Source organism: Melospiza melodia, unplaced genomic scaffold, assembly GCF_035770615.1.
Source record: "Melospiza melodia melodia isolate bMelMel2 unplaced genomic scaffold, bMelMel2.pri scaffold_270, whole genome shotgun sequence".
Classification (NCBI taxonomy): domain Eukaryota; kingdom Metazoa; phylum Chordata; class Aves; order Passeriformes; family Passerellidae; genus Melospiza; species Melospiza melodia.
Genome location: NW_026948592.1, coordinates 41,623 through 103,812, shown reverse-complemented (window position 1 = coordinate 103,812; position 62,190 = coordinate 41,623). Strand labels below are relative to the sequence as shown.

Sequence of the window (62,190 nt, the reverse complement as noted above, 5' to 3'; positions counted from 1 at the left end):
TAAGCGCGACTGTCGTAAATACGGCCGTAAAGCGCGACTGCCGTAAATACGGCCGTAAAGCGCGACTGCCGTAAATACCGCCGTAAAGCGCGACTGCCGTAAATACGGCCGTAAAGCGCGACTGTCGTAAATACGGCCGTAAAGCGCGACTGCCGTAAATACGGCCGTAAAGCGCGACTGTCGTAAATACGGCCGTAAAGCGCGACTGCCGTAAATACGGCCGTAAATCGCGACTGCCGTAAATACGGCCGTAAAGCGCGACTGCCGTAAATACGGCCGTAAATCGCGACTGTCGTAAATACGGCCGTAAAAGCGCGACTGCCGTAAATACGGCCGTAAAGCGCGACTGCCGTAAATACGGCCGTAAAGCGCGACTGCCGTAAATACGGCCGTAAATCGCGACTGTCGTAAATACGGCCGTAAATAGCGACTGTCGTAAATACGGCCGTAAAGCGCGACTGCCGTAAATACGGCCGTAAAGCGCGACTGCCGTAAATACGGCCGTAAAGCGCGACTGTCGTAAATACGGCCGTAAAGCGCGACTGCCGTAAATACGGCCGTAAAGCGCGACTGTCGTAAATACGGCCGTAAATCGCGACTGTTCGTAAATACGGCCGTAAATAGCGACTGTCGTAAATACGGCCGTAAAGCGCGACTGCCGTAAATACGGCCGTAAAGCGCGACTGCCGTAAATACGGCCGTAAAGCGCGACTGCCGTAAATACGGCCGTAAAGCGCGACTGTCGTAAATACGGCCGTAAAGCGCGACTGTCGTAAATACGGCCGTAAAGCGCGACTGCCGTAAATACGCCGTAAAGCGCGACTGCCGTAAATACGGCCGTAAAGCGCGACTGCCGTAAATACGGCCGTAAAGCGCGACTGTCGTAAATACGGCCGTAAAGCGCGACTGCCGTAAATACGGCCGTAAAGCGCGACTGTCGTAAATACGGCCGTAAAGCGCGACTGCCGTAAATACGGCCGTAAATCGCGACTGCCGTAAATACGGCCGTAAAGCGCGACTGCCGTAAATACGGCCGTAAATCGCGACTGTCGTAAATACGGCCGTAAAGCGCGACTGCCGTAAATACGGCCGTAAAGCGCGACTGCCGTAAATACGGCCGTAAAGCGCGACTGCCGTAAATACGGCCGTAAATCGCGACTGTCGTAAATACGGCCGTTAAAGCGCGACTGCCGTAAATACGGCCGTAAAGCGCGACTGCCGTAAATACGGCCGTAAAGCGCGACTGCCGTAAATACGGCCGTAAAGCGCGACTGCCGTAAATACGGCCGTAAAGCGCGACTGCCGTAAATACGGCCGTAAAGCGCGACTGTCGTAAATACGGCCGTAAATAGCGACTGCCGTAAATACGGCCGTAAAGCGCGACTGTCGTAAATACGGCCGTAAAGCGCGACTGTCGTAAATACGGCCGTAAAGCGCGACTGCCGTAAATACGGCCGTAAATCGCGACTGTCGTAAATACGGCCGTAAAGCGCGACTGCCGTAAATACGGCCGTAAAGCGCGACTGTCGTAAATACGGCCGTAATCGCGACTGCCGTATTTACGGCCGTAAAGCGCGACTGTCGTAAATACGGCCGTAAAGCGCGACTGTCGTAAATACGGCCGTAAAGCGCGACTGTCGTAATTACGGCCGTAAATCGCGACTGTCGTAAATACGGCCGTTTAAAGCGCGACTGCCGTAAATACGGCCGTAAAGCGCGACTGTCGTAAATACGGCCGTAAAGCGCGACTGCCGTAAATACGGCCGTAAAGCGCGACTGCCGTAAATACGGCCGTAAAGCGCGACTGTCGTAAATACGGCCGTAAATAGCGACTGCCGTAAATACGGCCGTAAAGCGCGACTGCCGTAAATACGGCCGTAAATCGCGACTGCCGTAAATACGGCCGTAAAGCGCGACTGCCGTAAATACGGCCGTAAAGCGCGACTGTCGTAAATACGGCCGTAAAGCGCGACTGCCGTAAATACGGCCGTAAAGCGCGACTGTCGTAAATACGGCCGTAAAGCGCGACTGTCGTAAATACGGCCGTAAAGCGCGACTGCCGTAAATACGGCCGTAAATCGCGACTGTCGTAATACGGCCGTAAAGCGCGACTGCCGTAAATACGGCCGTAAAGCGCGACTGCCGTAAATACGGCCGTAAAGCGCGACTGTCGTAAATACGGCCGTAAAGCGCGACTGCCGTAAATACGGCCGTAAAGCGCGACTGCCGTAAATACGGCCGTAAAGCGCGACTGCCGTAAATACGGCCGTAAAGCGCGACTGCCGTATTTACGGCCGTAAAGCGCGACTGTCGTAAATACGGCCGTAAAGCGCGACTGTCGTAAATACGGCCGTAAAGCGCGACTGTCGTAAATACGGCCGTAAATCGCGACTGTCGTAAATACGGCCGTAAAGCGCGACTGTCGTAAATGCGGCCGTAAAGCGCGACTGCCGTAAATACGGCCGTAAAGCGCGACTGTCGTAAATACGGCCGTAAAGCGCGACTGTCGTAAATACGGCCGTAAAGCGCGACTGCCGTAAATACGGCCGTAAATCGCGACTGTCGTAAATACGGCCGTAAAGCGCGACTGCCGTAAATACGGCCGTAAAGCGCGACTGTCGTAAATACGGCCGTAAAGCGCGACTGCCGTAAATACGGCCGTAAAGCGCGACTGTCGTAAATACGGCCGTAAATCGCGACTGCCGTATTTACGGCCGTAAAGCGCGACTGTCGTAAATACGGCCGTAAAGCGCGACTGTCGTAAATACGGCCGTAAAGCGCGACTGTCGTAAATACGGCCGTAAAGCGCGACTGCCGTAAATGCGGCCGTAAAGCGCGACTGCCGTAAATACGGCCGTAAAGCGCGACTGTCGTAAATACGGCCGTAAAGCGCGACTGCCGTAAATACGGCCGTAAATCGCGACTGTCGTAAATACGGCCGTAAAGCGCGACTGCCGTAAATACGGCCGTAAAGCGCGACTGCCGTAAATACGGCCGTAAAGCGCGACTGTCGTAAATACGGCCGTAAAGCGCGACTGCCGTAAATACGGCCGTAAAGCGCGACTGTCGTAAATACGGCCGTAAAGCGCGACTGTCGTAAATACGGCCGTAAAGCGCGACTGCCGTAAATACGGCCGTAAATCGCGACTGTCGTAAATACGGCCGTAAAGCGCGACTGCCGTAAATACGGCCGTAAAGCGCGACTGCCGTAAATACGGCCGTAAAGCGCGACTGTCGTAAATACGGCCGTAAAGCGCGACTGCCGTAAATACGGCCGTAAAGCGCGACTGTCGTAAATACGGCCGTAAAGCGCGACTGCCGTAAATACGGCCGTAAAGCGCGACTGTCGTAAATACGGCCGTAAAGCGCGACTGCCGTAAATACGGCCGTAAAGCGCGACTGTCGTAAATACGGCCGTAAAGCGCGACTGTCGTAAATACGGCCGTAAAGCGCGACTGCCGTAAATACGGCCGTAAAGCGCGACTGTCGTAAATACGGCCGTAAAGCGCGACTGTCGTAAATACGGCCGTAAAGCGCGACTGCCGTAAATACGGCCGTAAAGCGCGACTGTCGTAAATACGGCCGTAAATAGCGACTGTCGTAAATACGGCCGTAAAGCGCGACTGTCGTAAATACGGCCGTAAAGCGCGACTGCCGTAAATACGGCCGTAAAGCGCGACTGCCGTAAATACGGCCGTAAAGCGCGACTGCCGTAAATACGGCCGTAAAGCGCGACTGCCGTAAATACGGCCGTAAAGCGCGACTGTCGTAAATACGGCCGTAAAGCGCGACTGCCGTAAATACGGCCGTAAAGCGCGACTGTCGTAAATACGGCCGTAAAGCGCGACTGCCGTAAATACGGCCGTAAAGCGCGACTGCCGTAAATACGGCCGTAAAGCGCGACTGACGTAAATACGGCCGTAAAGCGCGACTGCCGTAAATACGGCCGTAAAGCGCGACTGCCGTAAATACGGCCGTAAATCGCGACTGCCGTAAATACGGCCGTAAAGCGCGACTGCCGTAAATACGGCCGTAAAGCGCGACTGTCGTAAATACGGCCGTAAAGCGCGACTGCCGTAAATACGGCCGTAAAGCGCGACTGCCGTAAATACGGCCGTAAAGCGCGACTGCCGTAAATACGGCCGTAAAGCGCGACTGCCGTAAATACGGCCGTAAAGCGCGACTGCCGTAAATACAGCCGTAAATAGCGACTGCCGTAAATACGGCCGTAAAGCGCGACTGCCGTAAATACGGCCGTAAATCGCGACTGCCGTAAATACGGCCGTAAAGCGCGACTGTCGTAAATACGGCCGTAAAGCGCGACTGCCGTAAATACGGCCGTAAATCGCGACTGTCGTAAATACGGCCGTAAAGCGCGACTGTCGTAAATACGGCCGTAAAGCGCGACTGCCGTAAATACGGCCGTAAAGCGCGACTGTCGTAAATACGGCCGTAAAGCGCGACTGCCGTAAATACGGCCGTTAAAGCGCGACTGTCGTAAATACGGCCGTAAAGCGCGACTGTCGTAAATACGGCCGTAAAGCGCGACTGTCGTAAATACGGCCGTAAATCGCGACTGTCGTAAATACGGCCGTAAAGCGCGACTGTCGTAAATACGGCCGTAAAGCGCGACTGCCGTAAATACGGCCGTAAAGCGCGACTGTCGTAAATACGGCCGTAAATCGCGACTGCCGTAAATACGGCCGTAAAGCGCGACTGTCGTAAATACGGCCGTAAATAGCGACTGTCGTAAATACGGCCGTAAAGCGCGACTGTCGTAAATACGGCCGTAAAGCGCGACTGCCGTAAATACGGCCGTAAAGCGCGACTGCCGTATTTACGGCCGTAAAGCGCGACTGTCGTAAATACGGCCGTTAAAGCGCGACTGTCGTAAATACGGCCGTAAATCGCGACTGTCGTAAATACGGCCGTAAAGCGCGACTGCCGTAAATACGGCCGTAAATCGCGACTGTCGTAAATACGGCCGTAAAGCGCGACTGTCGTAAATACGGCCGTAAAGCGCGACTGCCGTAAATACGGCCGTAAAGCGCGACTGCCGTAAATACGGCCGTAAAGCGCGACTGTCGTAAATACGGCCGTAAAGCGCGACTGTCGTAAATACGGCCGTAAAGCGCGACTGTCGTAAATACGGCCGTAAAGCGCGACTGCCGTAAATACGGCCGTAAAGCGCGACTGTCGTAAATACGGCCGTAAATAGCGACTGTCGTAAATACGGCCGTAAAGCGCGACTGTCGTAAATACGGCCGTAAAGCGCGACTGCCGTAAATACGGCCGTAAAGCGCGACTGCCGTAAATACGGTCGTAAAGCGCGACTGTCGTAAATACGGCCGTAAAGCGCGACTGCCGTAAATACGGCCGTAAAGCGCGACTGTCGTAAATACGGCCGTAAATCGCGACTGTCGTAAATACGGCCGTAAAGCGCGACTGTCGTAAATACGGCCGTAAAGCGCGACTGCCGTAAATACGGCCGTAAAGCGCGACTGCCGTAAATACGGCCGTAAAGCGCGACTGCCGTAAATACGGCCGTAAAGCGCGACTGCCGTAAATACGGCCGTAAAGCGCGACTGCCGTAAATACGGCCGTAAAGCGCGACTGCCGTAAATACCGCCGTAAAGCGCGACTGCCGTAAATACGGCCGTAAAGCGCGACTGCCGTAAATACGGCCCGTAAAGCGCGACTGTCGTAAATACGGCCGTAAAGCGCGACTGCCGTAAATACGGCCGTAAAGCGCGACTGTCGTAAATACGGCCGTAAAGCGCGACTGCCGTAAATACGGCCGTAAATCGCGACTGCCGTAAATACGGCCGTAAAGCGCGACTGTCGTAAATACGGCCGTAAATCGCGACTGTCGTTAATACGGCCGTAAAGCGCGACTGCCGTAAATACGGCCGTAAAGCGCGACTGTCGTAAATACGGCCGTAAAGCGCGACTGTCGTAAATACGGCCGTAAATCGCGACTGTCGTAAATACGGCCGTAAAGCGCGACTGCCGTAAATACGGCCGTAAAGCGCGACTGCCGTAAATACGGCCGTAAAGCGCGACTGCCGTAAATACGGCCGTAAAGCGCGACTGCCGTAAATACGGCCGTAAAGCGCGACTGCCGTAAATACGGCCGTAAAGCGCGACTGTCGTAAATACGGCCGTAAATAGCGACTGCCGTAAATACGGCCGTAAAGCGCGACTGTCGTAAATACGGCCGTAAATAGCGACTGCCGTAAATACGGCCGTAAAGCGCGACTGCCGTAAACACGGCCGTAAAGCGCGACTGCCGTAAATACGGCCGTAAAAGCGCGACTGTCGTAAATACGGCCGTAAAGCGCGACTGCCGTAAATACGGCCGTAAAGCGCGACTGCCGTAAATACGGCCGTAAATAGCGACTGTCGTAAATACGGCCGTAAAGCGCGACTGTCGTAAATACGGCCGTAAAGCGCGACTGTCGTAAATACGGCCGTAAATCGCGACTGCCGTAAATACGGCTGTAAAGCGCGACTGTCGTAAATACGGCCGTAAAGCGCGACTGTCGTAAATTACGGCCGTTAAAGCGCGACTGCCGTAAATACGGCCGTAAAGCGCGACTGCCGTAAATACGGCCGTAAAGCGCGACTGTCGTAAATACGGCCGTAAAGCGCGACTGTCGTAAATACGGCCGTAAATCGCGACTGTCGTAAATACGGCCGTAAAGCGCGACTGTCGTAAATACGGCCGTTAAAGCGCGACTGCCGTAAATACGGCCGTAAAGCGCGACTGCCGTAAATACGGCCGTAAAGCGCGACTGTCGTAAATACGGCCGTAAAGCGCGACTGCCGTAAATACGGCCGTAAAGCGCGACTGTCGTAAATACGGCCGTAAAGCGCGACTGCCGTAAATACGGCCGTAAAGCGCGACTGTCGTAAATACGGCCGTAAAGCGCGACTGCCGTAAATACGGCCGTAAATCGCGACTGCCGTAAATACGGCCGTAAAGCGCGACTGTCGTAAATACGGCCGTAAATCGCGACTGTCGTAAATACGGCCGTAAAGCGCGACTGCCGTAAATACGGCCGTAAAGCGCGACTGTCGTAAATACGGCCGTAAAGCGCGACTGTCGTAAATACGGCCGTAAAGCGCGACTGCCGTAAATACGGCCGTAAAGCGCGACTGTCGTAAATACGGCCGTAAAGCGCGACTGCCGTAAATACGGCCGTAAAGCGCGACTGCCGTAAATACGGCCGTAAAGCGCGACTGCCGTAAATACGGCCGTAAAGCGCGACTGCCGTAAATACGGCCGTAAAGCGCGACTGTCGTAAATACGGCCGTAAATAGCGACTGCCGTAAATACGGCCGTAAAGCGCGACTGTCGTAAATACGGCCGTAAAGCGCGACTGCCGTAAATACGGCCGTAAAGCGCGACTGCCGTAAACACGGCCGTAAAGCGCGACTGCCGTAAATACGGCCGTAAAGCGCGACTGTCGTAAATACGGCCGTAAAGCGCGACTGCCGTAAATACGGCCGTAAAGCGCGACTGTCGTAAATACGGCCGTAAATAGCGACTGTCGTAAATACGGCCGTAAAGCGCGACTGTCGTAAATACGGCCGTAAATCGCGACTGCCGTAAATACGGCCGTAAAGCGCGACTGCCGTAAATACGGCCGTAAAGCGCGACTGTCGTAAATACGGCCGTAAAGCGCGACTGCCGTAAATACGGCCGTAAAGCGCGACTGTCGTAAATACGGCCGTAAAGCGCGACTGCCGTAAATACGGCCGTAAAGCGCGACTGTCGTAAATACGGCCGTAAATAGCGACTGCCGTAAATACGGCCGTAAAGCGCGACTGCCGTAAATACGGCCGTAAAGCGCGACTGCCGTAAATACGGCCGTAAAGCGCGACTGCCGTAAATACGGCCGTAAAGCGCGACTGTCGTAAATACGGCCGTAAAGCGCGACTGCCGTAAATACGGCCGTAAATCGCGACTGCCGTAAATACGGCCGTAAAGCGCGACTGCCGTAAATACGGCCGTAAAGCGCGACTGCCGTAAATACGGCTGTAAATAGCGACTGTCGTAAATACGGCCGTAAAGCGCGACTGTCGTAAATACGGCCGTAAAGCGCGACTGCCGTAAAAACGGCCGTAAAGCGCGACTGTCGTAAATACGGCCGTAAAGCGCGACTGCCGTAAATACGGCCGTAAAGCGCGACTGCCGTAAATACGGCCGTAAAGCGCGACTGTCGTAAATACGGCCGTAAAGCGCGACTGCCGTAAATACGGCCGTAAAGCGCGACTGCCGTAAATACGGCCGTAAAGCGCGACTGTCGTAAATACGGCCGTAAAGCGCGACTGCCGTAAATACGGCCGTAAAGCGCGACTGCCGTAAATACGGCCGTAAAGCGCGACTGTCGTAAATACGGCCGTAAAGCGCGACTGTCGTAAATACGGCCGTAAAGCGCGACTGTCGTAAATACGGCCGTTAAAGCGCGACTGCCGTAAATACGGCCGTAAAGCGCGACTGCCGTAAATACGGCCGTAAAGCGCGACTGCCGTAAATACGGCCGTAAAGCGCGACTGCCGTAAATACGGCCGTAAAGCGCGACTGTCGTAAATACGGCCGTAAAGCGCGACTGCCGTAAATACGGCCGTAATGCGCGACTGTCGTAAATACGGCCGTAAAGCGCGACTGCCGTAAATACGGCCGTAAAGCGCGACTGTCGTAAATACGGCCGTAAATAGCGACTGTCGTAAATACGGCCGTAAAGCGCGACTGCCGTAAATACGGCCGTAAAGCGCGACTGCCGTAAATACGGCCGTAAAGCGCGACTGCCGTAAATACGGCCGTAAAGCGCGACTGCCGTAAATACGGCCGTAAAGCGCGACTGTCGTAAATACGGCCGTAAAGCGCGACTGCCGTAAATACGGCCGTAAAGCGCGACTGCCGTTAATACGGCCGTAAAGCCCGACTGCCGTAAATACGGCCGTAAAGCGCGACTGCCGTAAATACGGCCGTAAAGCGCGACTGCCGTAAATACGGCCGTAAAGCGCGACTGCCGTAAATACGGCCGTAAAGCGCGACTGTCGTAAATACGGCCGTAAAGCGCGACTGTCGTAAATACGGCCGTAAAGCGCGACTGCCGTAAATACGGCCGTAAAGCGCGACTGCCGTAAATACGGCCGTAAAGCGCGACTGTCGTAAATACGGCCGTAAAGCGCGACTGCCGTAAATACGGCCGTAAATCGCGACTGTCGTAAATACGGCCGTAAAGCGCGACTGTCGTAAATACGGCCGTAAAGCGCGACTGCCGTAAATACGGCCGTAAAGCGCGACTGCCGTAAATACGGCCGTAAAGCGCGACTGCCGTAAATACGGCCGTAAAGCGCGACTGTCGTAAATACGGCCGTAAATAGCGACTGTCGTAAATACGGCCGTAAAGCGCGACTGTCGTAAATACGGCCGTAAATAGCGACTGTCGTAAATACGGCCGTAAAGCGCGACTGCCGTAAATACGGCCGTAAAGCGCGACTGCCGTAAATACGGCCGTAAAGCGCGACTGTCGTAAATACGGCCGTAAAGCGCGACTGCCGTACATACGGCCGTAAAGCGCGACTGCCGTAAATACCGCCGTAAAGCGCGACTGTCGTAAATACGGCCGTAAAGCGCGACTGCCGTAAATACGGCCGTAAAGCGCGACTGCCGTAAATACGGCCGTAAAGCGCGACTGCCGTAAATACGGCCGTAAAGCGCGACTGTCGTAAATACGGCCGTAAAGCGCGACTGCCGTAAATACGGCCGTAAATCGCGACTGCCGTAAATACGGCCGTAAAGCGCGACTGTCGTAAATACGGCCGTAAATCGCGACTGTCGTAAATACGGCCGTTAAAGCGCGACTGCCGTAAATACGGCCGTAAAGCGCGACTGTCGTAAATACGGCCGTAAAGCGCGACTGTCGTAAATACGGCCGTAAATCGCGACTGTCGTAAATACGGCCGTAAAGCGCGACTGTCGTAAATACGGCCGTAAAGCGCGACTGCCGTAAATACGGCCGTAAAGCGCGACTGCCGTAAATACGGCCGTAAAGCGCGACTGCCGTAAATACGGCCGTAAAGCGCGACTGCCGTAAATACGGCCGTAAAGCGCGACTGTCGTAAATACGGCCGTAAATAGCGACTGCCGTAAATACGGCCGTAAAGCGCGACTGTCGTAAATACGGCCGAAAATAGCGACTGCCGTAAATACGGCCGTAAAGCGCGACTGCCGTAAACACGGCCGTAAAGCGCGACTGCCGTAAATACGGCCGTAAAGCGCGACTGTCGTAAATACGGCCGTAAAGCGCGACTGCCGTAAATACGGCCGTAAAGCGCGACTGCCGTAAATACGGCCGTAAAGCGCGACTGTCGTAAATACGGCCGTAAATAGCGACTGTCGTAAATACGGCCGTAAAAGCGCGACTGTCGTAAATACGGCCGTAAATCGCGACTGCCGTAAATACGGCCGTAAAGCGCGACTGCCGTAAATACGGCCGTAAAGCGCGACTGTCGTAAATACGGCCGTAAAGCGCGACTGCCGTAAATACGGCCGTAAATCGCGACTGCCGTAAATACGGCCGTAAAGCGCGACTGTCGTAAATACGGCCGTAAATAGCGACTGTCGTAAATACGGCCGTAAAGCGCGACTGTCGTAAATACGGCCGTAAATCGCGACTGTCGTAAATACGGCCGTAAAGCGCGACTGCCGTAAATACGGCCGTAAAGCGCGACTGCCGTAAATACGGCCGTAAATCGCGACTGTCGTAAATACGGACGTAAAGCGCGACTGCCGTAAATACGGCCGTAAATCGCGACTGCCGTATTTACGGCCGTAAATCGCGACTGTCGTAAATACGGCCGTAAAGCGCGACTGCCGTAAATACGGCCGTAAAGCGCGACTGCCGTAAATACGGCCGTAAAGCGCGACTGTCGTAAATAGGGCCGTAAATAGCGACTGTCGTAAATACGGCCGTAAAGCGCGACTGTCGTAAATACGGCCGTAAAGCGCGACTGCCGTAAATACGGCCGTAAAGCGCGACTGCCGTAAATACGGCCGTAAAGCGCGACTGCCGTAAATACGGCCGTAAAGCGCGACTGTCGTAAATACGGCCGAAAATAGCGACTGTCGTAAATACGGCCGTAAAGCGCGACTGTCGTAAATACGGCCGTAAAGCGCGACTGTCGTAAATACGGCCGTAAAGCGCGACTGCCGTAAATACGGCCGTAAAGCGCGACTGCCGTAAATACGGCCGTAAAGCGCGACTGTCGTAAATACGGCCGTAAATCGCGACTGCCGTAAATACGGCCGTAAAGCGCGACTGCCGTAAATACGGCCGTAAAGCGCGACTGTCGTAAATACGGCCGTAAAGCGCGACTGCCGTAAATACGGCCGTAAAGCGCGACTGCCGTAAATACGGCCGTAAAGCGCGACTGTCGTAAATACGGCCGTAAATAGCGACTGTCGTAAATACGGCCGTAAAGCGCGACTGTCGTAAATACGGCCGTAAATCGCGACTGTCGTAAATACGGCCGTAAAGCGCGACTGCCGTAAATACGGACGTAAAGCGCGACTGCCGTAAATACGGCCGTAAATCGCGACTGCCGTAAATACGGCCGTAAATCGCGACTGTCGTAAATACGGCCGTAAAGCGCGACTGCCGTAAATACGGCCGTAAAGCGCGACTGCCGTAAATACGGCCGTAAAGCGCGACTGCCGTAAATACGGCCGTAAAGCGCGACTGTCGTAAATACGGCCGTAAAGCGCGACTGTCGTAAATACGGCCGTAAAGTGCGACTGTCGTAAATACGGCCGTAAAGCGCGACTGCCGTAAATACGGCCGTAAAGCGCGACTGCCGTAAATACGGCCGTAAAGCGCGACTGCCGTAAATACGGCCGTAAAGCGCGACTGTCGTAAATACGGCCGAAAATAGCGACTGTCGTAAATACGGCCGTAAAGCGCGACTGTCGTAAATACGGCCGTAAAGCGCGACTGTCGTAAATACGGCCGTAAAGCGCGACTGCCGTAAATACGGCCGTAAAGCGCGACTGCCGTAAATACGGCCGTAAAGCGCGACTGTCGTAAATACGGCCGTAAAGCGCGACTGCCGTAAATACGGCCGTAAAGCGCGACTGCCGTAAATACGGCCGTAAAGCGCGACTGCCGTAAATACGGCCGTAAAGCGCGACTGCCGTAAATACGGCCGTAAATCGCGACTGCCGTAAATACGGCCGTAAAGCGCGACTGTCGTAAATACGGCCGTAAAGCGCGACTGTCGTAAATACGGCCGTAAAGCGCGACTGCCGTAAATACGGCCGTAAAGCGCGACTGCCGTAAATACGGCCGTAAAGCGCGACTGCCGTAAATACGGCCGTAAAGCGCGACTGTCGTAAATACGGCCGTAAAGCGCGACTGTCGTAAATACGGCCGTAAAGCGCGACTGCCGTAAATACGGCCGTAAAGCGCGACTGCCGTAAATACGGCCGTAAAGCGCGACTGCCGTAAATACGGCCGTAAAGCGCGACTGTCGTAAATACGGCCGTAAAGCGCGACTGTCGTAAATACGGCCGTAAAGCGCGACTGTCGTAAATACGGCCGTAAATAGCGACTGTCGTAAATACGGCCGTAAAGCGCGACTGTCGTAAATACGGCCGTAAAGCGCGACTGTCGTAAATACGGCCGTAAATCGCGACTGTCGTAAATACGGCCGTAAAGCGCGACTGTCGTAAATACGGCCGTAAATCGCGACTGTCGTAAATACGGCCGTAAAGCGCGACTGTCGTAACTACGGCCGTAAAGCGCGACTGTCGTAAATACGGCCGTAAAGCGCGACTGTCGTAAATACGGCCGTAAAGCGCGACTGTCGTAAATACGGCCGTAAATCGCGACTGTCGTAAATACGGCCGTAAAGCGCGACTGTCGTAAATACGGCCGTAAAGCGCGACTGTCGTAAATACGGCCGTAAAGCGCGACTGTCGTAAATACGGCCGTAAAGCGCGACTGCCGTAAATACGGCCGTAAATCGCGACTGTCGTAAATACGGCCGTAAAGCGCGACTGCCGTAAATACGGCCGTAAAGCGCGACTGCCGTAAATACGGCCGTAAAGCGCGACTGCCTTAAATACGGCCGTAAAGCGCGACTGTCGTAAATACGGCCGTAAAGCGCGACTGTCGTAAATACGGCCGTAAAGCGCGACTGTCGTAACTACGGCCGTAAAGCGCGACTGTCGTAAATACGGCCGTAAAGCGCGACTGTCGTAAATACGGCCGTAAAGCGCGACTGTCGTAAATACGGCCGTAAATCGCGACTGTCGTAAATACGGCCGTAAAGCGCGACTGTCGTAAATACGGCCGTAAAGCGCGACTGCCGTAAATCCGGCCGTAAAGCGCGACTGCCGTAAATACGGCCGTAAAGCGCGACTGTCGTAAATACGGCCGTAAAGCGCGACTGTCGTAAATACGGCCGTAAAGCGCGACTGCCGTAAATACGGCCGTAAAGCGCGACTGTCGTAAATACGGCCGTAAAGCGCGACTGTCGTAAATACGGCCGTAAAGCGCGACTGCCGTAAATACGGCCGTAAAGCGCGACTGCCGTAAATACGGCCGTAAAGCGCGACTGCCGTAAATACGGCCGTAAAGCGCGACTGTCGTAAATACGGCCGTAAAGCGCGACTGTCGTAAATACGGCCGTAAAGCGCGACTGCCGTAAATACGGCCGTAAAGCGCGACTGTCGTAAATACGGCCGTAAAGCGCGACTGTCGTAAATACGGCCGTAAAGCGCGACTGTCGTAAATACGGCCGTAAATCGCGACTGTCGTAAATACGGCCGTAAAGCGCGACTGCCGTAAATACGGCCGTAAATCGCGACTGCCGTAAATACGGCCGTAAAGCGCGACTGTCGTAAATACGGCCGTAAGGCGCGACTGCCGTAAATACGGCCGTAAAGCGCGACTGTCGTAAATACGGCCGTAAAGCGCGACTGCCGTAAATACGGCCGTAAAGCGCGACTGCCGTAAATACGGCCGTAAAGCGCGACTGCCGTAAATACGGCCGTAAAGCGCGACTGCCGTAAATACGGCCGTAAAGCGCGACTGCCGTAAATACGGCCGTAAAGCGCGACTGCCGTAACTACGGCCGTAAAGCGCGACTGCCGTAAATACGGCCGTAAAGCGCGACAGCCGTAAATACGGCCGTAAAGCGCGACTGCCGTAAATACGGCCGTAAATCGCGACTGTCCTAAATACGGCCGTAAAGCGCGACTGTCGTAAATACGGCCGTAAAGCGCGACTGCCGTAAATACGGCCGTAAAGCGCGACTGCCGTAAATACGGCCGTAAAGCGCGACTGCCGTAAATACGGCCGTAAAGCGCGACTGTCGTAAATACGGCCGTAAAGCGCGACTGTCGTAAATACGGCCGTAAAGCGCGACTGCCGTAAATACGGCCGTAAACCGCGACTGCCGTAAATACGGCCGTAAAGCGCGACTGCCGTAAATACGGCCGTAAAGCGCGACTGCCGTAAATACGGCCGTAAAGCGCGACTGCCGTAAATACGGCCGTAAAGCGCGACTGCCGTAAATACGGCCGTAAAGCGCGACTGTCGTAAATACGGCCGTAAAGCGCGACTGCCGTAAATACGGCCGTAAATCGCGACTGTCCTAAATACGGCCGTAAAGCGCGACTGTCGTAAATACGGCCGTAAAGCGCGACTGCCGTAAATACGGCCGTAAAGCGCGACTGTCGTAAATACGGCCGTAAAGCGCGACTGCCGTAAATACGGCCGTAAATAGCGACTGTCGTAAATACGGCCGTAAAGCGCGACTGCCGTAAATACGGCCGTAAAGCGCGACTGCCGTAAATACGGCCGTAAAGCGCGACTGCCGTAAATACGGCCGTAAATAGCGACTGTCGTAAATACGGCCGTAAAGCGCGACTGTCGTAAATACGGCCGTAAAGCGCGACTGCTGTAAATACGGCCGTAAAGCGCGACTGCCGTAAATACGGCCGTAAAGCGCGACTGTCGTAAATACGGCCGTAAAGCGCGACTGTCGTAAATACGGCCGTAAATAGCGACTGTCGTAAATACGGCCGTAAAGCGCGACTGCCGTAAATACGGCCGTAAAGCGCGACTGCCGTAAATACGGCCGTAAAGCGCGACTGCCGTAAATACGGCCGTAAAGCGCGACTGCCGTAAATACGGCCGTAAAGCGCGACTGCCGTAAATACGGCCGTAAAGCGCGACTGCCGTAAATACGGCCGTAAAGCGCGACTGCCGTAAATACGGCCGTAAAGCGCGACTGCCGTAAATACGGCCGTAAAGCGCGACTGCCGTAAATACGGCCGTAAAGCGCGACTGCCGTAAATACGGCCGTAAAGCGCGACTGCCGTAAATACGGCCGTAAAGCGCGACTGTCGTAAATACGGCCGTAAAGCGCGACTGTCGTAAATACGGCCGTAAATAGCGACTGTCGTAAATACGGCCGTAAAGCGCGACTGCCGTAAATACGGACGTAAAGCGCGACTGTCGTAAATACGGCCGTAAATCGCGACTGTCGTAAATGCGGCCGTAAAGCGCGACTGTCGTAAATACGGCCGTAAAGCGCGACTGCCGTAAATAAGGCCGTAAAGCGCGACTGCCGTAAATACGGCCGTAAAGCGCGACTGTCGTAAATACGGCCGTAAAGCGCGACTGCCGTAAATACGGCCGTAAAGCGCGACTGCCGTAAATACGGCCGTAAAGCGCGACTGCCGTAAATACGGACGTAAAGCGCGACTGTCGTAAATACGGCCGTAAATCGCGACTGTCGTAAATACGGCCGTAAAGCGCGACTGTCGTAAATACGGCCGTAAAGCGCGACTGCCGTAAATACGGCCGTAAAGCGCGACTGCCGTAAATACGGCCGTAAAGCGCGACTGTCGTAAATACGGCCGTAAAGCGCGACTGCCGTAAATACGGCCGTAAAGCGCGACTGCCGTAAATACGGCCGTAAAGCGCGACTGCCGTAAATACGGCCGTAAAGCGCGACTGTCGTAAATACGGCCGTAAAGCGCGACTGCCGTAAATACGGCCGTAAAGCGCGACTGCCGTAAATACGGCCGTAAAGCGCGACTGCCGTAAATACGGCCGTAAAGCGCGACTGCGGTAAATACGGCCGTAAAGCGCGACTGCCGTAAATACGGCCGTAAAGCGCGACTGCCGTAAATACGGCCGTAAAGCGCGACTGCCGTAAATACGGCCGTAAAGCGCGACTGTCGTAAATACGGCCGTAAAGCGCGACTGTCGTAAATACGGCCGTAAAGCGCGACTGCCGTAAATACGGACGTAAAGCGCGACTGTCGTAAATACGGCCGTAAATCGCGACTGTCGTAAATACGGCCGTAAAGCGCGACTGTCGTAAATACGGCCGTAAAGCGCGACTGCCGTAAATACGGCCGTAAAGCGCGACTGCCGTAAATACGGCCGTAAAGCGCGACTGCCGTAAATACGGCCGTAAAGCGCGACTGTCGTAAATACGGCCGTAAAGCGCGACTGTCGTAAATACGGCCGTAAATCGCGACTGTCGTAAATACGGCCGTAAAGCGCGACTGTCGTAAATACGGCCGTAAAGCGCGACTGTCGTAAATACGGCCGTAAAGCGCGACTGCCGTAAATACGGCCGTAAATCGCGACTGCCGTAAATACGGCCGTAAAGCGCGACTGCCGTAAATACGGCCGTAAAGCGCGACTGCCGTAAATACGGCCGTAAAGCGCGACTGCCGTAAATACGGCCGTAAAGCGCGACTGTCGTAAATACGGCCGTAAAGCGCGACTGCCGTAAATATTGGACGGATATTAGCCAATTGTCCGTTTGGTCCCTCAAATTGAATAATGCTTTTGGATTGTCTTGCCAATTGCAGATCTCCTACTCCTTGAAGGTGACCGGCAACATTTTGCAAAGGCCAATGTGCTGGCCAGTCTTGTACCGGAATTACTGTGCAGTCTGCACCTGTGTCTACAAGCATCTCAATGCGTTTAGACTCCCCACCCCCACTGACATTACACCATAATTTGGGTTTGTCTTTTCCAATAACTTGGACCCGGGCGACTGTGGGCCCTTGTTTTTTGATATTTTCAGGTAAAGATGGCACAGGGATAGCTTGTGCAACAATTTGTCCCTTGGGAAGAAACAGGGGTGGGTGGAAACAATGCAGGCCGAGAACGAATTGCTCAGGATCTGATGTTGTCATTCCCGGAGCAATTTCGATCTCTTGTGGTGTGTGTTTGGTGTCCCCAATGACGATGTACTTACAACGAATCCGGCTCCAAGTACCTTTCTGTTCAGGATTTACAGACACAAAATGCCAATCAGTGTCCTCCAGATGGAGTGACTCAGTCAGCTGCAACCTGTAAGGCTCATTGACAGAAGATGTGGTTAACACAGGATCACTTAAATCATACACAGTCTTTGAAGCACCTGCTTCACTTACACAATCATTAATATTATCGCGCGCTTGATTTGTTTTGCTACCCTTATTCCCTTGGCCTGCTCTTTTTGTGTCTATGCGCCTGGCAGGCCGGCGCTGGCTCTTCAGTTTTTTTGTTGTTGTTGACCCCCAGGGAGGGCTTGTAGTTCTCCTCCCCTGCCATTTCTAAATTCATCAAATTCCCTTTTCAGGGGGCACTGGTTACTCCAGTGCCCTAGGTTGTTACAAAGCAGGCATGGTTTTGTGGGCTCAACCATTGCTGGTCTCCGCTGCTGCCCAGGGTACTGATGTGCTGAGGGAAAAGGCGCAGGGCTGGCAACGGCGACACGCTGAGGTGGTCTTGGCAGCAGCCTTGGTCTGGTGTCTTCAGCCACAGTCATCAGAGGCACTTTCCTGTTACACACTAGAAGCATGTCCTTTAACGTAGGGGTAGGTTCGAGAGGAAGGCTCAGGATTGCCGCTTGACACTGTTCATTTGCATTTGTAAACGCCAATTCCTCTAAAATTGCTTCCCTAGCATTCTCTTTTTTAACTTGTATTTCAATAGCTCTAGTTAATCTTTCTACAAATTTCAAAAAAGGCTCTGATGGTAGCTGTTTAATTTTACTATAGGGCTCAAAAGGCCCCTCAGGTTGTAGGGAAAAGAATGCTTTTTCAGCTGCTTCCTTTACTTTTTCGAGTGTTTCTGCAGGAATTGCAGTAGCTTGGATCGAGGGACAAGACCATTGGCCCTCACCACAGAGGAGCTCAATGGTGATAGGGTTACCACTGTTGTCTTTGGCTGTGTTTGGATCAGCATGCAAGCCTGGGAGAGCATCTTTTAGCATTTGTTTCCATGCTATTTCCCATAATTTAAATTCCGTGGAGGTCATTAGACAGGAAAAAAGCTGTTTTAAATCATGTGGAATCACTACAGTCCTACTCAATTCAGAATTTAAAAGGCCACGGAAATATGGACTGTGTGGACCATATTCTTTATGAGACTTACAGATCTCTTTAATCAATTGCCGTCCAAAAGAACTCCAATTAGCAGTTGGAACTGCTCCCCCCTGAGCAGCAGTCTGAAAGGTAACAGGAGCCAGTGACAACATGGGACTATGCATTGGGTCTGCTGTTCCCTGCTCTGTATCCCTTGAAACAGAAGCATTGGGATCACAGACACAGGTTTGGGGGATGGCAGTGGGTGTGTCCCCACCGTGGGAACCCGGGGAGGGGGCGGAGACGCAACGGGGACAGGGGGCGGGGACAGGGGGCCGGCAAGGGGCGGGGAAACCGTGGGAACAAGGGGCGGGGTCAAGGGGCAGGCAGGGGGCGGGGACACCTGGTGACATCACGTCAGCAGACGCCCCCTGGGAGGAGTAGAGGGGCGGAGCTGAGGGTATTGCAGGAAAGGGAGGGGGAGGGGGAAAGGTGTCACGAGGAACAGGAGGAGAGGGGGATGGGGCTGGAGTTTTGGGATGCTTAAGGGGATTTTGGGAAGAAGAAGACCAGGTTTGGGAAGATGCCACGTGGCATCCACCATCTTGTGGACCCCCTAGGGACTGGGGGCCATTTTGGGTAACACTACTCTCTGCAAAGCTACCACGTGCTGTGGGTTTCAGAGGAGGGGACACAAGGGATTGGGAAAGATTCCACGCAGGCTGGCCAGGGCCTTGTGGAGAGGGCAACTCAGGCATTTCAACAGAATTTGGGCGTCGACTTCCCAATGAGTTTGATCTGTTTAAAATACTAAGTTTTGGGGAAAGAGGTTTAGGGGTTTTAGAACTAGGAGAGGGAGAAACAGGGAGAGTAGAGGTACATGGCTTTACATTTGGCTTTTTCTCCATTTCCTTTTGTTTGAGCAATGCTGTACGAATTTGTAAACTCCAAAACACAAATTTAGCCGAGGGGGCATTGCCAGATTGTCCTAAGGTTATCAATTCATTTGCAACTTTATCCCAGAATTGAATGTTGTGGATTTCTTCAGGGGAGATTTGTGGGAAGTGGAGGAAAAGCCATCTTATAAACTGTTTCAATTTTCCCTTTGAGAACTTCACATTACTACTATTTAAAATGCTAACAATATTATAATACACTCCTTTTTGTACAATGCTGAGTTTCAAACCCATGTTAGATGTAAAAAGCAAAGTACTAAATCCCGCCTGACCAAAAACAAAGCCAAAATCAGCTACCGATTTCAAAAAAAAAAAAACCACAGATGGAAAGGGATAACGAGCCGACAAAAGCTTCACAATGCAGCTGTATATACTGCTTTTCAAATTCCCGGGCAGCAGCAGCAGGGCACGCCCTGCCGAGCAGAGGCAGAAACAAAGCCTCCCCCGCCGTGGAATGCACCCCCCCGCGGAGCAGAGAGAGCAGCCACGCCACGCGGCAAGCCGAAACCGGGGCCCCCCGCGCCGCGTGTGCAGAGAACACCCCCCTCCCCGCACAGAGAGAGAGAGAAAGATCTCCCGACCACGTGGAGAGAGCCGAGCTTGCAGAGCCAAAAGGAAGAGAGAGAGAGCTCCCGCGCGAATTCGAAAAGACAGCAAAACACGCGGCAGAAAGCTAATAGCTAGAAATCAATGAATTCCCGTCTGTGGGGCTGCGCAGCCAAAAATGCAAATGCAAAAAGGAACAGAACTCACGGCAGAGTCTGTTTTTGAGATCCTGCCCTACCGAGAGCAGAGATACTCACCCAAAATGGAAGCTGTAGCTGGCTGGGTACAGGCAGGTCTCTTCACCGGAACAGGACCTCTCTTGGGCGAGAGAGGCTACCCTGTCCTCCCTCTGGAAAATCTGCTCACCAGAAAGGAGCTGGGCTTTCCAGAGGCGCCGAACAGTCCACGAAACTTCTTCTGGGAATATTCCCTAAGTCTCTAGCCGAGGGCGAATAAACCAAAGCCCCTTTCAGCTGGATGCACGGCTGCCAGAAGCTTCTCCAAGGCACTGCAGGTCTGTCTTCGGCTGCAGAGTCGCTTTGCCCGCCTCAGGGACGCCAAATATTGGAGAAAAAGTGGCTCCCAATATTACCAGTTAGATTGTGCCTGGGCCAGTCTGACCCTCGCTGCTGGGCCAAAGGCAGCAACTGCGGTGTGTCACTGCAGAGATACCTTAGCTTGCTGGTGGTTGCAGCTGGGCACCGAACAAGTCCAGGCTTGTAAGGGACCCCGTTACCTCAGGAGGATAGCTTCAGGCGATGGTGAAGAGAAAAAGGAGAGGATTCTGCTGGAGGGTTTCATGTCCAGAGGTTTATTCCATGGTTACAGAGGTCTGAACGTGAGGACCTGCTCCAACAGAACCAAGACCACATGGTCTGATCACCTTTTTAAGCTCAGGGACAGGGGGAGGGGAGGTACAGGTGAGCCACCAACCAGGTGAGAGGGGCAGGGTCTCAGGGGAAGATGACACCCAGACAGGCCAATGACCTCTGGGCATAGGGGCATCCTTTAAACTTGACCAACCACACGACGCCTTGCTGGAACGTTAGGTCTGAGTGACAGGACTCACTCAGCATGGGGGTAAGGGGGAAGGGAGAGAGACATAGGCACACCTGGGAAAGTGACCTGGAAGGCCAAAATGGGACATTACAGCACACCACAACAGAGGGGTTTATGGGGCGCTCCCGGCGCTGTCTCATGGAAGGACTGCGGGAGCTTCCCACAGGGTCGGGGGCACCACCTGGATCCGCGCTTGGGTACGTGGAGCATCGCTTAAAGGAGGCGCCGAGGGACGAATCTTTGTGCCGGGGAGCAGCAGCCGAACAGGTGAGCCCGTGTGGGTTCGGTGTGGGGAATTTTCTCCTTCCCCTTTGCAATTTCATCTTGCCAGTCCCTCCCCGGTTCCCCAGGAACACAAATGGAGCTTATGAAGACAAAAGGGATTAAGGAGAAGGAAGCAGCTCCTCTTCTTTTATTGTCTGCGTTTGACCTGAGGGGATCCCTCTTGACTTGTGGTTTTAAGGGTGTTGATTGCAGGAAAAGCTGCCTTTTCCAGGCTGTTAGGGGTATCCAGGGGGTTCTATTCTAAGGGGAATGGGAAAAGTATTCTTGTGGTATTATGGGTTTGATTTGAAGGCAGCCACCCCATTTGCACCACCCTCGGGTTTAAATGGCGGGGGCAGCCCTGGTGTCCCTCCTTTTCAAGGGTTTGAATGGAGGTCGAAATCGCCCTTTCCCATCAGTCGAAGGCTTTCATTTGGGGAGCGCCCCTACTTTTCTGCTCTCCTAGGAGGTGAAATTGGAGGGGAGAACACATTTCTTTGCCCTTGTTGAAGTGAGGTGCGCCCCGTCTGCGGTTTCGGGGTTGGCTTGCGGGAAGCCGCAGCTCCGGCAGCGTTTGCAGGGCTGCAATGGGGCTGTACCGCTGCATTGGAGGGCGCTGCCCGTGCCCGCGGCCCGGCCCGGAACGTTCCCGCTCGGGAGCGCTGCTGGCACGGCCCGGACAGCTGCCGGGGCGCACGGGGGATTCGGCGCGGCCGGGCCGGCCGAGGGCGGCAGTGGCGGAGCCGCGCCGGTGCGAGCCGTGCGGAGCCGAGTGGAGCCGGGCCGGGCCGGCCAAGGGCGGCAGAGGCGGCGCGGGCGCTGCCGCGCGGGCCCGGGCGGTGCCGGCCGCTCCGTCCACTCCGGGCGCGGGGCTCGGGCGCCGCCGGTAGCCCCGGGCCCGGTGCCGGCCCCGCCGGGCAGGGGCAGCGGGCGGGGCTCCCCGGGGCGGCGCCGGCCCCGCGTGCCAGAGCAGCCGCCACAGGAGCCGCTTTCCTGCCGGGAGCCGCGCTCCGTCCGGGGCCGGCAGCGAGCGCGGGGTTCGGCCGCTCCAAGTTCGGCAGTGCCGTGGCTCGGAGGCGCTTTGGAGGCGTTGATGGCATCGCTGGGTTCGGTTTGCAGCGGGTGTCCGCTAAGGGATACGGTGTTCTTCCTGAGCGGGCACGGTTCTCGGTGCCGGTAGGGATGATAATGGTTTGTTTCGGATTGAGTTTTGTAGTCGGATATATATTTTTTTGCCGGGGTATTATGTTTAGAAGGGCGCGCAATGTTTTTTACGGGTCGTAGCGCGAAGCAGCGGTTCGCATTTTAATTCTGTTGCGCTGGCTTTTATTAGCGTGAGTGTATAGTGTTTGTTTTGGGCGGCTTGGGGTAGCGTCGTGTCGTTCATAGCAGCGGGTTTTTAATCTCGATAATTGCATGTGTGTTTATCGTCTTCCAGGGCTTTTATTTGTTTGGTTTGTTTGATTGTAGTGTATGTTTTATGGTTACGGGTAATTTGGGGGACATTGTTTATGGTTACGTTTGTCTTTAGTCTTTGTGTTTGTTTCTAGGTGGTATTTTTATTTTGATAGCTTGAGGCACTATGGGTTTATTCAGTTGGGAATAAGTTTTTTGTTGCAGATTTCAGTTTATCTGTGTTTTTTGGTATTATTCTTGTTGTTGCTTTCTTTATTTTCTTTTTTTGTTGTTGTTGTTGTTGTCTTTTAATGTATTTGCGTATTGTTTATCATGGTTTATTTTGGGAACGTGGGTTTTTATATGGTGGGTTTTTAAAGTATTTATTTATTTGAGTAGTCAATTTCTTAGTTTTTAGTGGTTGAGATGTTTTTCCATTTTGTTAATTAGTTCAGGTTTTAAAGTTATTTTTACAGAGGATTGTTTATTCTTTGAGTTAGTGTAGAGGTAGAATTTTGTTGTTTTTTATTTTTTTTAGTAACGTCGTTCAGGGTGAGTGGCACTGTCTTGAGTTTAGTAGATGGGATTGACTTTTTTTTAGTACTTTTTGTAATTTGCTGTGTGTGTTTCTATAGGATTTTCTTTTATTTTGGTTCCATTTTTCTGTCGTGATGAGAATTCTTATTGAAAAGAGTGTTCTTTGTTTTTTTGCTGACACTTGTTTGGCTGTTGGAGGTATCTTGATGTTTTTGGAAGATATTGGTGGGAATTTGATGCTGTTTGTTCTGTCATTTCATTTAGGAATTGGATTTTAAATATGCAATTATGACTCTAACTATATTGAAACAAAAGAAATAGATGTGTAGCAATGGGAATGGGCCAATTTTATTTTTATATATTCGGTCAATTTTTAAAATTTAACATGTAACATGAGTCATTATATGTTACAATAAGTTATTCTAATTTTAATAGAGTATTGTGTATGTTTATAGATATATGAATAGAGAATATAAATGTAAATACAACCCAAACAAAAATACAAATATATAAATGTATTGCAACTATATGCAGATATATAAAAAATTAATAATAAATTGTAAATGTAAAATAACATAAATTGATACAATATATAGTACAAGTAATACTGTGTATATTTTTTTAAAATAATATAGGAAATGGATATAAAATAGATATAAATATGGATGTGATCTATCTATCTATATATATCTATCATTTGTTGTATATTATGATAAATATAAATATAAAAAAAAAAATAGGTAGTTTAAAATAATGGATGGTTTTGTTTTTTCTTTGCCCAAGCAGGGGTTTTAGTGTAAAAATTACAAATACAAATAATATAAAGGTAGAAATATAAGTATAGAAATATATCATAAACACATTAAAGATTTATATAAAAATTAGAAATATAAGGAAAAATAAGTTGTAGCAGTAGATATGGTAAATAATAAAAAAAAAATTCCCGTATATTTTTGAATAAGGTGCATATTAAATATAGTTATTAATATAATGCATCAATATAAACTATAAATATATGTAAAATATAACTATCTATAAGAAGGAATAAAAGCTCTGTGTCACGTGCAGCAGTAGAAAATTTCAGGCTCCCAGGGAATAAATAGTTTTCTTTAAATCATTTTCGTTTTGCAGATTTTTTTTTTTTACTCTCGGGTAGCCTGAAAGTTTCTACTGCTGCTTTTTTATTCTAAAGGTGGAAAGGTAAACCAAGATTAGAAATACAAGAAAGGGGAAAGGAAAGGGAAGGGAAAGGGAAAAGGAAAAGGAAAAGGGAAGGGAAGTGGTGAAAAACAGAGTGAAAAAAGTAAAAAGAGTTGGAGGGAAAAAGAGAGGGCATTGGGGAGGAGCGGTGCTGCCTCAGGTCCTTCCCCGCCGTGGGGCGAAGGAGCCGTTTGATGCCCGGGAGGGAGTGCAGGTCCCGGTGGCTCCCGGGGGACGGAGCGGTGGCTGTCAGCCCGAGACTCCAACTCCCGGCAGGCCGTGCTGCCGGCGCGGCGTGTGACGCAACGGCTATCGCGGCACATGAGTGGCTGTCAGCCCGAGACTCCAACTCCCGGCAGGCCCTGCTGCTGGCGCGGCGTGTGACGCAACGGGCGACGCGGCCCGGCATTTTTCTCTAAATCGGCAGTAAATACAGCTGAGTAAAATTAGCTTGGTTTTCTTCCTTCTTTTGTAACGGAACTGTTTTTATTAAAAATACTATTTGAATATGTGGAAAAAGTGGGGATGTCCTGTAATATATCGTCGCTTTTCTTGTTTACAGGGTGCTCAGAAAACATGCGTCCCTTAGAGTCCCACGGAAAGGTTCTCAGTGCGATCTCTATCAAGGTATGTATTTACAAATAAGTGATCCCTTTAGATATTTGCCTGTGTACCTTTTCCTGTAATTCAGAGCTTGCGTTCTGTGGGTTTTATGATAAACCTGTAAAACATGTAAAAATGGTTTTGCAAGTCTTAAACCTTGAAGGTAGCAATAAGTGGATTTAGAGCCTGTTCTTGACCAGACAAAGGGAAAAAGTGTGACTTTGATGCTGAACTTGTCATTTTTCATTTGACTTGTCTTGAATGATTTAGGAATAGAGAGAACTAGAAAAAGAGAGAAATAGAATTGATTATTGAGCACTCCTCAACTGCTCACCATGGTTCAGTGTAGAGCCAAAGGGAAGGGTGATGGAACAGAGCTCTGTGCTTTGCAAGGAAATAAATTTAAACCTGACCTCCTCACAGAGTCTCACTAACTTCTTTTGTTTTAAAATACAAAATACGATTAGGAAGTGTTGGAAGTTAGTGTTTTCGGAAAGAAACGGCAGTTCCACAGAACATTCCATTTCACAGAGGCTCTGGGAACGATTCATGTTGTAAGTGCTGTCACTGCAATCAGTTGGTGGTTCAGCCTTGAAACGTGCACTTGGCCTTCTATAAAGCACTGTTTTGTTTGCCTTTCAGTGCTATGAGTCTTGATAAATTGGAGAAGAGCCCAAGAGAAATTTTTCATCCCTTGATATAAAAGGTAGGAAGTGACTTTTTTTGGTTTGGTTCTTTTTCTTTATTATTTTCTGGAAATAAAAGTAATTAAGTATAGGTACTACTGGTTTGTTTCTTCCAGTAGCAGGTGATAACAATAGCAGTAGTACTAGTAAAAATAACAATAGAAATAATAATAACAGTAATGTAATACTACGTAAACTGTCTTTATCCATTGAACTGGCCATTTCAAATCAAAACTTCTAAACACAAATCAAACCATCATCCTTGTAGAATCTTTCACAGCAGCGGGCTAAAGATCCTGGTTTTGTTGACAGGATTTATTGGTTCTGGAAGAACAAGAGGGAAGTACAAGCCTAACTACTTCTAGCTCACAGACCCGTCCAGTGAACCCAGGTTTGTGTTTTGGTGGGCTTGTGATGACTTTGAAATCAATTGCTCATTCCAGTAAAAAAAATTCATGTTTTTTTGAACGTGACAGCAGAAATAACTTTAGGCACCAACTGAATAATAATAGATCACCAGTTTAAGTTAAAAATTCATGCTATACTATCAAAATTTAAAGGTAAATTATTATGTATTAGGTGATGGTATAAAGTGTATGTTCTAATGTGTAATGCAAAGATACATACGTACCTGAAAGTGCTTAGAGGAAACAAATTTTTATGTCTGCTGTTTGATTTTTTACCATACGATATTTGGCTTTATTTCCCAGGGATCGGTGAATTTTAACTTTGGAGTCCACTATGCTAAGGATGCTCAGCTTACAGGTGATGAAATGTTCAGTAATGGTGAGTTTTTCACCTTCTCTTTAATTGCTATGCTGATCTGAATAAGAAAAAAAAACAAAAGCAAGAGAAAAAAAAGGATGGTTTATTATTTTTTACGCTGTTATGTTTGTTTCCTCAGTATTTGCTGCAGCTCTGCTTACCCAAGCTTTGGGTTCCTTCTGTCCCACTGGGAGTTGCCCAGTTTGGTTGCATCTGGTGAAATTCACCCTGAGACCTTACAGAACTAGCTCCAACTACGTGAGAGCCATTTGCAGTTCTCTCCAGACACCTGGAGAATGGGTGACGTTTCTGAGGATCCGGCGAGCGTGCTTCTATCAAAACTCAGTCTGTGAAATTCCTGGGGAAAACCCTTCTGTGTCCTGAAGGGTTCAAACTCTGGCGAGGATCCCGTTATCAGGTGCTCACCTGGATGGTTCCAGCTGCCAAAGGTAACACTTGTACTCTTGCCCTGTAGTTTACATCTATTGTATTTTTGTTATTTTGCAAGATTTTTTGTCTTTGCAAAATACTGTGCATTTCACTCTTTGGAACCTCTCAGATGGTTCTTTGGTGCAGCACCACCCCATGGGACACTTGGCTGCTGTCCTGAAGGGGTTGGTGGCTGGAATTGTGAATCCTGGAGAGTTTATGAGTCTTCTGTCCCCAGGGAGGTATCATGCTTTGTTTACTCTTGTTCTGTTGGTTAGGCGCTGCTTCTCGTTGCAAGTACGAATTTCAAACTGCCCTGTTCTTTTTTTAACTGTTTTCCTGGTTCTCTCCGCCCGGCAGGGAAAGACTCTCGTATCCTTGTCGTCGGGCTCGGTGCTGTCCAAGAAGATACGGGGACTAAAAAAATCATAAGAAGCAAAATATGACTGCAGGGAAAAGAAGCTGGAGAGAACAGAAGGTGATGTTGTTATCCTTACCCTGTATTAGAAACATCCGCTGTGCTTTGATGCTGGCAGCTGCCAGGGGCTTGTTAGCTCTTTGTAGGCAGGTGTAGGTGTTCACTTGTAGGTTTTATCTCTGGACAAGTCAATTCAAACTTTGCTAAGCTGATATTTGCAGATTACTCTCTAGCACAGTCCAGCATGACATTTTTGAATGTTGTAAAAATACCATGTTACTTGGAAATTGCTAATGAAGAGAAGCTTTAGGGGAAAATAAGATTTCAGGGTTGGAAGATGTGAGAAGAATTTTGTGGGGACGTTAGACTGAAGTAAAGCACACTTGAAGCTGGACTGGCACGCTGGCAGGTCCCCTATTAAACAGTAGTGCTGAGATTAGCCTGGGGGTTGCCCATTGTTTCTGTAGAAATCAATGTTTCCTGGTCTTCAGAGGTAAGCTGCTTTGAAAAGCTGGAAGGTGCAGCACGCTGACAATCCCCGTGCTTTGGAATAAAAGTAGATTTCAGAAGGGTCCTAAGCTTTTGTCTTTTCCTAGAAGTCGATGTAATCCTGTCGAGGAGTTTTTAATTCTCTGTTGCCATGTCATCCATCAGAGCCCTGTTGTACTAATCTTATACAAGTACAAAACAAAAAATCAGACCCTGTCCCAAGCACTTAGAGGCCAGAACACGATTTCCTCAGGCTGCCATTTGTGTGCCATCGGTACTCACCACGAATTGAGCCCTCTGGCTCTGACAGAGCCCCTGGATGCTGACGGAAGGGGGCTGGTCACAGACCCTGGAGGTGCCTGTCCCCCAGGGTGGGAGAGGACGAGGCAGTGTGGCCTGCAGGGAGGGTGTCGTCCCCAGAGAGCAGCCGGCGACTCCATGCCTGCCCGGGGCTGCGGGTGCACCCTCGGGGTGGACGCCTGCCCTCAGGTTTCCCTCTGGGCACCCGGGGAGGGAACCAGGTCCATCCGTGTGGCAGCTGCAGGGCCTGCAGGCTCTGGGCCCTGGAGCCGAGTGAGCCTGAGCTGCTGCATGCTTGCTGTGAGCTTTGGGGTGAGCATGCATCACTGCAGGCCTGGGATGGATTGAAATGCGCTGAGGAAAGCGGAGGGAGGGAGGGAGGGAGAGAGGGAGGGAGGGAGGGAAATGCTCTGTTAACATGTGCCAATTCTTCTGTCAGACTCATCACGGCGGGACAGCGTGAGGACTGAAAGTGTAAGAAGATGTGGAGGGAAAGAGAGAATCTGACAGGAGCAGCGAACGCACGAGTGCACGAATTTTGCTTTTTGCTTGGATGTAAACTCAGGAGTTGAGAGGAATTTGGGAGTGAGAAGGGACATTTCAGAAGGAGAAGAAGAAAAAGAAGTTGTTGCTACAGTCCTGGCAAAAGCTTTTGTTCTAGCTAATAAAAGAAGTTAGTTTAAAAAACAAAAAGGAAAAAATGTAGTGTTTTTTTTTTCCTTCACTATGATATTCATTGGTGGTATATGGTGTGTTGTTTTATTTCTTGGTATTATTAACTCTGTGTAAATTGTTTTTTGAGTGAAGCTGACTTTCTGGATGGGTTGGTTTGTATTTGAGGCAGGATTAATTTCAGTAGGGTTCTTTCATAGATTTCTGATGGGTATTACTGGGATTTTGGTTTTGTTTACTGTATGTATGAACCTAGAGCTTTGGTAGGGCCAGCTGGGCTGCTGGAGTTTTGGGTGTGAATTTATTAGATGGCTTTTGTTAGATGCAGTTTTTAATTTTTGAAATGTTTTTCAATGTAGTGGTTTTAAGGTGGTTTTTAAGAATTCATTGTATTGCTTTATCTTGTTTGTAGTTGGTGTATGATAAGGGATGTGGTGTGAGTTCTTGAACATTATGGTTTTGGTGTTCCTAAGTTCTGATTTCTTTGTGGTTCAATATTTTTTTTTATTTTTATTTTTTGGGACAGGGGCATTTATATGGTGGGTTTTTATAGGCAATATGTTTTTTAATTTAGGTAGTGATATTTTTTAATATTTTAATAGTTTAGGTTTTTTATTTTCATGGTTTTAATTATTTTTTTTAATTTTTTGAAATAACTTTTATAGATTACATGTTATTATTTGTGCATTAACATAAAGGTAGAGCTTTGGGGACTTTTTTTAGTAATGTTTAGGGTCAGTTGTGCAGTTTTGAGTCTAGTGCGTTGGTTTGATTTAATTTTTAATGGGTGTTTGTTTTTATTAGCAGTTGTGTCATTTTCAAGGTGTGTTTGAGTTTTTTGGGGTTTTTGAGATACTGGTTTAGGAGGAAGTTTATGATGAGAATGTGCGGAGGTTTTGGGCTACTTTATAGTGAGATTTAAAATTTATTTACAGTTAGGTTTATTTGAGTTTTTATTAGGGTTCAGTGACGTTGTGGGATGTTTGTTCTGTTAGTAATAGAAATAGGTTTTGTTTTGCTGTGCTGCGATGGGATGGGCGTGTGCTGCGTGCCGGTGCTGACAAAGGTACAGTATTGTTGTGGCTCTGGTGCGTCGGGTTAATGAACTGACATGGTTTAATATAGAGATGAAAATAGAAATAAATATACATTTAAAAATAAATATAACATTAGAGTGGTAAACATAAATATAGATAACAGATACATACATAAAACTATAATATATGGTATATAATTGTAACATGTTATCATATAGATAAATGATAGTCTATTTTATATATATATACACAAAGATATATAAATATAGATTGTAAATATAAAAATATTTAAATAGAGTTAAAGTAAATTGGGGGGTTTTATTAGGGTATAGGCTGGGGTTTTTAAATGATAGCAATAAAATATAAATTCAGATATACAAATATATATAGAAATACAAATATCTATACATATTTAATTTAAACAAATATAAGTAAGAAAATATGTATAATACAGAAAATATATTTCTATGATTATATTAGAAGGTATTCCCTCTAATATAGATAAAATCTATGCATAAAATAAATAAAAATATCCATATAAATATCATTATAATTTTGAAAAATAAATTTACTTCGTAAATTTTAAATCTGGTTCAAATAAAGGGGTGTCCTTGGTTTTTATTTGGTTAGAGGCAGGAGTTTTATTTTAAATAATATAAGCAATATAGAAATGTGGATCTTAAGATAGAAATATATAATAAATATATAAAGAGAAATTGCTAAACTATGAATATAAATTTAAATATAAATATATGTAAGTAATATGAGGAGTTGTGGCATGGAATATAAATAACATTAAATGGCAATATAAATTATAAATGGGAATATAAATATAAAAATATGTAAATATCGTTTAAAAGAAATGGAATGTTTTGGCTTTTATTTAAGTAGAGGCAGGGTTTTTATTTTGAATATTATAAGTGTTCCAGAAGTAAAAATCTTGACGCAGAAATATTTAATCCATATAAAAATATGAATAAAAAAATATAAAAAATATAAATACCTACTCGCATCGGATGTAATATAGAATATAAATTTATTTATAAATTGACATTGGTAAAGATAAATATATAAGTAAGCAATATACATTAATATACATTATAAATACAAATATGAATATAACAATTGAACATTAGGATAAAATCTATTTAAATATTTTTTAAAAGAAAGGGTTCGGTTTTTTTTTATTGTTGTGTTAGAGGCAGGGTTTTTATTTTAAATAGTATGAATGTAGATATTGTTATATATTTCTAAATATTGAGATATACAATCAAGATATAAATATATATATAAACACAAAATATAAATAAATACAAATAATAGGAAGTGATGTAATGAAGAATACAAATAACAGTATACATAAGTATACATTTTAAATGTAAATGTGAATATGAACCTGAAAAATAGAATTTAAAAGATATTTAAGTACAGTTTGGAAGAAAGGGGTTCTTTTTGGCTTTAATGTGGATGGAGGCAAAGGTTTTATTTTAAATAATCCAAGTGTTACCGAAGTAAAAATCGTAACAGAAATGTATACTTACTATGTGAAAATATTTATAAAAATATACAAATAAATTTAAGTTTTAGGGATATATGCAATATGGAATAGAAATGTATTTATAAAAAGAAATGTATAAATGGACAGTGTACATCAATATACGTTGTAAATAGAAATGTGAATATTAATATGAAAAAATATTTTAAAAAATATTTAAATATTTTTTTTAATAATTTTTTTTGTGTTGTGTTTTGTTTTGTTTTGTCTTTTATCCTATTAGATTAGAGGCAGACGGTTTTTTTTCCCTCTTCCCGCTTGTTTTGGGGCATGTATTTCAGAGCAGTTTTCGGCGGGGGTCGCCCCTGTTCTTTTTTGCCGCCTTCGCTGCCGCAGCCCCGAGGCGCGCTGCGCCCCCGGCTGGGGCGGGCGGCAGTGCTGCCGCCTTGTGGGCAGAGCGCGGTACTGCAGCCGTGCAGCGAGAGGCGGCCAGCTTGGGAGTGGCGCGTGGGCGATGTCGCGGAGTTTTGTTTGACCTTCTCAGCATGGCGGCGAAAAGGGCGGGGAAGTGGAGGACCGTGTGGGTGTTTAACTGCACTGCCTGCGCGGAATACCGATGTCATGGCGGCCCCGACGGATTTTTCTGTGGCGTTTCATGTGTACCCGAGACATGCTGTGGGCTCAGGGGCTCCGCGGGCGGGCGTATTTTGGCGGGTTTGTGAGAGGCATCTGGGTAAACGCCTCGCTGTGCCGGGGTCCTCTCACGTCCGCTTTCCCGCCCTGAGGGAGCCGAGCCGGGCCGAATAGTTCCGAAGAGCCGAAGAGTCGAGTGTGGCCGGAAAGAGCCGAGTTTCCCCGAAGAGCCGAGTGTGGCCGGAAAGAGCCGAGTTTCCCCGAAGAGCCGAGTGTGGCCGGAAAGAGCCGAGTTTCCCCGAAGAGCCGAGTGTGGCCGGAAAAAGCCGAGTTTCCCCGAAGAGCCGAGTGTGGCCGAAAACAGCCGTGTTTCACCGAAGAGCCGAGTGTGGCCGGAAATAGCCGAGTTGAGCCGAAGAGCCCAGTGCGGCCGAAAACAGCCGAGTTTACACCAAGAGCCGATGATAGCCGACTGGAACCGATAGCCGAGTGTAGCCGACTTGAGCCGCATTTAGACAATGTGCCGAATACGACCGAGTTTAGCCGAAGAGCCGAACTGAAACGAGTTTAGACCGAGAGCCGAACCACGCCGAATTCAGCCGAGTTTCATTAAACAGAACCGAACGACGCCGCAGCGCTCTGCATGCAGTGCGCCTGTGCAGACGGCAGGGATCGCTGTGCCTGCAGAGCGCCGGTGCACAAGGCAGGGGGCGCTGTATAAAGTATAAAATATCAACTATCTATAAAAAGGAATAAAAGCTCTATGTCATGTGCAGCAGTAGAAAATTTCAGGCTCCCAGGGAATAAATCGTTTTCTTTAAATCATTTTCGTTTTGGAGGTTTTTTTACTCCCAGGTAGCCTGAAAGTTACTACTGCTGCTTTTTTATTCTAAAGCTAGAAAGGAAAACCAAGATTAGAAATGCAGGGAAAGAAAGAAAGAAAAAGAAAAAAAGAAAATAAGGAAAGGAAATGAAAGGAAGAAGGAAGGAAGGAAGGAAGGAAGGAAGGAAGGAAGGAAGGAAGGAAGGAAGGAAGGAAGGAAGGAAGGAAGGAAGGAAGGAAGGAAGGAAGGAAGGAAGGAAGGAAGGAAGGAAGGAAGGAAGGAAGGAAGGAAGGAAGGAAGGAAGGAAGGAAGGAAGGAAGGAAGGAAGGAAGGAAGGAAGGAAGGAAGGAAGGAAGATAAAAAAACCCAAAAACCAGGAGGGCAAGGAGAAACCTAGGGGGAAAAAAAATAGAAGAAGAAAAGAAAAGAAAAACCAACAAAAAAAAAAAAAAAAACGAAGATGGGCAAGAAAAATCCCTGAAAACAGACCAGAGGAAAACCCCAAGATGGGCAAGAAAAAAAATCGCAACAAAAAACTAAGATGGCGAAGAAAAAATCCAGAAAAGGAAAACCCAGGAAAAAAAAAAAAAAAACCTGAAAAAAACCCCCAAGGGGGGCAAGGAAAAACCAGAAAAAACACCTAGATGGGCAAGAAGAAACGAAGAAAAAACCCCAAGAAGTGCCAGAAAAAAAGAGAGGCAGTAAAGGCCACAAAAACTCAAGACAAAAGAAAAAAAAAACCAAGACATGCCAGAAAAAGGTACGAAAATGGTTCTGCCAGGTGCGATCAAGGTGAGCGGGTTCAGTTTCAGGTCCAGGAGATGAACAAGTGTCAGATTAGCTTGGGGCACTGCTGTGCAATGCAGCCGTGACAGGATTTATGTTTAAATATAGTTTAAATAAATTGGGGATTGTTTGGCTTTTATTGGGGTATGGGCTGGAGATTTCATAAAAAATATAAAACTAGAAATGCAAATATATCATATATATGTCGATATCAATAAATATTTAATACATATAAATATAAGTAAAAGAAATATATTGTGTCAAAAGAATCTATATGTTATTATATAAAAAGGTATTCTCTCCAATATATATAATATCTATAAATATAACAAACGAAAATTACAAATATAGATGTGAATAGAATTATGACAAACAAAATTATTTTTAAACTTTTAAATGTGTTTTAAAGAAAGGGGTGTCTTTGCTTTTTATTTCGTTAGAGGCAGGGGTTTTATTTTAAATAATATAAGTACTATAGAAATGTAAATCGACATACAGAAATATATAATAAATATATAGAGATATAAAGATATAATACCAAACTATGAATAGAAATAGAAATCTATGCAAGTAACATGAAGAGATGCAATATATAATATAATTTTTATTATAGAGTAATATAAATTCTAAATATAAATGCGAATATAAATATGAAAAATATATGATGGGGGCTCGGAGCAGCCCAGGTGTGAGTGTGAGGATGATGGGGTCTCGGAGCAGCCCAGGTATGAGCTGTGAGGATGATGGGGGCTCGGAGCAGCCCAGGTGTGAGTGTGAGGATGATGAGGGGCCGGCTCCTGCCGGGGCGAGGCTGTTTTAGGGGGAGGCTTTGCCTCAGCTCCCTTTTGCATGGAGCTGCTGAGTGGAGGGGTTTATGGGGCGCTCCCGGCGCTGTCTCATGGAAGGACTGCGGGAGCTTCCCACAGGGTCGGGGGCACCACCTGGATCCGCGCTTGGGTACGTGGAGCATCGCTTAAAGGAGGCGCCGAGGGACGAATCTTTGTGCCGGGGAGCAGCAGCCGAACAGGTGAGCACGTGTGGGTTTGGAGCGGGGACTTTTCTCCTTCCCCTTTGCAATTTCATCTTGCCAGTCCCTCCCCGGTTCCCCAGGAACAAAAATGGAGCTTGCGAGGACAAAAGGGATTAAGGAGAAGGAAGCAGCTCCTCTTCTCTTATTGTCTGCATTTGACCTGAGGGGATCCCTCTTGACTTGTGGTTTTAAGGGTGTTGATTGCAGGAAAAGCTGCCTTTTCCAGGCTGTTCGGGGTATCCCGGGGGTGACAGGGAATCCCTGCGTTCTATTCTAAGGGGAATGGGAAAAGTATTCTTGTGGCATTATGGGTTTGATTTGAAGGCAGCCACCCCATTTGCACCACCCTCGGGTTTAAATGGCGGGGGCAGCCCTGGTGTCCCTCCTTTTCAAGGGTTTGAATGGAGGTCGAAATCGCCCTTTCCCATCAGTCGAAGGCTTTCATTTGGGGAGCGCCCCTACTTTTCTGCTCTCCTAGGGGGTGAAATTTTAGGGGAGAACACATTTCTTTGCCCTTGTTGAAGTGAGGTGCGCTCCGTCTGCGGTTTCGGGGCTGGCTTGCGGGAAGCCGCAGCTCCGGCAGCGTTTGCAGGGCTGCAATGGGGCTGTGCCGCTGCATTGGAGGGCGCTGCCCGTGCCCGCGGCCCGGCCCGGAACGTTCCCGCTCGGGAGCGCTGCTGGCACGGCCCGGACAGCTGCCGGGGCGCACGGGGGATTCGGCGCGGCCGGGCCGGCCGAGGGCGGCAGTGGCGGAGCCGCGCCGGTGCGAGCCGAGCGGAGCCGGGCCGGGCCGGCCAAGGGTGGCAGAGGCGGCGCGGGCGCTGCTGCGCCGGCCCGGGCGGTGCCGGCCGCTCCGTCCGCTCCGGGCGCGGGGCTCGGGCGCCGCCGGTAGCCCCGCGCCCGGTGCCGGCCCCGCCGGGCAGGGGCAGCGGGCGGGGCTCCCCGGGACGGCGCCGGCCCCGCGTGCCGGAGCAGCCGCCGCAGGAGCCGCTTTCCTGCCGGGAGCCGCGCTCCGTCCGGGGCCGGCAGCGAGCGCGGGGTTCGGCCGCTCCAAGTTCGGCGGTGCCGTGGCTCGGAGGCGCTTTGGAGGCGTTGATGGCATCGCTGGGTTCGGTTTGCAGCGGGTGTCCGCTAAGGGATACGGTGTTCTTCCTGAGTGGGCACGGTTCTCGGTGCCGGTAGGGATGATAATGGTTTGTTTTGGATTGAGTTTTGTAGTCGGATATATATTTTTTTGCCGGGGTATTATGTTTAGAAGGGCGCGCAATGTTTTTTACGGGTCGTAGCGCGAAGCAGCGGTTCGCATTTTAATTCTGTTGCGGTGGCTTTTATTAGCGTGAGTGTGTAGTGTTTGTTTTGGGGGGCTTGGGGAAGCGTCCTGTCCTTCATAGCAGCGGGTTTTTAATCTCGATAATTGCATGTGTGTTTATCGTCTTCCAGGGCTTTTATTTGTTTGGTTTGTTTGATTGTAGTGTATGTTTTATGGTTACGGGTAATTTGGGGGACATTGTTTATGGTTACGTTTGTCTTTAGTCTTTGTGTTTGTTTCTAGGTGGTATTTTTATTTTGATAGCTTGAGGCACTATGGGTTTATTCAGTTGGGAATAAGTTTTTTGTTGCAGATTTCAGTTTATTTGGTTTTTGGTATTATTCTTGTTGTTGCTTTCTTTATTTTCTTTTTTTGTTGTTGTTGTTGTTGTCTTTTAATGTATTTGCGTATTGTTTATCAGGGTTTTTTTTGGGTATTTATATGGTGGGTTTTTAAAGTATTTATTTATTTGGGTAGTTAATTTCTTAGTTTTTAGTGGTTGAGATGTTTTTCCATTTTGTTAATTAGTTCAGGTTTTAAAGTTATTTTTACAGAGGATTGTTTATTCCTTGAGTTAGTGTAGAGGTAGAATTTTGTTGTTTTTTATTTTTTTTTAGTAACGTCGTTCAGGGTGAGTGGCACTGTCTTGAGTTTAGTAGATTGGTTTGACTTTTTTTTAGTACTTTTTGTAATTTGCTGTGTGTGTTTCTATAGGATTTTCTTTTATTTTGGTTCCATTTTTCTGTCGTGATGAGAATTGTTATTGAAAAGAGTGTTCTTTGTTTTTTCGCTGACACTTGTTTGGCTGTTGGAGGTATCTTGATGTTTTTGGAAGATATTGGTGGGAATTTGATGCTGTTTGTTCTGTCATTTCATTTAGGAATTGGATTTTAAATATACAATTATGACTCTAACTGTATTGAAACAAAAGAAATAGATGTGTAGCAATGGGAATGAGCCAATTTTATTTTTATATATTCGGTCAATTTCTAAAATTTAACATGTAACATGAGTCATTATATGTTACAATAAGTTATTCTAATTTTAATAGAGTATTGTGTATGTTTATAGATATATGAATAGAGAATATAAATGTAAATACAACCCAAACAAAAATACAAATATATAAATGTATTGCAACTATATGCAGATATATAAAAAATTAATAATAAATTGTAAATATAAAATAACATAAATTGATACAATATATAATACAAGTGATACTGCATATATTTTATGAAAAATATTATAGGAAATGGATATAAAATAGATATAAATACGGATGTGATATATCTATCTATCTATCTCTATCTATCATTTGTTGTATATTATGATAAATACAAATATAAAAAAACATTTAGGTAGTTTAAAATAATGGATGGTTTTGTTTTTTCTTTGCCAAAGCAGGGGTTTTCGTGTAAAAATTACAAATACAAATAATATAAAGGTAGAAATATGAGTATAGAAATATATCATAAACACGTTAAAGATTTATATAAAAATTAGAAATATAAGGAAAAATAAGTTGTAGCAGTAGATATGGTAAATAATTTAAAAAATATTTCCCGTATATTTTTTGAATAAGGTGCATATTATATATAGTTATTAATATAATACATCAATATAAACGATAAATATATATAAAATGTCAACTATCTATAAGAAGGAATAAAAGCTCTGTGTCACGTGCAGCAGTAGAAAATTTCAGGCTCCCAGGGAATAAATAGTTTTCTTTAAATCATTTTCGTTTTGGATTTTTTTTTTTACTCCCGGGTAGCCTGAAAGTTTCTACTGCTGCTTTTTTATTCTAAAGGTGGAAAGGAAAACCAAGATCAGAAATACAAGAAAGGGGAAGGGGAAGGGAAGGAAGGGAAGCAGGAGAGGAAGAGGGAAGGGAAGTGGTGAAAAACAGGGTGAAAAAAGTAAAAAGAGTTGGAGGGAAAAAGAGAGGGCATCCGGGAAGAGCGGTGCTGCCTCAGGTCCTTCCCCGCCCTGGGGCGAAGGAGCCGTTTGATGCCCAGGAGGGAGTGCAGGTCCCGGTGGCTCCCGGGGGACGGAGCGGTGGCTGTCAGCCCGAGACTCCAACTCCCGGCAGGCCGTGCTGCCGGCGCGGCGTGTGACGCAACGGCTATCGCGGCACATGAGTGGCTGTCAGCCCGAGACTCCAACTCCCGGCAGGCCCTGCTGCTGGCGCGGCGTGTGACGCAACGGGCGACGCGGCCCGGCATTTTTCTCTAAATCGGCAGTAAATACAGCTGAGTAAAATTAGCTTGGTTTTCTTCCTTCTTTTGTAACTGAACTGTTTTTATTAAAAATCCTATTTGAATATGTAGAAAAAGTGGGGATGTCCTGTAATATATCGTAGCTTTTCTTGTTTACAGGGTACTGAGAAAATACGTCTCCCTTAGAGTACCGCGGAAAGGTTCTCAGTGCGATCTCTATCAAGGTATGTATTTACAAATAAGTGATCCCTTTAGATATTTGCCTGTGTACCTTTTCCTGTAATTCAGAGCTTGCGTTCTGTGGGTTTTATGATAAACCTGTAAAACATGTAAAAATGGTTTTGCAAGTCTTAAACCTTGAAGGCAGCAATAAGTGGATTTAGAGCCTGTTCTTGACCAGACAAAGGGAAAAAGTGTGACTTTGATGCTGAACTTGTCATTTTTCATTTGACTTGTCTTGAATGATTTAGGAATAGAGAGAACTAGAAAAAGAGAGAAATAGAATTGATTATTGAGCACTCCTCAACTGCTCACCATGGTTCAGTGTAGAGCCAAAGGGAAGGGTGATGGAACAGAGCTCTGTGCTTTGCAAGGAAATAAATTTAAACCTGACCTCCTCACAGAGTCTCACTAACTTCTTTTGTTTTAAAATACAAAATACGATTAGGAAGTGTTGGAAGTTAGTGTTTTCGGAAAGAAACAGAACATTCCATTTCACAGAGGCTCTGGGAACGATTCATGTTGTAAGTGCTGTCACTGCAATCAGTTAGTGGTTCAGCCTTGAAACGTGCACTTGGCCTTCTATAAAGCACTGTTTTGTTTGCCTTTCAGTGCTATGAGTCTTGATAAATTGGAGAAGAGCCCAAGAGAAATTTTTCATCCCTTGATATAAAAGGTAGGAAGTGACTTTTTTTGGTTTGGTTCTTTTTCTTTATTATTTTCTGGAAATAAAAGTAATTAAGTATAGGTACTACTGGTTTGTTTCTTCCAGTAGCAGGTGATAACAATAGCAGTAGTACTAGTAAAAATAATAATAGAAATAATAATAATAGTAATGTAATACTACGTAAACTGTCTTTATCCATTGAACTGGCCATTTCAAATCAAAACTTCTAAACACAAATCAAACCATCATCCTTGTAGAATCTTTCACAGCAGCGGGCTAAAGATCCTGGTTTTGTTGACAGGATTTATTGGTTCTGGAAGAACAAGAGGGAAGTACAAGCCTAACTACTTCTAGCTCACAGGCCCGTCCAGTGAACCCAGGTTTGTGTTTTGGTGGGCTTGTGATGACTTTGAAATCAATTGCTCATTCCAGTAAAAAAAATTCATGTTTTTTTGAACGTGACAGCAGAAATAACTTTAGGCACCAACTGAATAATAATAGATCACCAGTTTAAGTTAAAAATTCATGCTATACTATCAAAATTTAAAGGTAAATTATTATGTATTAGGTGATGGTATAAAGTGTATGTTCTAATGTGTAATGCAAAGATACATACGTACCTGAAAGTCCTTAGCGGAAACAAATTTTTATGTCTGCTGTTTGATTGTTTACCATACGATATTTGGTTTCATTTCCCAGGGACCGGTGAATGTTAACTTTGGAGTCCCCTATGCTAAGGATGCTCAGCTTACAGGTGATGAAATGTTCAGTAATGGTGAGTTTTTCACCTTCTCTTTAATTGCTATGCTGATCTGAATAAGAAAAAAAAACAAAAGCAAGAGGAAAAAAAAAGGATGGTTTATTATTTTTTACGCTGTTATGTTTGTTTCCTCAGTATTTGCTGCAGCTCTGCTTACCCAAGCTTTGGGTTCCTTCTGTCCCACTGGGAGTTGCCCAGTTTGGTTGCATCTGGTGAAATTCACCCTGAGACCTTACAGAACTAGCTCCAACTACGTGAGAGCCATTTGCAGTTCTCTCCAGACACCTGGAGAATGGGTGACGTTTCTGAGGATCCGGCGAGCGTGCTTCTATCAAAACTCAGTCTGTGAAATTCCTGGGGAAAACCCTTCTGTGTCCTGAAGGGTTCAAACTCTGGTGAGGATCCAGTTATCAGGGGCTCACCTGGATGGTTCCAGCTCCCAAAGTTAACACTTGTACTCTTGCCCTGTAGTTTACATCTATTGTATTTTTGTTATTTTGCAACATTTTTTGTCTTTGCAAAATATTGTGCATTTCACTCTTTGGAACCTCTCAGATGGTTCTTTGGTGCAGCACCACCCCATGGGACACTTGGCTGCTGTCCTGAAGGGTTTGGTCGCTAGAATTGTGAATCCTGGAGAGTTTGTGAGTCTTCTGTCCCCAGGGAGGTGTCGTGCTTTGTTTACTTTTGTTCTGTTGGTTAGGCGCTGCTTCTCGTTGCAAGTATGAATTTCAAACTGCCCTGTTCTTATTTTAACTGTTTTCCTGGTTCTCTCTGTCCGGCAGGGAAAGACTCTCGTATCCTTGTCGTCGGGCTCGGTGCTGTCCAAGAAGATACAGAGACTAAAAAAATCATAAGAAGCAAAATATGACTGCAGGGAAAAGAAGCTGGAGAGAACAGAAGGTGATGTTGTTATCCTTACCCTGTATTAGAAACATCCGCTGTGCTTTGATGCTGGCAGCTGCCAGGGGCTTGTTAGCTCTTTGTAGGCAGGTGTAGGTGTTCACTTGTAGGTTTTTTCTCTGGACAAGGCAATTCAAACTTTGCTAAGCTTATATTTGCAGATTGCTCTCTAGCACAGTCCAGCATGACATTTTTGAATGTTGTAAAAATACCATGTTACTTGGAAATTGCTAATGAAGAGAAGCTTTAGGGGAAAATAAGATTTCAGGGTTGGAAGATGTGAGAAGAATTTTGTGGGGACGTTAGACTGAAGTAAAGCACACTTGAAGCTGGACTGGCACGCTGGCAGGTCCCATATTAAACAGTAGTGCTGAGATTACCCTGGGGGTTGCCCATTGTTTCTGTAGAAATCAATGTTTCCTGGTCTTGAGAGGGAAGCTGCTTTGAAAAGCTGGAAGGTGCAGCATGCTGACAATCCCCGTGCTTTGGATTAAAAGTAGATTTCAGAAGGGTCCTAAGCTTTTGTCTTTTCCTTGAAGTTGATGTAATCCTATCGAGGAGTTTTTAGTTCTGTGTTGCCATGTCATCCATCAGAGCCCTGTTGTACTAATCTTCATACAAGTACAAAACAAAAAATCAGACCCTGTCCCAAGCACTTAGAGGCCAGAACACGATTTCCTCGGGCTGCCATTTGTGTGCCATCGGTACTCACCACGAATTGAGCCCTCTGGCTCTGACAGAGCCCCTGGATGCTGACGGAAGGGGGCTGGTCACAGACCCTGGAGGTGCCTGTCCCCCAGGGTGGGAGAGGACGAGGCAGTGTGGCCTGCAGGGAGGGTCTGGTCCCCAGAGAGCAGCCGGCGACTGCCCGGGGCTGCGGGTGCACCCTCGGGGTGGACGCCTGCCCTCAGGTTTCCCTCTGGGCACCCGGGGAGGGAACCAGGTCCATCCGTGTGGCAGCTGCAGGGCCTGCAGGCTCTGGGCCCTGGAGCCGAGTGAGCCTGAGCTGCTGCATGCTTGCTGTGAGCTTTGGGGTGAGCGTGCATCACTGCAGGCCTGGGATGGATTGAAATGCGCTGAGGAAAGCAGAGGGACGGAGGGAGGGAGGGAAATGCTCTGTTAACATGTGCCAATTCTTCTGTCAGACTCATCACGGCGGGACAGCGTGAGGACTGAAAGTGTAAGAAGATGTGGAGGGAAACAGAGAATCTGACAGGAGCAGCGAACGCACGAGTGCAGGAATTTTGCTTTTTGCTTGGATGTAAACTCAGGAGTTGAGAGGAATTTGGGAGTGAGAAGGGACATTTCAGAAGGAGAAGAAGAAAAAGAGGTTGTTGTTGTTGTTACAGTCCTGGCAAAATCTTTTGTTCTAGCTAATAAAAGAAGTTAGTTTAAAAAACAAAAGGGAAAAAATGTAGTGTTTTTTTTTTCCTTCACTATGATATTCATTGGTGGTATATGGTGTGTTGTTTTATTTCTTGGTATTATTAACTCTGTGTAAATTGTTTTTTGAGTGAAGCTGACTTTCTGGATGGGTTGGTTTGTATTTGAGGCAGGATTAATTTCAGTAGGGTTCTTTCATAGATTTCTGATGGGTATTACTGGGATTTTGGTTTTGTTTACTGTATGTATAAACCTAGAGCTTTGGTAGGGCCAGCTGGGCTGCTGGAGTTTTGGGTGTGAATTTATTAGATGGCTTTTGTTAGATGCAGTTTTTAATTTTTGAAATGTTTTTCAATGTAGTGGTTTTAAGGTGGTTTTTAAGAATTCATTGTATTGCTTTATCTTGTTTGTAGTTGGTGTATGATAAGGGATGTGGTGTGACTTTTTGAACATTATGGTTTTGGTGTTCCTAAGTTCTGATTTCTTTGTGGTTCAATATTTTTTTTTATTTTTATTTTTTGGGACAGGGGCATTTATATGGTGGGTTTTTATAGGCAATATGTTTTTTAATTTAGGTAGTGATATTTTTTAATATTTTAATAGTTTAGGTTTTTTATTTTCATGGTTTTAATTATTTTTTTTAATTTTTTGAAATAACTTTTATAGATTACATGTTATTATTTGTGCATTAACATAAAGGTAGAGCTTTGGGGACTTTTTTTAGTAATGTTTAGGGTCAGTTGTGCAGTTTTGAGTCTAGTGCGTTGGTTTGATTTAATTTTTAATGGGTGTTTGTTTTTATTAGCAGTTGTGTCATTTTCAAGGTGTGTTTGAGTTTTTTGGGGTTTTTGAGATACTGGTTTAGGAGGAAGTTTATGATGAGCATGTGCGGAGGTTTTGGGCTACTTTATAGTGGGATCTAAAATTTATTTACAGTTAGGTTTATTTGAGTTTTTATTAGGGTTCAGTGACGTTGTGGGATATTTGTTCCGTTAGTAACAGAAATAGGTTTTGTTTTGCTGTGCTGCGATGGGATGGGCGTGTGCTGCGTGCCGGTGCTGACAAAGGTACAGTATTGTTGTGGCTCTGGTGCGTCGGGTTAATGAACTGACATGGTTTAATGTAGAGATGAAAATAGAAATAAATATACATTTAAAAATAAATATAACATTAGAGTGGTAAACATAAATATAGATAACAGATACATACATAAAACTATAATACATGGTATATAATTGTAACATATTATCATATAGGTAAATGATAGTCTATTTTATATATATATATATATATACAAAGATATATAAATATAGATTGTAAATATAAAAATATTTAAATAGAGTTAAAGTAAATTGGGTGGTTTTATTAGGTTATAGGCTGGGGTTTTTAAATGATAGCAATAAAATATAAATTCAGATATACAAATATATATAGAAATACAAATATCTATACATATTTAATTTAAAGAAATATAAGTAAGAAAATATATATAATACAGAAAATATATATCTATGATTATATTAGAAGGTATTCTCTCTAATATATATAATATCTATTAATAAAAGTAAATAAAAATATTCATATCAATATCATTATAATTTTGAAAAATAAATTTACTTCCTAAATTTTAAATCTGGTTCAAATAAAGGGGTGTCCTTGGTTTTTATTTGGTTAGAGGCAGGAGTTTTATTTTAAATAATATAAGCAATATAGAAATGTGGATCTTAAGATAGAAATATATAATAAATATATAAAGAGAAATTGCTAAACTATGAATAGAAATTTAAATATAAATATATGTAAGTAATATGAAGAGTTGTAGCATAGAATATAAATAACATTATATGGCATTATAAATTATAAATGGGAATATAAATATAAAAATATGGAAATATAGTTTAAGAGAAAGGGAATGTTTTGACTTCTATTTAAGTAGAGGCAGGGTTTTTATTTTGAATATTGCAAGTGTTCCAGAAGTAAAAATCTTGACGCAGAAATATTTAATCAATATAAAAAATATGAATATAAATATATAAAAAATATAAATACCTACTCACATCGCAGGTAATATAGAATATAAATTTATTTATAACTTGACATTGGTAAAGATAAGTTTATAAGTAAGCAATATACATTAATATACATTATAAATACAAATATGAATATAAAAATTGAACATGAGGATAAAATCTATTTAAATATTGTTTAAAACAAAGGGTTGGGTTTTTTTTATTCTTGTCTTAGAGGCAGGGTTTTTATTTTAAATAATATGAATGTAGATATTATTGTTATATATTTCTAAATATTGAGATATACAATTAAGATATAAATATATATATAAACACAAAATATAAATAAATACAAATAATAGGAAGAGATGTAATGAAGAATACAAATAACAGTATACATAAGTATACATTTTAAATGTAAATGTGAATATGAACCTGAAAAATAGAATTTAAAAGATATTTAAGTACAGTTTTGAAGAAAGGGGTTCTTTTTGGCTTTAATGTGGATGGAGGCAAAGGTTTTATTTTAAATAATCCAAGTGTTACCGAAGTAAAAATCGTAACAGAAATGTATACTTACTATGTGAAAATATTTATAAAAATATACAAATAAATTTAAGTTTTAGGGATATATGCAATATGGAATAGAAATGTATTTATAAAAAGAAATGTATAAATGGACAGTGTACATCAATATACGTTGTAAATAGAAATGTGAATATTAATATGAAAAAATATTTTAAAAAATATTTAAATATTTTTTTTAATAATTTTTTTGTGTTGTGTTTTGTTTTGTTTTGTCTTTTATCCTATTAGATTAGAGGCAGACGGTTTTTTTCCCTCTTCCCGCTTGTTTTGGGGCATTTATTTCAGAGCAGTTTTCGGCGGGGGTCGCCCCTGTTCTTTTTTGCCGCCTTCGCTGCCGCAGCCCCGAGGCGCGCTGCGCCCCCGGCTGGGGCGGGCGGCAGTGCTGCCGCCTTGTGGGCAGAGCGCGGTACTGCAGCCGTGCAGCTAGAGGCGGCCAGCTTGGGAGTGGCGCGTGGGCGATGTCGCGGAGTTTTGTTTGACCTTCTCAGCATGGCGGCGAAAAGGGCGGGGAAGTGGAGGACCGTGTGGGTGTTTAACTGCACTGCCTGCGCGGAATACCGACGTCATGGCGGCCCCGACGGATTTTTCTGTGGCGTTTCATGTGTACCCGAGACATGCTGTGGGCTCAGGGGCTCCGCGGGCGGGCGTATTTTGGCGGGTTTGTGAGAGGCATCTGGGTAAACGCCTCGCTGTGCCGGGGTCCTCTCACGTCCGCTTTCCCGCCCTGAGGGAGCCGAGCCGGGCCGAATAGTTCCGAAGAGCCGAAGAGTCGAGTGTGGCCGGAAAGAGCCGAGTTTCCCCGAAGAGCCGAGTGTGGCCGGAAAGAGCCGAGTTTCCCCGAAGAGCCGAGTGTGGCCGGAAAGAGCCGAGTTTCCCCGAAGAGCCGAGTGTGGCCGGAAAAAGCCGAGTTTACACCAAGAGCCGATCATAGCCGACTGGAACCGATAGCCGTGTGTAGCCGACTTGAGCCGCATTTACACAATGTGCCGAATATGACCAAGTTTAGCCAACCGTGCCAAGTTCGGCCGAAGAGCCGAACTTAAACGAGTTTAGACCAAGAGCCGAACCAAGCCGAATTCAGCCGAGTTTCATTAAACAGAACCGAACGACGCCGCAGCGCTGTGCCTGCAGTGCACTGGTGCAGACGGCAGGGAGCGCTGTATAGAGTAAGTATAAAATATCAACTATCTATAAGAAGAAATAAAAGCTCTATATCACGTGCAGCAGTAGAAAATTTCAGGCTCCCAGGGAATAAACAGTTTTCTTTAAATCATTTTTGTTTTGGAGTTTTTTTAATCCCAGGTAGCCTGAAAGTTACTATTGCTGCTTTTTTCTTCTAAAGCTAGAAAGGAAAACTAAGATTAGAAATACAGGGAAAGAAAGAAAGAAGGGAGGAAGGAAAGGAGAAAGGAAGGGAGGGAAGGAAGGGAAGGAAGGGAAGGAAGGAAGGGAAGGAAGGAAGGAAGAAAGAAAGAAAGAAAGAAAGAAAGAAAGAAAGAAAGAAAGAAAGAAAGAAAGAAAGAAAGAAAGAAAGACAGACAAAGAAAGAAAGAAAGAAAACAAACCAGGAGGGCAAGGAGAAACCTAGGGGGAAAAAAAAGAAAAGAAAAAAAACCCAACAAAAAACAAACCCACAGAAAAAAACCTCGAGATGGGCAGGAAAACCACCCCCCTTCCGCAAAAAAAACCCCAAGATGGGCAAGAAAAAGCCCAGAATATAACCTCAAGATGGGCAAGAAAAATCCCTGAAAACAGACCAGGGAAAAAACCCAAGATGGGCAAGAAAAAAAAATCAGAACAAAAAACCAAGATGGCAAAGAAAAACCCAGAAGGAAAAGAAAAAAAAAAAAAAACAAAACAGAAAAAAAAAACCCAAGGGGTGCAAGGAAAAACCAGAAAAAACACCAAAATGGGCAAGAAGAAACAAAGAAAAAACCCAAGAAATGCCAGAAAAAAATCAAGGAAAAAGGGAGTAAAGGCCCCAAGAAACAAGGCAAGAAAGAGAGGCAATAAAGGCCACAAAAACTCAAGACAAAAAAAACCAAAAACAAGGCATGCCAGAAAAAGGTACGAAAATGGTTCTGCCAGGTGCGATCAAGGTGAGCGGGTTCAGATTCAGGTCCAGGAGATGAACAAGTGTCAGATTAGCTTGGGGCACTGCTGTGCAATGCAGCTGTGACAGGATTTATGTTTAAATATAGTTTAAATAAATTGGGGATTGTTTGGCTTTTATTGGGGTATGGGCTGGAGATTTCATAAAAAATATAAAACTAGAAATGCAAATATATCATATATATGTCGATATCAATAAATATTTAATACATAAAAATATAAGTAAAAGAAATATATTGTGTCAAAAGAACGTATCTATTATTATATAAAAAGGTATTCTCTCCAATATATATAATATCTATAAATATAACAAATGAAAATTACAAATATAGATGTGAATAGAATTATGACAAACAAAATTATTTTTAAACTTTTAAATGTGTTTTAAAGAAAGGGGTGTCTTTGCTTTTTATTTCGTTAGAGGCAGGGGTTTTATTTTAAATAATATAAGTACTATAGAAATGTAAATCGACATACGGAAATATATAATAAATATATAGAGATATAAAGATATAATACCAAACTATGAAGAGAAATAGAAATAGAAATCTATGTAAAGTAACATGAAGAGAGGTATATATAATATAATTTTTATTATACAGTAATATAAATTCTAAATATACATGCGACTATAAATATGAAAAATATATGATGGGGGCTCGGAGCACCCCAGGTGTGAGTGTGAGGATGATGAGGGCTCGGAGCAGCCCAGGTGTGAGCTGTGACGATGATGAGGGCTCGGAGCAGCCCAGGTGTGAGCTGTGACGATGATGGGGGCTCGGAGCAGCCCAGGTGTGAGTGTGAGGATGATGGGGGCTTGGAGCAGCCCAGGTGTGAGTGTGAGGATGATGAGGGGCCGGCTCCTGCCAGGGCGAGGCTGTTTTAGGTGGAGGCTTTGCCTCAGCTCCCTTTTGCACGGAGCTGCTGAGTGGAGGGGTTTATGGGCCGCTCCCGGCGCTGTCTCATGGAAGGACTGCGGGAGCTTCCCACAGGGTCGGGGGCACCACCTGGATCCGCGCTTGGGTACGTGGAGCATCGCTTAAAGGAGGCGCCGAGGGACGAATCTTTGTGCCGGGGAGCAGCAGCCGAACAGGTGAGCCCGTGTGGGTTTGGAGCGGGGACTTTTCTCCTTCCCCTTTCCAATTTCATCTTGCCAGTCCCTCCCCGGATCCCCAGGAACAAAAGTGGAGCTTATGAGGACAAAAGGGATTAAGGAGAAGGAAGCAGCTCCTCTTCTCTTATTGTCTGTGTTTGAACTGAGGGGATCCCTCTTCACTTGTGGTTTTAAGGGTGTTGATTGCAGGAAAAGCTGCCTTTTCCAGGCTGTTCGGGGTATCCCGGGGGTGACAGGGAATCCCTGCGTTCTATTCTAAGGGGAATGGGAAAAGTATTCTTGTGGTATTATGGGTTTGATTTGAAGGCAGCCACCCCATTTGCACCACCCTCGGGTTTAAATTGAGGGGGCAGCCCTGGTGTCCCTCCTTTTCAAGGGTTTGAATGGAGGTCGAAATTGTCCTTTCCCATCAGTCGAAGGCTTTCATTTGGGGAGCGCCCCTTCTTTTCTGCTCTCCTACGGGTTTTTTTAAGAATTGTTTTTGCTTGTTCTTTGTTGTGCTTCTGTGCTTAGAAAACCTCCCTTTAAAATCAGTTCAGTTCATCAGTTGAACCTTTGTTTGCAGACCCTCACTGAGCAGAATTCATTGCAGACTCAGTGCACGCTGTGCCGGCCTCCCGGGAGTGTGAGGAGCTCATGTGTGCTACTTTTTGTTTTAGGACGCTCTGAGGTATTTATTCCTTTTGGGATACATGATGAGAATTCCCAAGAGAGGTAGTTATAAGGTATGACATCGGGAAAAAGCCTGTGTATTTGGAATGTTGTTGCTGTCAAAAGTTAATTTTTTCTTAGCCAGTAGTTAGCTTTTTGCTTTATTTTTGTGGTATCAGTATTTTGTTGTTTAAAAAATTGCTTCAAAATAAGTTCAGTGGCTGGCCATCAGTACCTTGTTCAGATTTGCCTATTTGCTTGTAGCTGAAATGTTCACATCTTGTTTATCATTCTATTTAAGAAACTGCTGCCCAGCCAACTAATAACTGAATATCTATCTGTCTGGGACACGGGGAGAGGATTTAGGTAATGTCTTTGTTTCCAGAAAGAAGTTCCAGTGTAGTTTCTAAATAGAGGAGAAGGGGGTGAAGACTCGGGGCTCTGATGCCGTTGGGGCGCCCCAAGGTCCCCAGGAGAAGGAGCCCCACTGGGGTGCAGGAGCAGGTGTGTTCTCATCTAATATTGAACAAATTTTAAATATAAATATGACAATTATAAGCATGAAAATATTTTAAAAATACTTAAATAAAGCGGGTTTTCTTTATTGGTCCATAGGCAGGGTTTTGATTGTAAGAATTATAAATACAAATAAAGGTAGAAATCTAAGTTTAGAAATATATAATAAATACATACAGATAAATATAAAAATTAAAAATATAAGAAAAAATTAATTGTAGCAGTAGATATTATACATAATTTAAATCTATTTTAAAATTTTATATATATAATAGATATCATTATTAATGTAATACATCCAAAGAAACGATAAATTAAAATATGAATGTATAATTAAACAAAGTATAAATAAAAAATATTTCAATATCCTTTAAAAGAAGGGGTTTTTTTATTTATTTGGTTAGGGACGGGGTTTTTATTTGGAATAATGGAAGTATTATAGAAGTACAAAACTAAAGATAGAAATATACAGTCAATATAGAAAGATATTTGTAAAAACACGAGCGAACGACGCCGCCTTCGGCCGAATGGAACGAGCTCAGCCGAACCAAGGCGAGACCGGCCGAACCTGACGGCCTCGAGCGAACCGAGGCCAGGCTTGCGAGGCTGCCTGAACGGAGCCGAGCTCAGCCGAACCGAGCCCGCTGCTCTCGTGCGCGCTAATTAGCGCGAGTGCGGTCACAGCCTAATAAGCTCCTGTGCCACGCCGCGCTCCCGATCGTGTCCGTGCGATGGCCGGGCCGCCCGCGGGACGCGGCAGCAGGAGAGCCCCGAACCGGGCGAGTTTAACGTGAGGCGCCGCCGCTTGCCCGCCCTCAGGGAGCCGAGCGGAGTCGTGTCGAGCGCACTGAGCGGCTCCGAGTTCGGCCGAAGCGAGGCGAGCTGAGCCGCGCTGAACGTACAGAGCGGCTCCGAGTTCTGCCGAAGCGAGGCGAGCCGCGCCGCGCGCACTGAGCGGCTCCGAGTTCGGCCGAAGCGAGGCGAGGCGAGCCGCGCCGAGCGCACAGAGCGGCTCCGAGTTCGGCCGAAGCGAGGCGAGCCGCGCCGCGCGCACTGAGTGGCTCCGAGTTCGGCCGAAGCGAGGGGAGCCGAGCCGCGCCGATTGTACAGAGCGGCTCCGAGTTCGGCCGAAGCGAGGCGAGCCGCGCCGAGCGCACAGAGCGGCTCCGAGTTGGGCCGAAGTGAGCCGAGGCGCCCCGAGCGCAGAGAGCGGCTCCGAGTTCGGCCGAAGCGAGGCGAGCCGCGCCGAGCGCACTGATCGGCTCCGAGTTGGGCCGAAGCGAGCCGAGGCGCGCCGAGCGCAGAGAGCGGCTCCGAGTTCGGCCGAAGCGAGGCGAGCCGCGCCGAGCGCACTGATCGGCTCCGAGTTGGGCCGAAGCGAGCCGAGGCGCGCCGAGCGCACTGATCGGCTCCGAGTTGGGCCGAAGCGAGCCGAGGCGCGCCGAGCGCACTGATCGGCTCCGAGTTGGGCCGAAGCGAGCCGAGGCGCGCCGAGCGCACTGATCGGCTCCGAGTTGGGCCGAAGCGAGCCGAGGCGCGCCGAGCGCACTGATCGGCTCCGAGTTGGGCCGAAGCGAGCCGAGGCGCGCCGAGCGCAGAGAGCGGCTCCGAGTTCGGCCGAAGCGAGGCGAGCCGTGCCGAGCGCACAGAGCGGCTCCGAGTTGGGCCGAAGCGAGCCGAGCCGTGCCGAAGGGTAGAGTCCAGCCGAATGCAGATGACAGTGGCCGAGTTTAGCCGATTACAGCCGAATTTAGCCGAGCAGCTGTGAGCCTTGAGGTGAGCGTGCATCATTGCCGGCTTGGGATTGAGTGAAATGCACTAAGGAAACCAGCTCTGGGGAGGGAGGCAGGGAAATCCTCTCCTAACGTTTACCAATTCGTCCGTCAAACTCATCACGGCAGGACAGCGTGAAGACTGAAAGTGTAAGAAGATGTGGAGAGAAACAGAGAATCTGACAGGAGCATCGAATGCACAAGTGCACCAATTTTGCTTTTTGCTTGGATGTAAATTCAGAAGTTGTAAGGAATTTGGGAATGAGAAGGGACATTTTAGAAGAAGAAGAAGGAGAAGAAGTTGTTACAGTCCTGGGAAAAGCTTTTGTTCTAGATAATAAAAGAAGTTAGTTTAAATTAAAAAAAAAAAAAAAAAAAGTGGTTTCTTTTTTCTTCACTATTATATTCATTGGTGGTATATCGTGTGTTGTTTTATTTCTTGGTGTTATTAACTCTGTGTAAATTGTTTTTTGAGTGAAGCTAACTTTGGATGGGTTGTTTTGTATTTGAGGTAGGATCAATTTCAATAGGTTTCTTTCACAGACTTCTGATCGGTATTACTGGGATTTTGGTTTTGTTTACTGTATGCATAAACATAGAGATTTGGTAGGGCCAGTTGGGCTGCTGGAGTTTTGGGTGTGAATTTATTAGATGGCTTTTGTTAAACACAGAATAATTATATAAGGTAACAGCAAATTACCCAATTACCCAATTTATCCAGCTATGTAACCTTACCACAAAGTTTTATATCTTGCCAGTTTTCTGTTCTTCTGCTCCCAGTAGTTGTTGTAAAAAAGAAAGCACTGTTACTTTTCTGAAGAGTTTTCTTCTATAACAAGCCCTTTACTGCCCTTGAATGTGAGTCAGAGCTAAACAGCTGCAGCTGCTCTGAGGGCTTGGTGGGATTAGCCCCCTCCCTTTTCCTGGGTGCCATGGGAACGAGAGGCGGGGCACAATCAGGGGTATATTAACCCCAGCCATGGCTGAAGGGCTTCATTCCCTCTCGGGGATGTGCTGGGGTAAGAGCTCTCCTCCCATTTCAGCGAAGAGGCTTTTTCAGCTCGTCTCAGCTTCTTTTCAGCAGGTGTTTCTGGGCATCTAAAGCACAGAGGCTTGGAAGATTCTGTGAAGAAACCAGCATAGAACACAGGGGATATTTAGGTTTGTGATTCTGGGTTTTGTGTTTAGGGGTGGTAAAGTGCCTTTGTAATTTTTGGTTTTGCTCTGTTTTTTTTTTTGTTGTTGGATTTTTTTTTTGGTGGAAATTTTGGTTTCTTAGGTTTTCTTTTTGGGGTTTTTGGTTGGTTTTCGTTGCTTTCTTTGATTTTTTGGTGGTTTCTGTATTTTTTTTTTTGGGGGGGGGATTTAGGTGTTTTGGGTTTTTTTATTTTTGTTTTCTGGTTTAGTTATTTTTTTGTTGTTGTTGTTATTGTTTTTTTTTTGTTTGTTTTTTTTTTCCTTTAATGGAGGAGTGAGACTCCCTGAAATTCCAAGCTGTGTCAAGCACAACAGATTCTCAGCAGATTCATCATGTCTTCAGAGGGATCTGCCCAGTGTCAAGGATGATGTTTGAGACTCAGGCTTCTGATGAGCTGAGGATTGTGACTGGGAGAGGGAGGGTGAGCAGGTATCCAGTTAGGAGTTCTTGGGAGGGGGTTTGCAGGCAGCAGGGTGAGAAAGGGTGTTTATTTGTTTATTTGAGCCCCCCCCAAGGCTGTTCAGAAGCCTAGCAGAGGCATTGCCATGTCTTACAGCACACAAGGTCATCCACTGCACTCACAGCAATGCCATTTAACTTTGCCTTTCTCTTACCCAGGTACCACCCCTAATGAAGGCCACAGCCTTGGAATCAGGATGAAGCTGGAGCCTGAGGGAGCCAGGCACGCTCAGGAAAGGGCAAGTAGCTGACTTGCAGGGATTTGGCCCACATAACTCTGGACTCACACTTTGGTTTTGGTTTTCTTTATTGTAGCTGACTGAGAGGCTCATAGGCGCTAACGAGGCCCTCCGAGGCAGACTCATTTCAGGTGCAGCGTGGATTCCCATCACCCATCATCCAAAAGATAAGTTTGGGGCCACGGCCTGGAGATGGTGGAGTAGCAGGTTGGGAATCCCTGGGACAGATTTAAAAATGAGCAGAGGAGAAAGCAATCTTCTCCAAGGGCGTCTTAGGACAGCTAAAGGGCGAGGCTCTACTTTTGATGGCAGCTTTCAGGTGGGCAGTGCAGAACAGCTCTGGTCTGTCTGGTGTTGTCTCGTGTGCCCTGTTCCCTGGTGTGTCTTTGGGGTCCCTTTTCCCTTCTCCCCTCGAGGCCCTCACCACAAGCATGATGTGTTGTGTTTGGTGTCCCCCTGTTTGTCACGTTCTGTTTCACGGGTGTGTGCACCCGTTTGTGCCGGAGCTGTTCTGCCCTGCCCATGGCCTGCTGCAGTAGGACAAACCATAGGGAGTGGGAATTTGTAATGTGGGGTGTACTTGGGCTCTGGATGCTATTCCTAGGTTGGCATAAGGTGTTTGCAGCTTGTGAGTTACCCTGGTGGTGTTTGACATATGTTGTAACTTTCTTTCAGGTGCAGATGCATTCCACGTGTGGCAGAGGGTCAGGGTTAGGAGGTGCCGGGCCTTCTTAGGAGCGCGGTGAGTAGCAGAGTGGTGGGGTTTTGGCTGATGCGGTGCCAAGGTCAGGCCCTGATGTTTGGTTCTCTTTAATCTAGCTTTCTGAGAGACCCCAGCCCGGTGCCAGCAGGACCTTCCCAGCTGACGAGGTGGCCTTTCTTTGCACCTGACAGGGACCAGCATCCCCAGATGTCTGAGAGATAAGTAGAGGGCTGTGACCCACAGAGGGGATGAAGGCATGGTGCTGGTTTGGGAATGACTGGGAGGGGTTTTTGAGTCCAATTTGGAGGTGGGGGGTGTTCATGAAGTGGCCCCTTAGGCCCCATAAAAGCCACGTCTCACTTTTGATCCCAGTGCTGAGGTGTGCAGGGCAGAGCAGTCCCGGTGTGTCTCGTGTCCTTTGTCTGTTGTGCATTATGTGTTGTTTGTGTATCCCATGTCTTTTACCTTAGGGGGGCCTTTCAGAAACCCTGGCATCATTGTTAGCATCTGTGATCTCTGCATTCCGTGGCCTGGCACCTGGGCCACAGAACTTTTGCCTGGGGAGCTCAGACAGGCATCAGACTCTCTTCTGTCTTTGGAAGCATCCAGTCAGGTGTCTTGTCAGGTCTTGTTCTGAGCTGTACGGACAGCTATGCCCCGCCTGGATCCATTATGGTGGATTAGGACTTGTAAAAAATGTGAGGGCAGGCAGAGGATTCTGACCATAGGATTCCTAGGCATCGATCTTTGCTGTTCTTGGAATAAATCCTTCAGTTCACATCTTCTTCCTCCAGGGTTCTCTGAGCCTCATCAGCTCACCATCGGTCTCAGCTCGGTCATCTCCTTTTGCATTCTCTCAGTCCTTGCAGCCATTTTCCTTGCCAAGAGATTTCTGTTCCTGTTGTGTCCCCGTTGCCTGTCCTGTGTTGTCTGTCCTGTGTCACGGGTGTCATCACACATTTGGGACGGGGCTGCTCTGCCCTGCCGCACAGCCTGGTGCAATAGGAGAAGTCCTGGGGACTTGGAATTTGTAATGTGGGGTGTAGTTGGACTCTAGGTGGGATTTGTAGATGGACACAGGATATCTGGAGCTCCTCAGTTATCCTGCAACAGTTTGATTCTTGTCCTAACTTTTTTTTCAGATTGAGATGGATTAAATCTGTGCCCGAGGGCCCCGTCCCGGGTGAGGGGATTGCCCCGAGCAGGTGAGGCCCCGTTTGTCTCTGCAGCAGAAGTGTGTATGGTGACTGTGTTACAGCTCTGTTCTTTGTCTTTCTTTTAGGAAGTCAATCTGGATGCCAGCAGTCAAGGTGGGCAGGGGAGAGAAGTGGTTGTTATTGCTCAGCTCTCAAGCACAACCATTTTTCAGGAGATTCATCATGTCACAAGAGGGATTTGCCCAGTGTCAAGGATGATGTTTGAGAATGAGGCTTCAGGTGATTGAGGATTGTGACTGGGAGAGGGAGGATGATCAGGTATCCAGTTAGGAGTTCTTGGGAGGGGGTTTGCAGGCAGCAGGGTGAGAAAGGGTGTTTATTTGAGGCCCCCCCCACACAAGGCTGTTCAGAAGCCTAGCAGAGGCATTGCCATGTCTTAGAGCACACAAGGTCCTCCACTGCACTCACAGGAATGCCATTTAACTTTGCCTTTCTCTTACCCAGGTGCCACCCCTAATGAAGGCCACAGCCTTGGAATCAGGATGAAGCTGGAGCCTGAGGGAGCCAGGCACGCTCAGGAAAGGGCAAGTAGCTGACTTGCAGGGATTTGGCCCACATAACTCTGGACTCACACAACTCTGGACTCACACTTTGGTTTTGGTTTTCTTTATTGCAGCTGACCGAGAGGCTCACAGGCCATCACAGAGCCTTCCGAGGCAGACTCATTTCAGGTGCAGCGTGGATTCACATCACCCATCATCCAAAAGATAAGTTGGGGGCCATGGCCTGGAGATGGGAGTGTATCAGGTTGGGAGTTCTTGTGCCAGAATTAAAATTTGGCTGTGGGAAAAGCAATCTTCTCCAAGGGCCTCTTAGGACAGCTAAAGGGCGAGGCTCTACTTTTGATGGCAGCTTTCAGGCGGGCAGTGCAGAACAGCTCCGGTGTCTGTCTGGTGTTATCTCGTGTGCCGTGTTCCCTAGTGTGTCTTTGGGGTCTCTTTGTCCCTTCTCCCCTCGAGGCCCTCACCACAAGCATGATGTGTCGTGTTTCATGTCCCCCTGTTTGTCACGTTCTGTGTCACGGGTGTGTGCACCCGTTTGTGCCGGAGCTGTTCTGCCCTGCTGCATGGCGTGCTTCAGTAGGACAAACCCTGGGGAGTTGGAATTTGTAATGTGGGCTGTACTTGGGCTCTAGATGCTCTTCCTAGATTGACATAAGGTGTTTGCAGCTTGTGAGTTATCCTGGTGGTGTTTGACATATGTTCTAACTTTCTTTCAGGTGCAGCTGCATTCCAGGCGTGGCAGAGGGTCAGGGTTAGGAGGTGCCGGGCCTTCTTAGGAGCGCGGTGAGTAGCAGAGTGGTGGGGTTGTGGCCGATGCGGTGCCAAGGTCAGGCCCTGATGTTTGGTTCTCTTTAATCTAGCTGTCTGAGAGACACCAGCCTGGTGCCAGCAGGACCTTCCCAGGTGACGAGGTGGCCTTTCTTTGCACCTGACAGGGACCAGCATCCCCAGATGTCTGCGAGATAAGTAGAGGGCTGTGACCCACAGAGGGGATGAAGGCATGGTGCTGGTTTGGGAATGACTGGGAGGGGTTTTTGAGTCCAATTTGGAGGTGGGGGGTGTTCATGAAGTGGCCCCTTAGGCCCCATAAAAGCCACGTCTCACTTTTGATCCCAGTGCTGAGGTGTGCAGGGCAGAGCAGTCCCGGTGTGTCTCGTGTCCTTTGTCTGTTGTGCATTATGTGTTGTTTGTGTATTCCATGTCTTTTACCTTAGGGGGGCCTGTCAGAAACCTTGGCATCCTTGTTAGCATCTGTGATCTCTGCATTCCCTGGCCTGGCACCCGGGCCACAGAACTTTTGACTGGGGAGCTCAGACAGGCATCCGACTCTCTTCTGTCTTTGGAAGCATCCAGTCAGGTGTCTTGTCAGGTCTTTTTCTCAGCTGTAGGGACAGCTATGCCCCACCTGGATCCGTTATGGTGGATGAGGACTTGTAATATTACGAGGTTAGGTAGAGGGCTTTGACTGTAGGATTCCTAGGCATCCATCTTTGATTTATTCCAATAACTGCATTCAGTTAGCATCTTCTTCCTCCAGGGTTCTCTGAGCCTCATCAGCTCACCATCGGTCTCAGCTCGGTCATCTCCCTTTGCGTTCTCTCAGTCCTTGCAGCCATTTTCCTTGCCAAGAGGTTTCTGTTCCTGTTGTGTCCCCGTTATCTGTCCTGTCCTGTCCTGTCTGTCCTGTGTCACGGGTGTCTGCACACATTTGTGCCGGGGCTGCTCTGCCCTGCCGCACAGCCTGGTGCGATAGGAGAAGTCTCGGAGACTTGGAATTTGTAATTTGGGGTGTAGTTGGACTCTAGATGGGATTTGTAGATGGGCACATCATATCTGGAGCTCATCAGTTATCCTGCAACAGTGTGACTCTTGTCCTACCTTTTTTTTCAGATTAAGATGGCTTAAATCTGTGCCAGAGGGCCCCGTCCCGGGTGAGGGGATTGCCCCGAGCAGGTGAGGCCCATTTGTCTCTGCAGCAGAAGTGTGTATGGTGACTGTTACAGCTCTGTTCTTTGTCTTTCTTTTTAGGAAATCAATCTGGATGCCAGCAGTCAAGGTGGGCAGCGGGGAGGAGTGGTTGTTATTGCTCAGCTCTCAAGCACAACAATTTTTCAGCAGATTCATCATGTCACAAGAGGGATCTGCCCAGTGTCAAGGATGATGTTTTAGATTGAGGCTTCAGGTGAGTTGAGGATTGTGACTGGGAGAGGGAGGGTGAGTAGGTATCCTGTTTAGGAGTTATTGGGGGAGGGGGTTTGCAGGCAGCAGGGTGAGAAAGGGTGTTTATTTGTTTATTTGAGGGCCCCTCCCCCCAAGGCTGTTCAGAAGCCTAGCAGAGGCATTGCCATGTCTTACAGCACACAAGATCCTCCACTGCACTCACAGGAATGCCATTTAACTTTGCCTTTCTCTAACCCAGGTGCCACTCCTATGGAAGGCCACATCCTTGGAATCAGGATGAAGCTGGAGCCTGAGGGAGCCAGGCACGCTCAGGAAAGGGCAAGTAGCTGCCTTGGTGGGATTTGGCCTACGTAACTCTGGACTCACACTTTGGTTTTGGTTTTCTTTATTGTAGCTGACCAAGAGGCTCATAGGCGCTCACGAGGCCCTCTGAGGCAGACTCATTTCAGGTGCAACGTGGATCCACATCGCCGATCATCCAAAAGATAAGTTGGGGGCCACGGCCTGGAGATGAGAGAATAGTGGGTTGGTAGTTCTTGGGGCAGATTCAGAAATTAGCAAAGGGAAAAGCATTCTTCTCCAAGGGCGTCTTAGGACAGCTAAAGGGCGAGGCTCTACTTTTGATGGCAGCTTTCAGGCGGGCAGTGCAGAACAGCTCCGGTGTCTGTCTGGTGTTGTCTCGTGTGTCGTGTTCCCTGGTGTGTCTTTGGGGTCCCTTTTTCCCTCTTCCCTCGAGGCCCTCACCACAAACATGATGTGTCGTGTTTCATGTCCCCCTGTTTGTCACGTTCTGTGTCACGGGTGTGTGCACACATTTGTGCCGGAGCTGTTCTGCCCTGCCGCATGGCCTGCTGCAGTAGGACAAGGCTTGGGGAGTTGGAATTTGTAATGTGGGATGTACTTGGGCTCTGGATGCTATTCCTAGGTTGGCGTAAGGTGTTTGCAGCTTGTGAGTTATCCTGGTGGTGTTTGACATATGTTCTAACTTTCTTTCAGGTGCATTCCATGTGTGGCAGAGGGTCAGGGTTAGGCGGTGCCGGGCCTTCTTAGGAGCGCGGTGAGTAGCAGAGTGGTGGGGTTTTGGCCGATGTGGTGCCAAGATCAGGCACTGATGTTTGGTTCTCTTTAATCTAGCTGTCTGAGGGACACCAGCCCGGTGCCAGCAGGACCTTCCCAGGTGACGAGGCGGCCTTTCTTTGCACCTGACACAGACTGGCATCCCCAGATGCCTGAGAGATAAGTGGAGGGCTGTGACCCACAGAGGGGATGAATGTGGGTTGCTGGTTTGGGAATTACTGGGAGGGGTTTTTGAGTCCAATTTTGGGGGAGGGGGGTGTTCATGAAGTGGCCCCTTAGGCCCCATAAAAGCCACGTCTCACTTTTGATCACAGTGCTGAGGTGTGCAGGGCAGAGCAGTCCCGGTGTGTCTCGTGTCACTTGTCTGTTGTGCATTATGTGTTGTTTGTGTATGCCATGTCTTTATCTTAGGGGGGCCTGCCAGAAACCCTGGCATCATCGTTAGCATCTGTGACCTCTGAATTCTCTGGTCTGGCACCCAGGCCACAGAACTTTTTACTCAGAGCTCAGACAGGCATCAGACTCTCTTTTCTCTTTGGAAGCATCCAGTCAGGTGTCTTGTCAGGTCTTGTTCTGAGCTGTAGGGACAGCTATGCCCCACCTGGATCCGTTATGGTGGATTAGGACTTGTAATATTACGAGGTTAAGTAGAGGGTTTTGACAGTAGGATTCCTAGGCATCGATCTTTGCAGTTATTGGAATAAATCCTTCAGTTAGCATCTTCTTCCTCCAGGGTTCTCTGAGCCTCATCAGCTCACCATCGGTCTCAGCTCGGTCATCTCCTTTTGCATTCTCTCAGTCCTTGCAGCCATTTTCCTTGCCAAGAGATTTCTGTTCCTGTTGTGTCCCCGTTGTCTGTCCTGTCCTGTCCTGTCTGTCCTGTGTCACGGGTGTCTGCACACATTTGTGCCGGGGCTGCTCTGCCCTGCCGCATAGCCTGGTGAAATAGGAGAAGTCTCGGAGACTTGGAATTTGTAATGTGGGGTGTAGTTGGACTCTAGATGGGATTTGTAGATGGACACATCATATCTGGAGCTCATCAGTTATCCTGCAACAGTGTGACTCTTGTCCTAACTTTTTTTTCAGATTGAGATGGATTAAATCTGTGCCAGAGGGCCCCGTCCCGGGTGAGGGGATTGCCCCGAGCAGGTGAGGCCCATTTGTCTCTGCAGCAGAAGTGTGTATGGTGACTGTGTTACAGCTCTGTTCTTTGTCTTTCTTTTTAGGAAATCAATCTGGATGCCAGCAGTCAAGGTGGGCAGCGGGGAGGAGTGGTTGTTATTGCTCAGCTCTCAAGCACAACAATTTTTCAGCAGATTCATCATGTCACAAGAGGGATCTGCCCAGTGTCAAGGATGATGTTTGAGATTGAGGCTTCAGGTGAGTTGAGGATGGTGACTGGGAGAGGGAGGGTGAGTAGGTATCCAGTTTAGGAGTTCTTGGGAGGGGGTTTGCAGGCAGCAGGGTGAGAAAGGGTTTTTATTTGTTTGTTTGAGGGCCCCCCCACAAGGCTGTTCAGCAGCCTAGCAGAGGCATTCCCATGTCTTGCAGCACACAAGGTCCTCCACTGCACTCACAGGAATGCCATTTAACTTTGCCTTTCTCTTACCCAGGTACCACCCCTAATGAAGGCCACAGCCTTGGAATCAGGATGAAGCTGGAGCCTGAGGGAGCCAGGCACACTCAGGAAAGGGCAAGTAGCTGACTTGCAGGGATTTGGCCCACATAACTCTGGACTCACACTTTGGTTTTGGTTTTCTTTATTGCAGCTGACCGAGAGGCTCACAGGCCGTCACAGAGCCTTCCGAGGCAGACTCATTTCAGGTGCAGCGTGGATTCACATCACCAATCATCCAAAAGATAAGTCGGGGGCCACGGCCTGGAGATGGGAGTGTATCAGGTTGGGGGTTCTTGTGCCAGATTTAAAAATTGGCTGTGGGAAAAGCAATCTTCTCCAAGGGCGTCTTAGGACAGCTAAAGGGCGAGGCTCTACTTTGGATGGCAGCTTTCAGGCGGGCAGTGCAGAACAGCTCTGGTGTCTGTCTGGTGTTGTCTCGTGTGCTGTGTTACCTGGTGTGTCTTTGGGGTCCCTTTTTCCCTCTTCCCTCGAGGCCCTCACCACAAGCATGATGTGTCGTGTTTCATGTCCCCCTGTTTGTCACGTTCTGTGTCACGGGTGTCTGCGGGTATTTGTGCCGGAGCTGTTCTGCCCTGCCGCATGGCCTGCTGCAGTAGGACAAGCCTTGGGGAGTTGAAATTTGTAATGTGGGCTGTACTTGGGCTCTAGATGCTATTCCTAGGTTGGCATAAGGTGTTTGCAGCTTGTGAGTTACCCTGGTGGTGTTTGACATATGTTGTAAGTTTCTTTCAGGTGCAGATGCATTCCATGTGTGGCAGAGGGTCAGGGTTAGGAGGTGCCGGGCCTTCTTAGGAGCGCGGTGAGTAGCAGAGTGGTGGGGTTGTGGCCGATGCGGTGCCAAGGTCAGGCACTGATGTTTGGTTCTCTTTAATGTAGCTGTCTGAGAGACACCGGCCCGGTGCCAGCAGGACCTTCCCAGCTGACGAGGTGGCCTTTCTTTGCACCTGACAGGGACCAGCATCCCCAGATGTCTGAGAGATAAGTAGAGGGCTGTGACCCACAGAGGGGATGAAGGCATGGTGCTGGTTTGGGAATGACCGGGATGCGTTTTTGAGTCCAATTTGGAGGTGGGGGGTGTTCATGAAGTGGCCCCTTAGGCCCCATAAAAGCCACGTCTCACTTTTGATCCCAGTGCTGAGGTGTGCAGGGCAGAGCAGTCCCGGGGTGTCTCGTGTCACTTGTCTGTTGTGCATTATGTGTTGTTTGTGTATCCCATGTCTTTTACCTTAGGGGGGCCTGTCAGAAACCTTGGCATCCTTGTTAGCATCTGTGATCACTGCATTCCTTGGCCTGGCACTCGGGCCACAGAACTTTTGACTGGGGAGCTCAGACAGGCATCAGACTCTCTTCTCTCTTTGGAAGCATCCAGTCAGGTGTCTTGTCAGGTCTTGTTCTGAGCTGTACGGACAGCTATGCCCCACCTGGATCCATTATGGTGGATTAGGACTTGTAAGAATGTGAGGGCAGGCAGAGGATTCCGACCATAGGATTCCTAGGCATCGATCTTTGCTGTTCTTGGAATAAATCCTTCAGTTAGCATCTTCTTCCTCCAGGGTTCTCTGAGCCTCATCAGCTGACCGTCAGTTTGAACTCAGTCATCTCCTTTTGCGTTCTCTAAGTCCTTGCAGCCATTTTCCTTGCCAAGAGATTTCTGTTCCTGTTGTGTCCCTGTTGTCTGTCCTGTCCTGTCTGTCCTGTGTCACGGGTGTCAGCACACATTTTTGCCGGGGCTGCTCTGCCCTGCCGCACAGCCTGGTGCAATAGGAGAAGTCCTGGGGACTTGGAATTTGTAATGTGGGGTGTAGTTGGACTCTAGATGGGATTTGTAGATGGACACATCATATCTGGAGCTCTTCAGTTATCCTGCAACAGTGTGACTCTTGTCCTAATCAGATGGATTAAATCTTTGCCAGGGGGCCCCATCCCGGGTGAGGGGATTGCCCCGAGCAGGTGAGGCCCCATTTGTCTCTGCAGCAGAAGTGTGTATGGTGACTGTGTTACAGCTCTGTTCTTTGTCTTTCTTTTTAGGAAGTCAATCTGGATTCCAGCAGCCAAGGTGGGCAGCGGAGAGAAGTGGTTGTTATTGCTCAGCTCTGAAGCACAACAATTTTTCAGCAGATTGATCGTGTCACAAGAGGGATCTGCCCAGTGTCAAGGATGATGTTTGAGATTGAGGCTTCAGGTGAGTTGAGGATTGTGACTGGGAGAGGGAGGGTGTTCAGGTATCCAGT

At 47.4% G+C, this 62,190-nt stretch overlaps 2 long non-coding RNA genes across 7 annotated transcripts; both read left to right on the top strand.

Moving 5' to 3' along the window:
• The first annotated feature begins 21,204 nt into the window (after positions 1 to 21,204).
• LOC134433824 (uncharacterized) lies at positions 21,205 to 40,962 on the top strand. 6 transcript variants are annotated; one of them, XR_010031737.1, is made up of 9 exons: positions 21,207 to 21,222; positions 24,914 to 24,978; positions 25,422 to 25,508; positions 25,597 to 25,660; positions 25,953 to 26,031; positions 26,351 to 26,426; positions 26,545 to 26,854; positions 27,195 to 27,312; positions 28,481 to 29,998. It is a non-coding gene; the product is annotated as an uncharacterized LOC134433824 (long non-coding RNA). The 6 variants fall into 6 exon arrangements; XR_010031734.1 differs by lacking the exon at positions 21,207 to 21,222 and adding an exon at positions 22,344 to 22,395; XR_010031738.1 differs by lacking the exon at positions 25,422 to 25,508 and having other exon boundaries at positions 21,205 to 21,222; positions 28,481 to 29,994.
• LOC134433825 (uncharacterized) lies at positions 35,572 to 39,637 on the top strand. Its single transcript, XR_010031740.1, has 3 exons — positions 35,572 to 38,273; positions 38,881 to 38,944; positions 39,237 to 39,637. It is a non-coding gene; the product is annotated as an uncharacterized LOC134433825 (long non-coding RNA).
• Positions 40,963 to 62,190: the final 21,228 nt, after the last annotated feature.